The sequence below is a fragment of the Oryzias latipes genome, chromosome 5, assembly GCF_053564925.1.
Source record: "Oryzias latipes strain Hd-rR chromosome 5, Olatipes_Hd-rR_3.1".
Classification (NCBI taxonomy): domain Eukaryota; kingdom Metazoa; phylum Chordata; class Actinopteri; order Beloniformes; family Adrianichthyidae; genus Oryzias; species Oryzias latipes.
Genome location: NC_136241.1, coordinates 24,249,499 through 24,321,587, shown reverse-complemented (window position 1 = coordinate 24,321,587; position 72,089 = coordinate 24,249,499). Strand labels below are relative to the sequence as shown.

Below are 72,089 nucleotides of genomic sequence, written 5' to 3'. Positions count from 1 at the left end.
GTCTTTCTGCCCTTTTTCAGCAGTTTTCACACTACATCTCCCATGATGCATTGGCTTAAAGGGACAGTGTCCCAGCGTACAATGAGTTGTCCTTTTGAAACATCTTGAAACCACAACAAACAAACAGTTTCTAATTTTTTCTAATTTAACTTTTATTTCATCTCTTAGAAAAAAACAGCCACATTTTCCTGCTTTTTCTGCCACATTTATCACAAAAATCCACGTGAGATTGCGGGGAGGGGGGGGGGGCTGTCGATCAATACAGACCATGAATTCCTGCTTTTTTTCTTTTTTTTTTGGATGGTGGTGTGCCGCGGGATTTTTGTCAAGGTTAAAGTGTGCCGTGGCTCAAAAAAGGTTGAAAAACACTGTTTTAGATGATCACATTGTATCATATTTCCCCCACAAGGTTTTACTTTGATAAACCATAGAACGACTTGATTTGATTGTTCAATACAAATCAAACAAAACATAGGTTAATTTAAATTAACATGTTGGCCTCGAATCACTTTGCACTGGGAAAAATGGGCCCCGGTGTCAGAAAGGTTAAGAATCTCTGGTCTAAGCCGTTTTGTCCCTTTCGGGGTCACGGGGCTGCTGGAGCCTATCCCGGCCACTCGTGGGCGAAGGCAGGGGACATCCTGGACGGGTCGCCAGTCTGCTGCAGGGCCACAATTTACACATCCATACACACTCACACCAAGGGACAATTTAGAGTGACCAATTAACCTATGAAGCATGTTTTTGGACGGTGGGAGGAAGCCCCACGCATGCATGGGGAGAACATGCAAACAGAAGGGTCCCCCATTGGTGATTCGGTTTCAGGTCCCCCAGCTGGGGCTTCAACCGGGGGCCTTCTTGCTGTGAGGCAAGAGCGCTAACCGCTGCTCCACCGTGCAGCCCTCATGAAATGATTAAATTTCAATGGCATAAACTACAGGGGTAAAAAAATTGACTTAATGGTTTTCTTAAAAAATATATTCTTTATGAAATTCTGACTCTGACAGTTTCCAAAAGATACAGAAGAGCTTGTCAAGTTAAAACAAAATATCCCCACCCCATTCTTAAAAAGGAAACCAAAAAAATCCAACCCCAAAAAGTTTCCTTAAAGTTTCTGATGAAAAACATCTTCCCCCACCCCTTTGAAGCTGTTAAGTCTGTTCATCCTAATTCCCTTTGAAGTGGATACTTGTGTGATCTTGTGTGTGTGTGTGCAGCGGGTTTGTGTGTTGGTGTGACAGCGGAGTGTGTATCGACGGATGCGAGAAGAGATGACGTGCTCTGGAGGATGCTGGGATGTTTCTCTGCGCCAACGATGGATTAAATCAAAGAGTCAAGGTTGGTCAGCACATCGAGGCCACGCAGACTCCATAACAACGTTTAATATGAGGACAGAAGACGTGTGTCTGGAGGAGGAGGACGGGGGGGCTGCTTCAAAGACACTCCTAATTCTGCACACCCCCCTGGGAATCCAAATTACTGCTCAAGGCCAAACTGAAATCCCCCAGTCAGAAGGAGAGAGGAGGAAAAGGACCAAGGAGACGTGTAAACAAGGAGATGCAGGAAAAACAAAGAAGAGAAATGTGGAGACCCCCTCCGATCATCTTTTGAGCTACAGTACTTAAAAAAAAACGTTCAATTTTTTTTCAGAAAGCAACAGTGCATTTTATAATCCGGAGCGCCGTACATATGGATTCATTCTGGTTGTGTTTACTGATGTTGCGGTGATTTTGAGAGGTCAAAATGTCAGTCCATTGTTTTTACGAGTTGGAAACCAGAGGGGTATTCCAGGAAGCATGTTTAAACTACCCTGACTTTAAGCCTGAACTCTGGCTGAAATCCGCCTGAACTTGCTTACTCTGGGTATGTCGGTTCCAAAAGACCGGATATGAGTTGGCGCAATTACGCTCGACTTGTTAACCCTGGGTTAATGCACGTGCACGTCAAGTACATAAAGACATTTTCAATGGATCGCTGATTTCCGGAGTCACCATGGAAACGCGTGGTGAAAAAAAACAAGAAAGCGCTATACTTCAGTGAGACTGAGTCTGAGATTTTAACCCTTGTGCTATCCTAGGCACTTTAACATTGGGAGTTGGGTCATTTAGACCCACTAGACAGTGCACTAAACCTTTTTTCTTCAATGATCTTCACTGGTGTCCATGGATTACATGAAATCTTTCCACCTTTATCCACCTTTGTCATGGTAGGGAGAACACGTCAATGGGAGGGTGGGGTCATCTAAGATATCACAAGGGTTAATGACGGCGTATGAAGATTATACGTCCATAAAAAACGTAACATGGCTGCATCAGCAAAAGAAAGTTTCTGCTTGGAGAAAAAGAACAGACAAAGTAAACGCACAGGTTTCTGATCTTATTTCCATTTTCCTTGTGACGTGTATATATATATATATATATATATATATATATATATATATATATATATATATATATATATATAGTTTGGTACACCTTATGTGTGACATGAAATCAAAAATAGACCATTCATCAACTGTGCGCCTTAAAGTGCGATAAAAATGGTATTTTCAAAGTGTTATTTTTTATCATTATGCTGTTTTAGCCTAAACAAACTTGTCGTTTTCTGGACAGTTTCTGTGGAGTGGCAATAGTTTATTGGAAAATTTCCTCCGAGCTGTGGTGCATTGACTATTGGTGCAGAGTAGGCCTACCCGGATTTCCAATCATCTCTTTGTTTAGACCCCCTGCCTCTAGCTTGCAGCCCCTTACAACCCCATCCTAACATTACGGGGACAACAAAAATGGCGAACAATTGAGGAAAGGATTTAAGAGGTTTAGCTTTTCTTTTTTGTTCCAGGTGATGGAAACTAAAGTCAAGCCAAACCTCCAGTACCTAGTGATGGACAATTTTCACATTTCAGGGATTTGAACTAGACACTCAATACCACAAGTCTGGTTAAAAAAAAAAGTTTAGAAACACCAGGTCTTCCTACTGAGCTAAGAAAAAGAATCACATCTTGCAAAAAGCTACTTTTAAAGTCCCGTTGCAGCTTCATATAAATCCTCATCTCTGCCAGCTGCAGATTAGTTCAGCAGCTGCACCTTTGCTGACAGGTAAAGGTTTTAGAAATGCAATAACCCGTACTGGACTTCTCCCCTTCCTATAATGAAACCTACCAAGCCCATTAACACATGAATGTCCATTAACACTCTACGGCACATGTGTCAAACTCAAGTCCCGGGGGCCAAATGTGGACTGCCATGTCATTTTATGTGTCCCGCAAGAGCATAAAAGTTTTTAATTTCTTAAAATAAAAATTGGTCTGTATTTATTCATATCTATGGGGAATTGGACTTGAAATATCAGATAGTGCAACTATACATTGGGACTTAAACACTGTTCACATAACCTAACCTGACAGAATCAAATTTAAAAGGATTTATGAGTAACAAACATGTGTTTTCTATGCAACTGCAATTGCCACTTTAAAAAGTTATAGTAAATAAATAATTACTTATTTAAAATTGAGGAGAAGTTACATTTATTTTTTCGTTACATTTAGTTACATGTATAAGTTATATGTGGCCCTTTGAGGACAACCACTATGCTGATGTGGCACTCAGTGAAAATGAGTTTGATACCCCGGCTCTACAGGCTCAACATGGAGTCTACAGCCTTGATATTTTCTGTTTGCCCATTTTTTGGCTGCATACAGCCGGTATCCATCCTCAAGGACAGTTATGATCAAGGCTTTAAATAGGTGGGATTTGTGGGAAACAAAGACTGAGATTAAACTACATTTTTTCCCCCAATGTTTTAAAAAAAAGGTGCACTAATGGCTGAAAATTTAAAAGTCTTAACACTATTTTAGCCGATAGTTTTTTTTTTAATGGATACAAAGAAAAGAAATGACTGGATTAAATTTTCTTTATAATGAACTGTATTGAAAACAGTCAAACAATTACCGTTTTTTTGTGTAAAAAATTTCAAAAGCTTTCACTGAGACTGGAGCTCAGTTGAGTTTGGTTTTAATTGCTATTTAGGGCAGTTAATGAGACATTTTCAAAAACAAGCAAATTTGTCTGGAGAAATAAGAAACAAAACAAAACAAAAACACCCTATTTGTTCATTTGTGCTCATTATCAACTCTAAAGCATTAGATAATTTCAGAGACAAATATAAATAATGTAAAAAATATTAACTTTACAACGAGAATAACAAACTGCTTGAAAATAAAAGCTGAAGTTTTAAGTATCAGCATATTTCAAGTATCTCTGAAATGACGTCTTTAGCTGTGTATTCACTTGTGTTGTCGTCACCAGTGTAGTCTGATGAAAGTTTAACGGCACACAGGGGAAAGTCCGGCTCTGCTGGGATCTTTTTTATAAGAGCTCTGAATGACTCCGACTCAGAGTTTTTCACAACATAACTTACAATAATTAGGTTCAGCTCTGTGGGAGTTACTCATTTCTGGGCTGTAAAATCCAGTTTGGTTTGGTTTAGTGGTGTTGCTTCAGCAGATCGTAGCTCGGGTGGCTCATGAGAAGAGAAAAGTTTGGGGTCTCGGAGCTTCATTAGATTCGTATAACTTCAGGTGGATGTCGATAATGTCTTTGTACCTGGACACGATGTGCATTGTGGCTCAATTAAAATAAAATATTGTCCATATTTCCAGCAAAAATGCCACCTTTAGTGTCAGAGTCACCACTAGTGTGACCTCCTGTTGATTCAGACGGCTGAACAGCGTCAGTTTGCACCCAACCACTTGACTCCCTAATGAATCATGAGTGGGACTATTCCAAATATCCCCAACGTCACACAGAAGACATCTTGTGGATGTGAAGCAAAATGATCTCAGTCTTCTGCAACTATGGCTTCAGCTGAATCCAAACTGCATCCCTACCTCTTTGTCTCCTCTGTATTACTCTAATGGAAGGGGCTTTTGAAGTTTTAGTGGTGTCCGAATTTGTTTTTTTAAGTAGGAGCCGTAGCAACTTAGTGCAGGGTATCCCTTGGCCAGTAGGGTGATCCCAGGAGAAACCCCATTCTTTTTAACGTGGGTGTTCTCTGAAGCACAGAAGATTACATTTAAATGCAAGTATTGAGTTTGTTTTTGCATGACTTTTCAAAGTTATAAAACTGATGTTATGTATATTCTGAGCAACGTAGATGACTGGCGACTATTCATGACGTCTTTGAACGGTAGTAACGTCAACAACTTGAAGACACTACAGTATTTTTTTTCCCCGTATCTCTTTTCTTGAAGAGATAAATGTGATGTTAATGCAGGTAATGATTTGGATTCAGCCTTTATATCCCTTCTATGACCCCATGATTGTCCATCTTAATGTGCAATCAACACTTGTAGTCTGTTAATCGTAGGAACTATGGTATTCAAAGCCACTAACATGCTGCCAAACTCAGGAAGTCATAGGATTGAAATGCTTTGACTATTGTGCATCAAAACACATTTAAAGAGATTCTAGTGAAATTAAAACACTTCAATCAATATTTAGACTCTTGTTATCCCAGACTAATGTTGGTTGACAACATTTGTTGACAAGTGTTTTGTTGTTGTGAACTGGAGTTTTCTGTTGCGGAACAAAACGTGTTTATTTAAATCCTCTAAAGAAGAAATTAGATGTTTTATTCATTTCCATCATCTCAGTTTACAAGCCTTTCCGCCCTTCATTGTCATTACTGCCTTTTTCATCATAATCACTGTCACAGTCGACTTGTCATGATTACCATCAACGCCACCTCGACAGCCATCATCATGCAACAAAACAGAACAATTTGCTGCTGATTTATTCTAAGTGTCACGTGGCTCCAAGATAGATCGTTTATTGCAGATCACAAACATTTGTGTTGTCCTTGATGAGGAACATTTAGTCTGAAACCAAGCTCAAAAGCACCATTTTTATTCCATCACATCTTCGCCATTGGCATAAAACAACTTATCATCTTAACCTGGTCAAGAACTGAAAGTGGGATTAGCCATCAATAAGAAACAGCTTTCCTGCCATCCTAGAATGGAACAGTTCCCTCAGTTTAACTGGTACACATTGGTTTTTCCAAGTTGTCTTCTACAAAGATGTGAAGAAGTTTGTTGGGACTCATCCATCCAACTTCTACATATTTGGGTCCGGAAGCAAAGATGCCCAGACTTCCTTCTTCCCAGCAGCAATGGAGGGGCTGGACCTCTGCAGGAGCTGAAACTCACAAACTACACAAACCAAATGGGCACACACCCAAGACAACCAAAAACACACGCCAAGACCAGGGGTCGTAACAATATAAAGTGCTGCAATTATATTTTTTAAAGGTTTGAACTTTGAGTTTAAATAGAAAACAAAAGTTGGAAAATATTCATGGCTGAGAAAAGTGTATAGTGAGGAGTTTGACATTACTACATCTGCAATCTTAGCAAAATGTTCCCAACACAGGTTAATTTTTAGAACATAGTTTTGGAAAACCGTATATTTACAAATTAAAAAAAAAAAAAATAAGGTTAATTTTTTTAGCTCTGTATTAAACATATCAAAAACAAAGGAAGACGGGTTAATAAATAACCAAGACTTTTTTATGTTTGCATTTCTGCGCCATGTTTTATGTTCAATTTTGTCTCAATTTAAAATGGATACAAAGACTCCCCTTCATAAAACAAATAAACTAAGCTTTTTAGGGTACTAAAGACAAAGACTTGCCAAGGATTTTTTTTTGCACCAACATGGTTCTGGTTCACATGATGCACAGATGATGAAAAGAGGAGGATGGGAAGAAGAAGTGATGGCAGAGGGATGGCAGAAAATGAAATTTTCTGTTTAATGCGAGCTGGTCTGAGAAGTCATTGGCTTCATGAGATGACCTTAATTGAAAGAATGGCCTTTAATGGGAAGTGCAAGTTTGACATGCCCAAAACTGAGAACATGCCTTTGCGCCTTTCTCTGTCATTCGATGGTTTTCTGGGGTCTCTACAGATATTTAATTCACAAAGATGACAGAAATGAGCCGCTGATAACCACATGCACATTTCACCAGGTGCATTAAAAAAGAAATACAAATCAATCTGTAAGCACTATATAGTCTTTCAAGGGTTAAGGATGCATTATTTAGAAATGTGTAGAAAAGCTAAAAAAAATAATATTGATCCATTGTTAATCCCCCACAACTGAATAATACATAGAAAAATCCTTGCTACCCAGATTAAATGGCAGGAACAGAAACTTTAACAAGTGAACCAAAAGTAACAAAACCAAGAAGCAAAGAAGAAAAACCAACAGTGTGACAACACAAATGGCCTGAAAACCAGACCCTTAAATACACTGAGGGGTGATTAACTAAAATGAAGACAGCTGTGAATGATTTGCAAAGGATACCAGGTGAGACTGAGGGCTGAAAGAAAGAAGCCTGAAAAAGAAACATTAGAAGATCAAAGAAAAGATGACTAAAAAAACAAACTAGAAGGTAAATTACAATCAAAATTAACATTTACATTTTTATCTTACATTGGCAAAACAATTGCTAAATATTAGCAGGTGTATTAGAATAATGAAAATTAAGCCTTATTTTGTTATATAATAATGCAAGTATCAATATACAAATGCAGGCTAATATACAAATATAATATATATTTGTATGCATACACACGCGTGTGTGTGTGTGGGTGTGTGTGTGTGTGTGTGTATGCGTGCATATATGTATGCACACCTATATTATAATTTTATACCTTAATATATATATATATATATATATATATATATATATATATATATATATATATATAACATCTGAATTAGAATCAGAAGGACATAAAAAAATTATAAATGCTGAAACTGCTAACAACTTACTTAAACAACTTCAACTTTATCATACCAATTCTATTACCACATTGTTACATGTAATGTTTAATGTTTGAAATCAGTGTTCAATGAATTCTGTTGATTACAAAAAACAATCTGTCACTATTGTACATTGGTTAAAACAAATTGTTTGACTTTTTAACTGCATGATCCCACAAGCATAAACAAAAGCTCCACAAAACCAACATCAAAGTCTTGTCATGATGAGATGATTTTGGTATCAAATCAAATCAAACTTTATTTATATATCACTTTCCCTATGAAAGCATGACACAAAGTGCTTTACATTAAAACAAAACAAAATAATATAATAATAAAAGTAATATAAAAACAAGCACCAAAATTAAAAGAGCCCCCTCCCTGTACCTACACACAACCCCCAACCCCTTTCACACCCCCACCCCCTAATTGATGGGAAAAGACAATGAGAAATAGGAAATGGGCTGAGCATCAAAATGTTTGTTGTTGGAAACGCTAATAATAGTTGGAACCTCCCTCTCTGAGAATAGCTGCATAGCCAGACAAATGCAGCAAATGCAGCAAGGCGGGGACCCAGCAACACCACAGCAAGGTGGCGATGCAGGTCCTCATCCAGAGCTGCAGCGGCTCGGCTGAACAGCGCTGACCCAGAAGGAGAGGATCCAACTGAGGACCTTTTTGGAATTCCTTTTTTGGAATATTATTTGATCAATAAATGTACTGTAAATAGTTCTACTCATTCGGATGAATATTTTCAGTAAACTTCTTCCTCTTTGCACTGATTGCAATTAAGAAGTCAGCTAACAGATGCTGGGAATCTTTCAAAACACTCAGTGGGCAAGTTAATATAATAATTTCTAGCTCTACTTTTCAGTCTCAGAGGCCCATATGTGAGTGTTTCATCATGATAATTAGGCTCATTAGGTGCTCAGTATCTCTGCTTAATCTAAAAACAAATGTTTTAGTTATATTCCATCATTTCTCTGGAAATTGCTGTTCATTTTTTTTTTTTTTTTTTGAAAAGCAAGCATCACTTTGAAATTGCAGCTGCATAAATGTTTGATGAGCTGTAAATGTGCTGTGTGACCATCAAGCCCGTTCATGTGTCATGTTCGATTAAAAGGCGGCTGCCATGGTAACTGTTCGGCTAATGTTGAATAGATGAATGAGTTGGTGGTTCAGTGATGCGCTGTTACCAGAACAAAACAAAAAAAGACATTTATTTTAATTCATAGGTTGATGCTCGAATCTCTTCCTAGACAAATTCCATAATTTCTCTTTCTTCCCCTCATGTTTGCATCACCCTTTGTGCTTGCAGCTAGTTAACAGACCAGCCGGTTCCTGCTGTTATTTAGCCAAAATCCCCACAATCTGTTCCTAATTGGTATTTTTTTCAATTGATGCTTGCCTTTTTGTGATGCATATCACAATCTGTAAATATTAATGCTTGATATGTATGGGATTTTGGCAGTTCTATATAAAGGAAAAAAAAACCAGAACCACAGTGTGTCCATAACTAATGTCTAATTTACTAATATAGATATTTTTTTACTCTACTCCTTTCAGATTGCTGCGTTTTTAGATCATCTGGTTACCACGGAGATAGTACGTCTGTTTTGTTGAAAATAAAGCATAAAGTGTTTGTTGTTGTGATTTTTAATTGAAGACGTTTAATCCTAGAGTACCTCAACTTATGCCTTTGTCACATACACCCGTAGGTGCACGTCCTTTGGGTTTTGGGGTTATCCGGTACTGTGGAGGGTCGTAGAGAGGAGTGGCTTTGTCTTAAAGGTGTTTCTTAAACTTCCCCTGAGGCCACCTTAAGGGGCGTATTAAAAACAAAGAAGTGTAATTGTTGTGCATGTGGTAATTGTATCGTGAAGTATTTGTAAATTTACTGTAAGTTAGACGCACTTATGACGAATGGGTGATGCTGTTGTATGGTCCCATCACGCTCCAGTCTAGTTGTTCATAAAGTGCACATACTGACCCCTTATAACCCCTGTGCTATCCTAGGCACTTTAACGTTGGGAGTTGGGTCATCTAGACCCACTAGACAGTGCTCTGAACCTTTTTTCTTCAATGATTTGTGATCTTCACTGGTGTCCATGGATTACATGAAATCTTTCCACCTTTATCCGCCTTTGTCATGGTAGGGAGAACACGTCAATGCAAGGGTGGGGTCATCTAAGAGGGTTAATCCTGCATGCACGAGGTGTCCAGGTGATAGATGTATAAGAGCCCGTTTGACGCCTATTGGATGCCCACACACAATACACTGTCTAATTTCCTGATTTCTGACAGCTAGCCTGTGCCCCATGTTGTGCACAAGGAAATGTGCATCAACATTTTTGCTCTATGGGCTCACAGAACGGACTACTACCTTGATATCTCATGCAGGCCAGCTGTGTACAGGTTTGCCCATTTTTTGCCCACACACAACGTAAGGGCAGTTGTGACTAAGGCCTTAGCTCAGTGCTTTGAACATGACTCTTTCCAAGCCTTATATCGTGAACGGTTTGGTTTGGGGTGCTCTATATGACCCTAATCCCACATTTCAGCTTCCGGGTACCTAGGCAACATTAGACAGAAAATCTATCAGTGGCAATTACATTTTTCCTCCTAATTAACAATGTTGGGAGTTAGCGTACTCACAGTCCCGTTTGATTTAGCGGTATCGGTCTGTTTTTCGTGTGCTGCAAACAAGGTTGGGATTCTCAGGTAGTGTAAATAACAGTTCTAACCTGGCTAATGTGTAGCGTCTTACAAACAAGTTCGAGAGTTAAGCTCTAAAGTCTGACTGATTAATCACTGACTCTTTAGTCTCGCTGAATGTGCCTTGTAGTTGGATGTGTTTTATTTATGAGTTAAGTTCGAAAATAGGCCATTCAGTGACCATACGCCCTATGGTTCAGAACATACAGTGCACTAGCCTGGGTCAGATTCCATAAGGGAAATGGATAGAACCTGGGCCTTCAGATCAACCACACTGCTTGTATCCATGTAATCTCCTGTGTCAGGTGTGTTCTGTTTATCAGAACCTGGACTGACCTAATTCAGATAACCAGGAGTGAATAGAGCAGGAAAAGCTGAAAAACAAGTACTGTGGTAGATCTTTAGAACTTGTGTTGGACAGTCCCGTGGTCCATATAAGGCCCCAGCAGATCCTGGCAGACAAATCCAGATGATGACCACATTAACATCACAGGTTTTGTTCATGGGTGCAAAACCGTGAAATGATCTTTTGATACAGTCTGTTAGTCATCTGCTTCCACCTGAGTCCCACTTTGATTCTGGGATTTGTCTTCTTTTATGATCACCGCTGTTTTTGGACTTTGAAGTCAGGCAGAGGCTCATGGAGCGCTGGCTTCCTGTTTGGTCCCGTTGCTCCTGCTCAGCATGTGCTTCAGTAATTGTGTTACACACAGTTGCTCTCACAGTGCGTAAACCTGTGACCTTTAGTCACAAGATGGCCTCGTTAGAGGCTTGCCCACCTGCCAGATACTGTTCATCATTTCACAAATGGCTCCGAAATATTTTCAAAGCGATAATTTATTCTGGATCATTACACCGAAACAACGTTGAGGCGCATTCTGAAGGACCTACAAATGATTTCGGGGAATTCATAACGGCAGCGTGCCCCGTTTATTAGATCAGAGTAAATCAGACAGGAGTAATGCCAAGCTCAGAAGCACTTTGCATCAATAATGTGTGCGCACAGAGAGCAGGGTGTCACGGATGGGCGTTGGGGTCGGCAAGGTGTTTCTGCCCTCTATTATCCCCTTTCTGTCTGTCTCTGCATGTGATGGTGCGGCGCTCCGCAGAGACATGAAGTCAGGCAGATAAACAGCAGAGAACATTTATGTCAGACAGTTTTTGAAATGAACCCTTAAACCACTTTATTTACTTTTATGCTCTTGGAGGGTTTTATGATTCACCATTTAAAGTACAGTTTCATTCCACTGACACCCATCGCTGCAAATATTTTTTATAAAGCCCATTTTAAATCAGGTGAAAGATTAAAGAAATGTTATTACCTCTAGCTAACTGGCCAAAAATCAGGTCTCTTAGGGAAATTGGGGTCATTAAATTAAAACTAGTCTATATTTAAACCACCAGGACAAACTAAACACCTGATTCAGCGAACACATTAAAAGGTATTACAAAGACACAGTGAAAGGTTAGGTACAGGCGTGAAGCAGATTGAGTGAGTATTAGATAACGACGTAAGTTCCGTCAGTCCTTTATGTGGCCTACTGTAATTCTCCGCACTATCGGGCGAACCAAAGGTCTATAGGTCAGTCAGACATTAATAACTGTGTTCACAGTAACTCCAGTACTTGTTTTGTAACATGCTACATGGTAACCCCTGTGCTGTCCTAGGCACTTTACCATTGGGAGTTGGGTCATCTAGATCAGTGTTTTTCAACCAGTGTGCCGCGGCACACTAGTGTGCCGTGGGAGATGGTCAAGTGTGCCGTGGGAAATTGCCCTCATTAACTGATCTAAAAACATTTTCCATCTCCAGGAAATCAGCTCTTTGTTCATCCAAACAGGCCCTGATAAAACACTGAGTAGTTAGGAATATAAAAGATCTTAAAATTGCTTTTTGTTTGTGTTTATTTAATTCTATTAAAGACATTTTAATAAGAATGACAGTACCGCGATTTAGCTGCAGCTATAACTGTCAGGAAAAGTCCCGCCCCTTTAACTGTCTCCACCGATCATTCTTGAAGGCTTAATCACATGTCATCAGTCTGACCAATCAGAAGTGCTTAAAGTCTTCACTTCCTTGTTCTTAATTCTACTGATAAAGTCGCTCAGTTCTAACAAAAATACCAGCTAAAGTTCGTCTTTAGCGGTGTAGCTTTCCACAGAGTCCAGTGTCAGACCGTGGAACAAGTGAACAAAACAATGAAGCTCAGAGACGCGAGTCTTTCTGCCCTTTTTCAGCAGTTTTCACACTACATCTCCCATGATGCATTGGCTTAAAGGGACAGTGTCCCAGCGCACAATGAGTTGTCCTTTTGAAACATCTTGAAACCACAACAAACAAACAGTTTCTAATTTTTTCTAATTTAACTTTTATTTCATCTCTTAGAAAAAAACAGCCACATTTTCCTGCTTTTTCTGCCACATTTATCACAAAAATCCACGTGAGATTGCGGGGAGGGGGGGGGGGGGGGCTGTCGATCAATACAGACCATGAATTCCTGCTTTTTTTTTTTTTTTTGGATGGTGGTGTGCCGCGGGATTTTTGTCAAGGTTAAAGTGTGCCGTGGCTCAAAAAAGGTTGAAAAACACTGATCTAGACCCACCAGACAGTGCTCTGAACCTTTTTTCTTCAATGATTTGGGATCTTCACTGGTGTCCATGGATTACATGAAATCTTTCCACCTTTATCCACCTTTGTCATGGTAGGGAGAACACGTCAATGTAAGGGTGGGGTCATCTAAGATAGCACAAGGGTTTTAACCATGTTAACATATTTACTATACCCATAACTGTCAACGCTGATTGCAGCATTTAAAAAACAGAGTGATACTGCTAACCCCCAACCTCGTTAGTAACAGTTGAAAAAAAAAATTAGGCTATGTCTGAATTCCCACCCTACTTACTAAAAACTATATATTGTGGGACTATGTAATGCTCTGAACATTAAAAGCAATTCGGACACCAGGCTCGTTATTTTTTTTTTTAAACAGCAAATATGACATTACCAATTTCACGAAATTAAAAGCGCTTTACTATGAATATTAATTAATCCATTGTGTTCTGGTGAAAAAAAAACCTTAAAAAAAACACATTTAAATACATTTTTTGCAAAAAGTGTTCAAACGCAATGCATTGTGGTTTGGAATTCTAGATTCAGACGGCACCACAAAATGGTGAACGCACCAAATAGGTCACTATGTAGTGTGTAGTGAAGGAACTCGGCCATAGCCACAGTTCGCCATTTTCTATGGTTGACCTCACACTCACTATCCAGTTCTCTTATACAGTCAACGCTTTTTGTTAACTATAGGATGGGGTGAGCAACATTTATTGCGTGAAGTGTGTCTGTGTGTGAATGTGGAGATTCTTGCATATTAAGTGACTTTAGTGAATCAACTAAATCGGAGTGAAAGTGAATCGTTGCATTCCTATTGAAAACCTGTATGTTAAGATTGAAAGCGTCAAACACTAAACTGCTAATTACTAAAGTGCTAAATTTAAGAAGGATTTAACATTTATTGTTTTATACTATTACACCAGGCTCACTATGAGCGAATTTAAAGGTTTTTCTTCACTGTTACTTGATTATTTGCAAATTTAGCCAAAGGACTTTTCCAAGTTTTTACTTTTTTTGTCGCATTATATGTCAAAACACAACCAGCACTCAAAAATCGAGGTTCGAGCCGAATCGTAAGGAAAGTGAACCGTTGCATCTTTAGTGTGCAGTATTGTGCAGTTCAGACAGAGCAGTTGGTTTGCAATGGGATCGTTCAACAAAAAGAGGAGTTTAAATAGCAATCTGTGAAGAACATAATCTGATGATGTAACAAAAAGGATAATAATGTGAACCTGAGGGTTACATCCTGTAGTTGGATTGGCAGTCACGGGCAAAACAGTGATAACTAATGTGTTTATAAAAGATGTGGTTCGGCAAGAAGAAGACTTTAATCACATCTGCTGAGTGTTTTGTGTTAGAAAGAATTGGGTCAAGGTTTGCCAGTTGTGAGTGAGTGGTAACACACAGATGTGTGGAGTTTAAAGAGAGTTAAAACAAAGAATTGTGATTCAAACCTCTGGAGATTTGCAAATATAAAGCCTGAAAACACACACAGGACATAAAAATACTCCTTCACAGTAACATGCTGCTGAGGAGAAGCTCTGCAGCCCGTCTTCCTCCACTGTTTCTGCTCTGTGGAGTTTCCGTCTTCATCAATCATTACCAAAATATTCATTTTTTTACTAGCATAAAGAAATGTCACCATAATGCTTTCATAGAAACAAAACTGTCATTGCTTTTCATCTAAGGTAAATATTAATTTTGTATAATCATTCCATTGTATTTGTTTGCTATGAAAATCTAACAATGATGGAACCTTGACTTCTGGGAAGATTTAAGTAGCCAAGAAAAAACCCATATTTTATGTTTTTTTTAAACAAAATATTTGCATTTTTTTTCAAATCATTTAACAAACCAACAGTGTTTTCTAACCAGAGTGTTTTAGGATTTTTGATTTTCTTTTTTTTTGTCAACTCTCAGCCTCCTTATCGATTTTTTGGTCTCATATAAAGTTAGTCCCTCCATAAATGTCCCAGAAGGGAGGAGTCAGGCGGGTCAGATATAAATTTAAGGAGATACACCAAATAACTCTCTTTTAAGTAACTCCTAATTCTGCTGTGTGATCCACAGCGCTTTAAAAATCCCACACATTAATCTAAAACCTGCATACAAAAGAATCTTTTTATTTTTTTGCACAACTTAGTTTATCTGGGCGGTTGCAACCTTTCAGCACAGTAAAACTTTTACTAACCTAAAAGTAAAAACAGATATTTTAACCAAAATGCCCACTATTTTAAAAACAATTATTTTAAAAATATAACTTAAACCCATCCATCCATTTTCCAAACCCACCCTTTCGGGATCATGGGGTTGCTGGAGCCTATCCTAGCTGCTGAGTAAGAAAGAAGGATTGGGAAAACAGCATGCGGTCCAGGACTGCTGCTTTTGTGCAGATGTTGTTTTGGGAAAAATAACTTTAAAATGGCGTGATTTTATTTCAGGATTTTCTGCTAAAATGCGTGTATCTGTGATGTTGAGTAGGCAGCCCGCGAGTGCATTAGTGTGTCATTATTCATCTGATGCAAATACGGCTTCTTCAGCGGAGAGAAGGTTATGTCAGTCAACCTTTTGCCGTTGTCTTCAAAGATAAACACAACGAGTGCTTTCGAGATACAAAGAAACACTTGCATCTAAAACACAGCAGCAAAGCACACTGACATGAAACTCTCCACACTCCTGTGCACTTGACTGTGTTAAACAAGCATTTAAATCATCTTTGCTGAATGGAAGGAGGAGAGGAAATGAGTGATGGGGAGAGGGGGCGGCGATTCGGCTCACTCGCAAAAAGCCATCATGACTGTATGGTTTTTTCAAAGTTAAAACCTCGAATCCAAGTCTTGTGTCCCCCAGAGATGCAAGAGGCTGAGTCCTCTTAGCTGTCTGAAATCTCTCAGAAATTCCTTTGGATGTGTCTGGGTGAAATATTGCTTAGAAAAAGGATGGAGGCAATGAACCACTGGAAGAAAGGAAGAAGACAGGATGGAGACGGGCAAAAAAAAAAGCACCAATTAACTTCTCTGTCTCCCTTTAAGGAAGTACAAGTACTGAAAGCTCCAGTAATTGCCCAAACAGGCTTATTATGTGACAATCATACTTAAAAGAAAATGCAGCATGAAATTGGAGGAACTGCAAATCGAGGGGAATCGTGTTGTTTTTTTTTTTTTTTTGGAAGAAGTCTGACAAGTTAATTAAAATATAATGTGTTTTTATTTGTCACGCCGGAGTGTCAAAATGTCCTTTTGTTGTTTCACATCCAGGATAATTATCCGGCGAGAGATTTGGACCGTTCCTACTCACAATGTAATCACTCAAGGCCAACTCTGGCAAGAACAGACAACAAAAATTCTCAGACAGCTTCCTCTTGAAAAGCCCAACTTCTTTCAATAGCAGTGTTTAAATGGATTAATCCCCCCCAAAAAGAAGCCTAATTTTAAAACAAGTGGTGGGGCATTTGAAGTCCCACTCAGATCTTCTTAGGATCTATTTTCAAAGCGTTTTCAGTAGTCATTTCATTATAATTATGCCACTTTTAGGCAAAATTTAAAATAAAAAAAAGTTGTTTTATAGGACATACAGTAGTTTCTGCAGTCTGGCATGAGTTGATCAGAAGTTCACCTCTGAGTGAGCAACCCACCCCCATTTCCCATAATCCATCTCTTTACACACTCTCCCACTAGCCCCTTACATGCCCAACCTAACATTACTCGTGCAACAAAAATGTCGAGCAATTTTGGAGCTATCCGGCTGCACAGTTTTGAGCATGGATCTTTTTGACTACAAGTGGGGTGCATTTATTAAAAATTAAAAAATTAAAATTAAAAAAAAAACCCTGCACATTTACTTAAAAGCCTTGCGTTAAAAGCGGTTGCACGCAACCACATTAAGTAATTGTTGTAAACCATGCATATATAGTGTGAGCTATCCCACGAGGATAAATATTCTAGTAGTCTACAAGAGTGTTGCACAATCCCTTGCATAAAATGTTAAGTAATGCGAAATATAAAAAGTATTAAGTAATATTTACACAAGCGTCTTAAAAAAACATGAAAAATCCAAAGAGTTAAAAAAGTAATAGTAAAAACAGCTACAGTTCTTTTTTTCTTTTTGCAGTCTAAAGTAACTGGTTAGCAGGGCTGGCTCTGTAATCGGGTCCCAAATGGACACATTTGAAGCTGTGATGGAGAGGAGGACTTTGAATAAGCTCGTATCCATCATGGATAATCCTGAGCATTCTCTTCATCCTGTACTTGATGATCAGCGGAGCACCTTTCCAAGAGGCAAAGGCAGCTTCGTTGTCACACCAACCACTACAGGAGATCCTTCCTACCTCACTCCATTAGACTTTATAACTCGTCATCCTTTTGCAATAGATAAACTCATTTCATGTTTGTTTTTCGTAACCCTTGTGCTATCCTAGGCACTTTACCATTGGGAGTTGGGTCATCTAGACAAGTGTTTTTCAACCTTTTTTGAGCCACGGCACACTTTAACCCTGAAAAAAATCCCGCGGCACACCAGCATCCAAAAAAAAAAAAAAAAGCAGAAATTCATGGTCTGTATTGATCGACAGCGCCCCCCCCCCCCCCCCCGCAATCTCACGTGAATTTTTGTGATAATTGTGGCAGAAAAAGCAGGAAGTTGCGGCTGTTTTTTTCTAAGAGATGAACCACCAGCTAAAGACGAGCTTTAGCTGGTATTTTTGTTAGAACTGAGCGACTTTATCAGCAGAATTAAGAACAAGGAAGTGAAGACTTTAACCACTTCTGATTGGTCAGACTGATGACATGTGATTAAGCCTTCAAGAATGATTGGCGGAGACAGTTAAAGGGGCGGGACTTGTCCTTACACAGTTATAGCTGCAGCTAAATCGCAGTACCGTGATTTTTATCAAAATGTCTTTAATAGAATTAAATAAACACAAAGCAAAAGTAATTTTAAGATCTTTTATATTCCTAACTACTCAGTGTTTTATCAGGGCCTGTTTGGATGAACAAAGAGCTGATTTCCTGGAGATGGAAAATGTTTTTAGATCAGTGAATGAGGGCAATTTCTCCACGGCGCACTTGACCATCTCCCACGGCACACTAGTGTGCCGCGGCACACTGGTTGAAAAACACTGATCTAGACCCACTAGACAGTGCTCTGAACCTTTTTTCTTCAATGATTTGTGATCTTCACTGGTGTCCATGGATTACATGAAATCTTTCCACCTTTATCCACCTTTGTCATGGTAGGGAGAACACGTCAATGTAAGGGTGGGGTCATCTAAGATAGCACAAGGGTTAAAGCTGTATCTGAATGATTGCTTCCCTGATTGTCACTCATTGTTTGTTTGTTTGTTATTGAGCCTGGGCACGGTCACTGCAACAACCGAATTTCCCATGCTGGGATCACTAAAGTATCTTAAACTTGTCCTTTTGTTTTATATGTTGGAATGGAGCAGAGCCGGAAGCTTGTGGCCTGCCGACAGCAGCACGTACGTCACTGCTCCAAGCTTTTTTCCATCAACCTTTTGTCATTTACTTCTGATTCACAACAAAACACTCAAAATGCTATTTTAAGATGAATTTTCTTTATATATGCCCTTCATCATGACTAAAATGCCACATGTTAAACACACCAAAAACACCAAAAACACCACTTTCATTGGTGTTTAAAGGAATAGACCTTTTTAGATTCACAAAAGCTCACAGAGTTCTTCGACTGCTTTTCCCCCCTCACCGTCCTCCTGATTGAAAGTCATCTTCTGTTTCTCAAAACGACTCCCAGCAGCCCTTTAGGGTAGACAGACCTGTTCAATTCCAGCCCCGGATTATACTTGTGGGTTTAGACAGCAATTAATGATGGTGATTAAATGTGATAGAAAGATTATTCAGACCCCCTCGTGCCCCCTCACTTAATATTCCCCGACTCGTGGCAGCATGGCCCGCACCTGTCCCAGAAGTGATTTCCAACCCTTTGCTGACATATTTCTCCATGCATTATTTCTGAGTGTTGATGCAGAATGGTGGCGTTAAAAGGAGGCCCTCGCTTCTTTGATGGATGTCCCCGCAATTTGTGACTGCTAGGTTGAAATGCAGGGAAGATTTACTGCAATCAGACTCATGATAAGCTGCAGAGAGAACAGAGAAATGCAGTGTGTGAAAGGAAAACGGGTAACGCGGTAAAGGTGATCTGCTGAGTTGAATGTGTTGGTGGCTTCGGTCTGCACAGTTTAAGGTGAAACCTGAAGGTTTCATAGAAAAATGGATGAGCATCTGTCTTCACCATTCGGGGTGAGCAGTCAAAGTTGAATGACCTTTAAAGGAGCATAACCAAAGTTTTTGTACCAAAAATAACTTGATTGACTTGGAATTAACAGCAAACACTTGATCAGGATATGTGAACATCTCTGAATTCTTTCAACAAGGACTGCTTTAAGTTCTACCTGTAAACACCCGCCCTCCAAATGTGCAAAATATTGACCCAAAAGAGTTACTGCAATCACGACCCATGGTGTGCCACGCTAATGGATTTTTGCAGGGCCTAAAATTGTTCACACTGTAGGTTGTGAACAAACTGTTAAGCTCTGCCCTTGCAAAAAGTGCTTTAGTGGCCACTTAAAAAACAATTATTTGTAAATGCGTGTAAACGTGTGTTTGGAGCTCCCACATCCAAAACTCTTGCGTTCACACAAAGCTGCGTGTTTTTACGGAACGTAAGACTGTTTTCAGGCTGTACGTACAAAACGTGTAGCCATTGAATGTCCATAGCCAGTTAAACCAGGTCAAACTCTGACCAATTAGGGACTCGGAATTGGTAGTGACATGTGGATTTGGTTGATCTGGTAAACCCAGACATGGTGACAAGCCTGACCACGTCTCTAGCTGTAGCTTTTCTAATAAGGATAAACCAAGGCCACTCTCCAAAAATGATGATAATCCATGTCCGCTATTGCAAAGAGGCTAGCAATGAACCGAACTGTTTCTGTTTGGTGCCCAAGATTTTCATCACTTCAACATTTCGCAGTGAACTTGTTTCAACTGTACATAGCAGACATGCCCCAGTAGCAAAAGATCAAAAGCAAAAAAAGCCCCTCTCCGCTTCTCTAGTGTGAGCACTTGTGGGGAAACGCGATCTCGTTCAAACGCCCGTTGTGTACGCAGTTTCAGGATGCCTGGTACAGACAACAGGATTTAGCTTCCATTAGGGTGGATTGGGCCACCCTTAGAATTTGGTCACCGGAAAAGGAAAGGCATAAAATATCAATCTCTACTTCTATGGATCGATTAATGATTTTTAAACTTGGATCGATTTTTATCAACCCAACCCCCCCTTAAAAACATATTCTTCAGTCTGTCTTCGTTTCATCTTATTTCCATTTGGTTCGGTTGCAGACTGTGTTGTACATCATGGGGGAGCTTTAATCCAATCCAATTTCAACTAGATTGTGTTTTCTGGTTCTAATCTGCCTGCGGCCTGCAGAATTCTGAAAACAGGTTGCCTTCTTGGTGTAAGAAACAAAAGCAGACTTGCAATAGCTGTTATATTGAGTGTGACATATGTGCTTCAATAATTGGATAAGAAGTCATAACAGCAGTGGAATAATCTGAGTAAGAGTATGGCCAGCTTTATGCCCAGAGGTCACCAACGAGTGGACCGTGGTCCAGGTCCCGCATGGACCCCAACAAACCTCTTGAACAGAATCTAATGAATGAAAACTTAATGGGGCACAGCAACTGATGCAGCTTTTACAGAGGTTATGATGGTAGGAATGCGTTTCCATGCACTCTACAGCATCACACTAGCTACTACTCAGGTAATCAAATGTGTGCTTTACAAGGTGGAAAAATTGAGCAGACAATGGAGATAAATGCAAGATCAGCGATAAATTGAAAGAATAGTGATACATCACTGGAAACAAAGGCAAAGAGGATCGGAAATTTGCCTCAAGCTTTTGGAGAAAGTTTTGGAAAAAGACAATTCAAAGGGAAGAAAAGAGACAAGGGTAAATTTGAGGAAAAGGTGAAACTTGTGAAAGGAGTAAAACAGGAAAAACAATAGAAGAAGCTCAAGAAATAAGACAGTTGAGTCAGAGAAAGGAACAGAAAAATAACTGACGTTCTCCATATTTTATTTGAGTTTACCAAGGTGAAACAGGATTATGAGACAAAACCTAAAAGTTTTGAACAGGCACTGAAATCTCAAGTAGGATCACAGAAAAGATGTGAAGTTTTTTAGAGCTCAACGTTCATCTCTATACTCCCAACGACCAGGTCAGACGTTTTTCCTAAGAGTTGTTTGGTCAACGCAAAACGCCATTTACTAGGGCTGTAAAACTTGATCAATTTAACCGATTTCTATTCCTATGATACAACCAGATCGATCTGTCTGAGGCAAGTTGTTCGTCAAATCGACCTATACTGTTGAATAAATTGTTTCAAAATGAAATAAATATTATTATATTGATACCATTGTATTTTACCTTAATATAAAAATGACCAAGTGCCATCACAGAAGACAACACAGGTGATGGCATCAAAAAATGATCAATCCATCAATACAGTCCAATGAGACCATACAGTGTAGTAGAATGTTCTAATAATGTTATGTTGTCATTATTTGTATTTGTATTATAAACATTGTGTGTTACTATACATTTATTTTATAAACGTAATAAACGCGCCACTGGCTGATGATGAGCCATAAAATGTATGTTTGTCAGTGTTACGGGGGGATCTGGATGACCCAATTGCAGGAATGAAGAGGCAAGAGGAGTGAGGTGAATGGTTACATTTATCCACATCAAACACCAAGCCAAACCAAGAACATGAGCTGAACCAACAGAAAACTACTCTGCGACACAGAGTAAAGAAACAGGGGAACTTAAATAGAACAAACAAATGAACTAAAATGCTAGCAGCTGTGCACATTGCAGGAAGACAGGGGAGAGGCGGGGCCATCTTGGAACTCCCAGGCAACCTACACAAAATAAAGCAAATGGAAACTGTCTCTGAACAGGCAGAAAAAGTGGAAGGGGTGTGGACGTCCAACAAGCTCATTCCAGATTGGGTAGAGTGGTTGCCATTGAAATATGAACTTAGACCGGCTCGGACCAATCACTGCTTTTCTGACGTCTTCTGGCTCCAACATGGTGGCATCCGTATGACAAATAAAATAGCGATTTGAATTGACTTAAGTTGGTTGAAACTGGAAGCAAGCTATTCTCTGTGGGTGACATCACACTCACTGAGTCAAGATCTCTCAAACAGTAAAGGGTTGATACATAATAAATATTAAAGTTTGTATACAAATAACTATTTTACTCATTTCAATTGATTTGTGAAAACTGACATAAAAAATCTCAATTCTGACAAACCTTTTTTCTTTTACATTGAGACAAATGTTTACTTTTACTTGTAAGTACTTCAAAGCGGCTGGACGGATGAGTTGGCTGCGTCAACTGGTGCATGGGAAACCAAGGTCAGTTTCCAAGTGGGCGCGATGAGCTTCATCCACTAACATCCTTATTGTCTAACTATGTAGCCACAAGGGGCACCAAGTCTGGGTCTCCCTGTGCCAGTCCTCAGCACGGATAAAATACAGGGTTGCGTCAGGAAGGACATCCAGCGTAAAAAATCTCTGCCAAACCACCTGAGAGAATCAGTAAATGCTGATTTGCTGTAGTCACCCCTGAAGGGAAATGCCGAAAGGTGAACAAAGCTGTAAACCCTTGTGCTATCTTAGATGACCCCACCCCTTGCATTGACGTGTTATTCCTAACATGACAAAGGTGGATAAAGGTGGAAAGATTTCATGTAATCCATGGACACCAGTGAAGATCACAAATCATTGAAGAAAAAAGGTTCAGAGCACTGTCTAGTGGGTCTAGATGACCCAACTCCCAATGTTAAAGTGCCTAGGATAGCACAAGGGTTACATATATACTTTTCTTAAATAATAAATTACTTACCTATTTAAAATTGGGATTAAGTAGTAAGTAACTATAACTAATTACTAGTTTAAAGTAACAGCACTGCTTATTTCTAATCTTGAAAAAAAGTGTTGCGAGCTCCTACAGCCAGTAGGTGGTTTTTAATGTTCTGCCTCCTCTGTAATTTCTGAGCAACTCTGCTATTCAGACGTTGAATATGATGCAACTGTTGGCCACTGCAGATGTTCTATAAAACATTTAGGATATATTCCCCTCTCGTTAGGGGATCAAACATTACCAGCACATTTAAAATTCTTTGAACGCTGCTGGAGGAAAACGTTGTGAGAGCTCCCCCGATCATCGGCCCTTTTGTTTTGAAAAGTGTGCACGCGCCTCCGCCGTCACCGCACACGAGCGGTAGGACATCCCTTCTGAAGGACGGGCTCTTTTTGACAGGTGATAATGGAACTGGGGGTACGCCTGATAACCTCCCTCCTGTCGCCTCCATCTCTCTGCTCCTTCATCCCTGCCCGTCTGTGGTCATGTGTGCTTCTCATCATTATACTCGTTATGGAGCAGGACCGAAGCTGCTCACAGGGACTTCAGTTGGAAAAGAAATGATCAAACAAAACTTTGAATAACATCCTAAAAAGATAAAAAATTTCGAGTTAGTTTGAACCTTCATCGACATCTAGTTTAACTCTTTAACACCTGAGATGTCACCAATGACACCTATAGAGCACATGCTCTTTGACCTACGACCAATTAGGTGATCGGCATGAATCCGCTGATTCTGACGTGAAGAATAGTGTCTTTGCATTTTGGCCACTGTCCTCTTGATAGAATTACTTTAATTCCAGTGGAAACAGTTGAAGAGTTCCGGTAGCCAAACAAATGTCAACACGGGCATGTGGAAAATCAGGGTTTGGTTCTCGGGGAGTGTGATGAGCTTCATCCAGTTTGGGTCTTAGGCAAGAGCCTTCACGCTACTGCCTGACTACACTCCAACTCCATGTCCCACCTGCCCGTCTTGCCACCATGGGGGGCAGAGCTTTCAGTCGCTCCGCCCCCCAACTATGGAATTGTCTTCCTCCCGATCTACGCAATACTGACTCTCTGCCACTGTTTCAATCCAAACTCAAGACTCATCTCTTCAAACAGTCATACAGTTAATCCAGTCGGTTAACACAACTTCATTTGTCTTTTGTTTTTCTATCATGTTTTTATGTCTTATTGATGTTTATCTTTATGTTTATTCATGTTTTACTCTTTTAATTTCTTATTGATGTTTTATTCTGTTATTCCTATTTTTAACCTTGTACATCGACCTTGGGTGACCTGAAAGGCGCTTGAATAAATGTGTTAATATTATGACACTATATTACCAAAAGTACCATCCAAATGATCAGAATCAGGTTTCCTAATCACCTGGTGGGGCCACAGGTGAAAAATATCAAGCACTCAGACATGCAGACTGTTTATACATACATTTGTCAAGGAATGGGCCGCTCTCAGAGGCTCAGTGAATTCCAGTGTGGAACTGTCATAGGATGCCACCTGTACAACAAATCCAGTAGGGAAATGTCCTCACTCCATAAATACTTCACAGTCAACTGTCAGCTCGATCATAACAAAATGGAAGAGTTTGGGAACAACAGCGACTCAGCCATGAAGTGGTAGGCCACGTAAACTGACAGAGAGGGATCAGTGGATGCTGAAGCACATGGTGCAAAGAAGTCGCCGACTTTCTGCACAGTCAATTGCAACAGAGCTCCAAACTTCATGTGACCTTCAGATTAGCCCAAGTACAGTACGCGGAGAGCTTCTTGGAATGGGTTTCCATGGCCGAGCAGCTGCATCCAAACCACGCATCAAGTGCAATGCAAAGCGACAGAGGCATTAGTGTAAAGCGTGCCGCCTCTGGATGCTAGAAGAGTGGAGATGCGGTCTCTGCAGTGATAATTCACGCTTTTCCATCTGGTAATCTGATGGACAAGTCTAGGTTTGAAAGTTGCCAGGACAACAGTACATGTTGGACTTCATTTTGTCAAGTGTGAAATTTGATGGAGGAGGAATTATGGTGTGGGGCTGTGTTTCAGGACTTGGACTTGACCCCCTTAGTTCCAGTGAAAGGAACTCTGAATGCTTCAGGATACCAAAACATTTTGGACAATTCCATACTCTCAACATTGTGGGAATAATTTGCAACGGGCACCTTCCTCTTCCAACATGAGCAAGGCCATAAAGACAGGGGCGACAGAGTCTGATGTGACTTTCACGATAGTACAGAAAAAAGTCACTGGCCTTTGACTGGATTTCAGATTCTATGACAACGTTCATTCATTCATTAATGTTTTCTGTACAGGACATTTGTTTTTGGGTTGTGTCCTTTGAAGTTCTCTGCTAAGACCTGATGTGCTTAACCCTTGTGTTATCTTAGATGACCCCACCCTTACATTGACATGTTCTCCCTACCATGACAAAGGTGGATAAAGGTGGAAAGATTTCATGTAATCCATGGACACCAGTGAAGATCACAAATCATTGAAGAAAAAAGGTTCAGCGCACTGTCTAGTGGGTCTAGATGACCCAACTCCAAATGTTAAAGTGCCTAGGATAGCACAAGGGTTAAATGAGGACATCCTGGCCTTTTCCATGATATCTCATGTGTTAGGGTGGCAAAATTGAACACATGGTATTCTAGGGAAATAAAATAGTCTATAGAGGTCAGGAGGATATAAAACTGGTAACATAAAAAATTAATTTTCTTCAGTGGTCATTGTTGGTTATTTGTGAATCCAAAAAAACTATTTTAGTGAACAAATGCCTGAACCTCTCTCTGTTTCTGCTGCATTTTCTGTAATAAACTCTCTTTAACTCAGTCAGCCTGTTCAACTGCAGACCCCTGATGGTTTATGGGAAAACTTGCGGGTTTTGACCTGCTGCAAATTCTGACGGCGAGGAACTTTGGCAGGCACAAACCCTGTCTCTGACACTCCGTTTAATGGCTCAGCAGACGCATCAACCCTGCTGATCGATCTGAGTCCTTCTTCCTCCATCCTTCTCCATCCTTCTTTAACCTCCATCATTCATGAGTCACACCGGCCTTTATGGCTTAAAGGTATGGCGGGGACATAAACCCCTGACCTCATCTGGGGGAGCGCAGGTTTTTCTGCCTGAGGTGGTTTCACTCTCCGTCCCCCACCTGCACCTTTTCTGCCTCGCTGCCTCACTGTTAACCAAACAAATGGAAGTTAATCACTCACATCTACCCCAGTACCCTTTGCTCTAAACAAAGACGTAAATGTATCCATTTGCTTCTTTTTTTCCTGCGTTAATCAGATTCTTTCCAAGTCCTCTTTACATATCAGCCCCCTCGCTCCCTCTTTGTCCTTCTCCCCCCTCATTCCAGTAAAGGGAACATTCCAGCCAAAACAGAAGCAACAAAAAGCCTTGTGCTGAAAAGGCCACTCCAACAACAGTGAGCATTGTTGAGGTTTCCAGTAGCACTTCTGCAGTCTGAAATACAGGCGCCAATAAAAGCCAAGTGGGTGAAGCATGCCCTGTGATTGATGCTGGATGGAGTACAGCTGCAGAGTGGGGAGCGGTGGGGGCTCGCTCGTTGTTTTCTCATGTCAGCACCGTGGTTTATCTCTTGTTTCAACCACAGAGCTTCACAGAGAGACGAGTGAGCAGCAGATTAATGATAAGCTGTTAAAGCTCATCGCCGTTTAACCAAACCACTTTTTATGACTGCTCTGATTCTGGATTTAAATGACTAATTGTTTTTAAAACAATTAGAGTTGGAGATTTGGACCTGGGGCGGTGGGGGTTGCTGGTTCGCATCCTTGGACAAGCTGGTCCAAGGTCCAAGTGAAACAGATGTTAAGCATTGGTCACAGCTACCCTTGAAGGGTGGATACGGGCTGTCTGTGGGGGGGAAAATGGGCAAAACCTTGTATGGGGCACACAAAATATCAACAGGCTCAACAACTGGTCTATACTTGTTGAAAAGCAAAAGTGTTTATTTTTTCTATGCCGCAAGTAACAGCTTTTAGTGGACACTAAAAGGGTAAAGTATGTTTAACCCTTGTGCTATCTTAGATGACCCCACCCTTACATTGACGTGTTATTCCTACCATGACAAAGGTGGATAAAGGTGGAAAGATTTCATGTTATCCATGGACACCAGTGAAGATCACAAATCATTGAAGAAAAAAGGTTGGACTACGGGAAAAATATAACGCTACCTTTTAATCATAACAAGAAATACACATTTATCACATAAAGCTTTAAAAAAAACAATGTTGGACTTTGTCTGATAATGTCAGAGGTCAACGCTTTAACTTCCTGTTTGATTTTAGTTCAAACACCAGATTAACTAAAATCAAAAATGAAACAAGTTAGACCCCATTTACCAAAATGGCAACCAGTCCACAATTCTCTCTTCATCTTCTGTCAGCCACAGTCTTAACATTTTCGTAGGTAAAGCATCTGCCAGCATCACATAAATCAAAACTCTAGGTCTATATTTTTTCATCCTAAAAACATTACCAGACCTTTTTCACTGCATCACTGCTTTTTTCTTTAAATAGAACTGGCACATTTTTTCATTCTTGTCTCATCCTGAATTCTTTACTGGAACAGGAACAGCATATTTAGTCGTTCACCTACCTAGACCCTAAATAAACCTGAGCACATCCAAAAGTGTAATCTCTTTTAAAGTCTTCATGACCACATCACTCCTGTTCAGAAACTTCACAGGCGTTTCCACCCTCATTGTAGTTTAGGGTCCTTTTCATCACTTTTAAAGCTCTTCATGATTTGACTCTGCTCTACTACACACAGCTGCTCCTTTGTCACTCATGCCCACGGTCGTCACTCTTCTAATATAACTGTCATTTCCCTCTCAAAGAAGATCAAGATTCAGGCTAATGTAGCCTTCTCTCATTTCATCTGTTCTACTAACACACATCTGTGACTGTGGTGACCTCTTCACCCGAAAAACCTATTGAAGACCTATGTTCTAACAGTTCATTTTTGTACCTGTTATTGCTTATCTAAGCTTTGTTTTAATACACTATCTATGTTATGGACAGCACTGCATCTTTTGCCAACCTTTACCAAATTGAATCATGTCTGACATCATTTCGTGTTGGGGACAATGGTATGCGGCAAAAACAGAATCTTAAGAATTTAAATAGACCGTTCTTTTTAGAAAAATGTCTCATTTTTTGTCTTGCAAGAAAAATAAATTTATCACGAAAAACTTTCTACAGAAATTTCATCCTAATTTTAAAGGACTGATGTCATGCTTTTTTACAAAGTTTCGTAGTAAACTATATCCATATAAATGATAACATTTAAATGATAACATTTATATAATCTAGCCACAGGGGTTGCAAGCCAGTAACTTCTGTGCCGGTCCCAAGCCCGGATAAATAGAGAGGGTTGCGTCAGGAAGGGCATCCGGCGTAAAAAATTGCCAAAATAACCATGCGAATCATCCACAACACTTTAGACATACCGGATCGGTCGAGGCCCGGGTTAACAACGACCGCCACCGATGCTGTTAACCTACAGGGTGTCGGTGGAAATTTGACTACTGTTGGTGGAAGAAAGAGGGGAGGCAGAAGGGTCCGTGGCCAGAGAGAGAAGGGAAAAGGCAGGAACATAGGTTTGAGAATAGGGACTCTTAACGTTGGCACAATGACAGGGAAAGGCAGAGAGCTGGCAGACATGATGGAGAGAAGGAAGGTAGATGTACTGTGTGTGCAGGAGACAAGGTGGAAGGGCAGCAAGGCACGTAGTATTGGAGGAGGATACAAACTGTTCTATCATGGTGTTGATAGGAAGAGAAACGGGGTAGGAGTGATTCTGAAGGGGGAGTTTGTAAACAGTGTTCTAGAGGTGAAAAGAGTCTCAGACAGGATGATGAGCCTAAAGTTAGAAATTGAAGGGGTGATGGTGAATGTAGTCAGTGGGTATGCGCCACAGGTTGGCTGTGAGTTAGAAGTGAAGGAGAGATTCTGGAGTGAGTTGGATGAGGTCATACAGAGTTTCCCCAGAGGAGAGAGAGTTGTTATTGGAGCAGACTTTAATGGGCATGTTGGTGAGGGCAACAGAGGTGATGAGGAGGTGATGGGCAGGTTTGGTGTGAAGGAAAGGAATCTGGAGGGACAGATGGTGGTGGACTTTGCGAAGAGGATGGAAATGGCTGTAGTCAACACTTACTTCCAGAAGAGAGAGGAACATAGAGTGACATACAGAAGTGGAGGTAGGAGTACTCAGGTGGACTACATCCTATGTAGACGAGGTCATTTGAGAGAGGTTAATGACTGCAAAGTGGTGGTAGGAGAGAGTGTAGCCAGACAGCACCGCATGGTGGTGTGTAAGATGACTCTGGAGGTCAGGAAGAAGAAGAGAGGGAAAACAGAAAAGAAGACCAAGTGGTGGAAGCTACAGAATGAAGAAACTTGTGAGGAATTTAGGCAGAAGTTGAGGCAGGTCCTGGGTGGTCAGGATGAGCTTCCAGAGGACTGGGAAACTACAGCAGAGATTATCAGGGAAACAGGTAGGAAGGTGCTAGGTGTGTCATCTGGAAAGAGGAAAGACGGTAAAGAGACTTGGTGGTGGAATGAGGAAGTACAGGAATGCGTCCAGAGGAAGAGGTTGGCTAAAAGGAAGTGGGATGTAGAAAGGACTGAGGAAGGTAGACAGGAGTACAAGGAAGCGCAGCGTAAAGTGAAGAGAGAGGTGGCAAAGGCCAAACAGAAAGCTTACGATGAGCTATATGACAGGTTAGACACAAAGGAAGGAGAGAAGGACTTGTACAGGCTAGCCAGACAGAGAGACAGAGATGGGAAGGACGTGCAACAGATAAGGGTGATTAAGGACAGAGATGGAAAGGTGCTAACAACCCAAGAGAGTGTACAGAAAAGATGGAAGGAGTATTTTGAGGAGCTGATGAACGAGGAAAATGACAGGGAAAGAAGGGAGGAAGATGTGGTTGTTGTGGAGCAGGAAGTAGCAGAGATTGGAAAGGATGAGGTTAGGAAGGCTCTGAAAAGGATGAAGAGCAGAAAGGCCGTTGGTCCTGATGACGTACCTGTGGAGGTATGGAAGTGCCTAGGAGAGACAGCAGTGGAATTTCTAACAAGGTTGTTCAATAGGATTTTAGAGAGTGAGAAGATGCCTGAGGAATGGAGGAGAAGCGTTCTGGTCCCAATCTTTAAGAACAAGGGTGACACGCAGAACTGCAGCAACTATAGAGGAATAAAGTTGATGAGCCACACAATGAAGCTGTGGGAAAGAGTAGTGGAAGCCAGGCTTAGGAAGAAGGTGGAGATTTGTGAGCAGCAGTATGGTTTCATGCCCCGTAAGAGCACCACTGATGCCATTTTTGCTTTGAGAATGTTGATGGAAAAGTACAGAGAAGGTCAGAAGGAGCTGCATTGTGTGTTCGTAGATTTAGAGAAGGCGTATGACAGGGTGCCGAGGGAGGAGCTGTGGTACTGTATGAGGTCGTCTGGAGTGGCAGAAAAGTATGTCAGAGTAGTTCAGGACATGTATGAGAGAAGTATGACGGTGGTGAGATGTGCTGTAGGTCAGACAGAGGAGTTCAAGGTGGAGGTGGGACTACACCAAGGATCAGCTTTGAGTCCTTTTTTGTTTGCTATGCTGATGGACAGGCTGACAGACGAGGTAAGACAGGAATCTCCCTGGACAATGATGTTTGCGGATGACATTGTAATTTGCAGTGAGAGTAGAGAGCAGGTGGAGGAACAGCTAGAGAGGTGGAGGTTTGCTCTGGAAAGAAGAGGTATGAAGGTCAGTCGTAGTAAGACAGAATACATGTGTCTGAACGAGAGGGATCAAGGTAGAAGCGTTAGGTTACAGGGGACTGAGGTGAAGAAGGTGCAGGAGTTTAAGTACTTGGGGTCAACAGTTCAGTGTGATGGGGATTGTGGAAAAGAGGTGAAGAGGCGAGTGCAGGCAGGTTGGAGCGGTTGGAGGAAAGTGTCAGGAGTGTTGTGTGACAGAAGAGTGCCAGCAAGACTCAAAGGAAAGGTGTACAAGACAGTGGTGAGACCAGCTCTGCTCTATGGGTTAGAGACGGTAGCAGTGAGACAGAGACAAGAGGCTGAGATGGAGGTAGCGGAGATGAAGATGTTGAGGTTCTCCTTAGGAGTGACCAGGTTAGACAGGATAAGGAACGAGTACATCAGAGGGACGGCTCATGTTGCCTGTGTTAGCGACAAAGTCAGAGAAGCCAGACTGAGATGGTTTGGACATGTTCAGAGGAGGGATAGTGGATATATTGGTAGAAGGATGTTGGAGATGGAGCTGCCTGGCAGGAGGGCAAGAGGACGGCCAAAGAGGAGATACATGGATGTCTTAACAGAGGACATGAAGTTGGCTAATGTTAGGGTAGAAGATGTCCATGATAGAGTGAGGTGGAAAAGGATGATTCGCTGTGGCGACCCCTGATGGGAAAAGCCGAAAGAGAAAGAAGATATTACCTTTGGCACTCTATTTTTTGTAATTAAATATGAATTATTATCTCAGCTCATTTTCCAACCTGGAATTAGACGAGTCTCTCTGAGGCACCTGCTTTCTCTCCTTGTGGGTGCCGCCCATTTCATGACGTTAACCTAGATCCAGCCTCTGCAGCGCGTTGACCAAAACAAACCACATTCAAACTTTTGCAAAGATTGATGTGCATTTAAAAGGAAAATGTTTTGCTGATCACTGCTAGCTCAGTGGAGAAAGTGTGTGTGTGTGTTAGCCTGGAGGTGGTGCTGGCAGCGCAGACTCTACCTGGAAGGGGCTGTTCCTCACTTTGTGACGTTACAATGTGAGAAGTGCTCAGAGCCTAGGATTTTAGAGGAATACTCAAAAATGCGTAAATGGATTGAAGTACCACTTTGGGTGATTTATAGTGAGGAATGAACACTACAAAACACTTACAAGCTCAAAAAATGACTTTGCAAGGTATAGGCCCTTTAAAAGAAGAACTTCTCACTGAGACCACTTTTCTTATCCTACTGGCAGATTTATGTGTTTATATAAAGAAAATGTTTAGAATTATAGACTTATGTATATAAGGCCTGTTTGTGCAGTGTATATTTCTGTCCTTTAAATTGCACGAAAAAACCTTTTCTATAAATTTTTTAACTAACGTAACATGAGTTTCTGTTTTCAGGTTTGTCTCAAACTGTAAACAGCACAGAATAAAAAAAAAAGATGAAAGATCTTCATTAAAATAATCATCTGAAGTCCATGAACAGACACAGATTGTGTGGACGGCAGCTTGATGTGTGCGTCTCAGTGACTATTTGTGTGACGTGCAGACATCTGTTTAGAGGTGTCGGTGTATAAGTATGCAGCCTCACGCCTCTCTGATGTGTTTCTTTGTGGGGATGGGATGGGGGGGGGGGGGGGTTTCATAATGACCTCATTTCCTGCTGAAATGTATGCGGCCACGGTGCTGCTGCCAAACAAACTTCCTGATAAACCTGAACCGCAGTCCTGTTACCTTGAAACAAACTGGGCTGCAGCAGCCCTGAAAGACTCAGTAGTGCCTCAGCGGAACGCACCTGCTCACGCCGCCAGTGGAACATGGCTGCAGGTATGCACACAAACAGTGGCAGCCTTTATGTGAGAGTCATCATCCCTGCAGCGCTCGGTAAATGGGGTGATAAATTCACCGCAGATGGCTTGATAGAAGTCGTCTTCGTCACAGGCTCTCTTAAAATTTTAACTAGACGTTAATAGGGGAGCGGCTCTCTCCATTTCATCCTGTGTCGCCCGGCTGCTACTTTCTTCTTCAGTAAGGCTGATTCAACTCACTAAACCATCAGTTCCCTTTTTTTTTTGCCTTTCTGGGTGATCCCTTTGAGCATCAAATTATTTCAGTTGATTTAATTTGGTTAATAATTTCCTCTAGAAAGGATTTTTTAAAGTTTGGTCTATTTTATATTTAAAGACACACTTTGGTGTTTTTAACATGTTCTCGAGGCATTCTTTTGATGATGGAGGACATCTATAAAGAGAAATAAAATTACAATTGCATTTCTGAGCAGTTGTTTATTCAAATCGTTGGCCATGTCCAAATTCCCCCTTAATCCCTAACTACTAAAAAATTATATAGTGCGGGACTACTGGATTTTTAAAGCAAATCGGACACCATGCTCACTACTTTTTTTTTCTAAACAGTGAATATGATGTCATCGATTTCACAAAGTGAAAATCTCTTTAATATGAGCGTTTTGCGACGACCATTTATGAATCCATTATGCTCTGAAGATGAAAACGTTTATATTTTATTAAAAAAATACATTAAAATACATTTTCTTTGCAAAAATTGTTTAAATGCAATGCATTATGGTCTATATTCGGCACTCTAGTGAGCATGGATCCACACTGGTTTTTCGGAGAGACTTCTGGGAAATTTCTAGGGCACTTGATTGTAAAATTGTAGATAGGGACAGCACTACAAAATGAGAAACGTATTAAATAGTGCACTTAGTAGTGAGTAGGGAAGGAATTCAGACATAGCCATTGTGAATCAGGAGCAGATGAAAAGATGCTGTCATGGTTCCTCTGGCAGTCTACTCTCCCCCTCCCCTCTCTCCTGATTGCTGATTGGAACCAGCTGCGGATACTCACATCATCACGCTCCAGCCTTCTTAAGGAGATCCAACCCCAGCATTCATCGCCAGTTCGTTACACTCTCCGGTGCTTATGTCTGGTTGCCAAGTTAAGCTAAGTTTACCGAGTTTTACTTGTTACTTTGCCTCGCCTTGTCACTTGCTCTTGGCTTCTTATCCACGAGTATACACCTGGTTCCTCCTCGCCTTGGGCTCTTCGATCCATCCTGTTCCTGCCTCGACGATCCAGTCACGCCACGCTCCAGTCTCGCTCACTATGGTCTGGCCTCGACACCTGCCAAATTTCAAGCCAGTCAAGACCACCTTCGCCAACATCCAGCTACAACGCCTACGTCAAGATTACCAGAAGCTACAAACCTTTCTACGAACATTCTATTACGCCACAACCTGGAAGAGAAATAAATTCTGTTAAAACGACTTTCTGGTTCGAGTTTACTTCCGGGTTCCAGCGTCTGGGTCTGTCACGTCATACACATCATGACAGATGCCTTTGGAAAAAAATGTAGCAGTGATGTAGGCGCTATAGTCAGTGGGCCACAACCTCCCTGCTCCGCTCCATCCATGATGCATCCAGTTGTAGGCAAATAGATCCCTGTATGTCTTCATTTTCTTCATCTGAGCTGGTAACTGGTTTAAATCTGTACGGCTGGATAGCTCCAATATTGCTCGCCATTTTTTTGCACTGGTAATGTTAGGTTGGGTTTGTAAGGGCTGTAAGCTAGCAGGAGAACGTGTAAAAATAATGGATGATGGGAAGAGGAGACGGGCTTACTCCTAGCCAACAGCCACGACTCAGAGGCAAATTTCTAGTGAACTCCTGCCGCTATGCAGAAACTATGTCCTTAAAATCAACACAGGTTGTTTTTTAAATTTGACCTAAAAATGGCATACTCATAATTAACAGACCACTGCGAATGTTTTTACAATTAACCAAATGATAGAGTGGGACTTTAACCCTTGTGCTATCTTAGATGACCCCACCCTTGCATTGACGTGTTCTCCCTGCCATGACAAAGGTGGAAAGATTTCATGTAATCCATGGACACCAGTGAGGTTCACAAATCATTGCAGAAAAAAGGTTCAGCGCACTGTCTAGTGGGTCTAGACTCTAGATGACCCAACTCCCAATGTTAACGCTTCTGCTATCCTCTGACCCCACCCATACACTTTAAAGTGCCTAGGATAGCACAAGGGTTAATAGTGACATGTACACTCAAATGTTAAAAATATAGCAGTGCTGTTGGATTACTAGTTGCTCCTGGTGCTTCAAAAACTAGAAAATAGGGTAAAGCCTTCTGCTGTCAGGCTAATTTCTAGTGGAACAAACTCTGCTTCAAATCTGTCTTTGCAGTTACTTATCATATGTTCTGGATGGACTTAAAAGCCTTAATGTCTTTAAAAACAAACACGGTGCGTAAACTTCTCCTTTCGGCTTTTCCCTTTAGGGTCGCCGCTTCCTCCATCTAAACCTTCTGCATCCTCTATTGCTAAATCTACCACCATCACTGACCAACATTCCAGTCTTTTCACTCCTTGCCTCAGGTTTATCAAGGCTTTTAATGTTGTCTCCCGTCAGGATTGGCTTTACACGAGGAATGCAACATTTTGTAGCCAACATTTGATATCCATAAGTGTATGGTGGCTCTTGATTCGCTCACTTCAGCCTCAACCCAATCCCTGTGATGCTCCCCCAATTTCTGAAGTGATTTTTGGTTATTCCTGCTACTGATAGCTTTTAAATAAACAGTATTCAAATGTTATTTATTCCTATTACATTTTATTTTTAAATGATTAGAATTAATATAATAAAAAAAAATACTTTCAATAACATGGCGTCTTGCCACAACATCCACAATTCCAAAACAAGCGAGTGACATGAGGCGTGTTTGTTGCAGCCGTCAGCCCAGCGGAGCGGCAGAGAAAGAGTTGAGTTCGGGTTGCATCATGTTTTTTCCTGCATTGCATCATAAGTTCATTTGGTTTCAGTAAACAAGGGGTTTCCATGCAGAGCTATGTGTGATTCTCTAGTAGTAATTTCACATAAGAACATTCAAAACCTGTTATACTACAAAAGCAGTGGAATATAAACTCCTGCTGGAGCCCAGGGTGGATAAAGCCTCACTATTCTTCTGCAGGAGGAAAACAGAAAACCCAACCTTGTTTCTATAGAAACTGATATTGAAGATTTACCCCAATTGCACTTCTGAATTAGTCCCAAACTTGTAGAAACCCAAACTTTTGTCCCCACCACGTTTTACTACAAAGTTTAGTCAAAAAGGGGGAAGAGAGTGAATCATCTCGAGAGCCACAGACGACTGAGTTTTGGGGCCAGTTTTTTCTTTTTGAAAATTACGACTTCAAAGTCCTAAATTTATGAGAAAAAAGTCGTAACTGTTCAATTTTGAAAATAAAGTTGTATATTTATTACTTTAAAAGTTGTCAGATAAATGCATCTAGACATTAAAGAAAAACACAATTATAAACAACAAACCACAACAAGAATCAAGTTTCTCATGCACGAGGGAGAGGAGCAAGAGTGACAGAAAACGTCTACCACGCTTCTCTTCTCAAAGGTTTGCCTCTCCCTGTGCTGCTTTTATTAAGAACACAAGTGGGAGGTAACAATTCAAGACAAAGACAAAAAGTTCATTAGGGGGTGTCGTCAAATGACCCTTTTGGTTGGATTCTAAGTTCAAACAGTATCCCTTATCAGCTGAGGACAGTGTGTCGTAAACCCCTCATCCTGGGTGGGGGATGAGAAGCAGACGAACAAACACACAACTGTTTTCAGAAGAGGTAAAAAGGTCAATCTGAGTTAACATTTAAACATACATTTAACCAAATACATTTAAGCAATGATAATAATAAAACAAATTCCTTCACATACTCCCTCCTTTTTATCATTGATAAATGTCAAAATCTCACATCCAATATCACATCTCTTTTCAGTTTTCTGTGACATCTTCATTTTCATAACACTTTCAATTTACACTCAGATGAGAAGTTCTTTTTTTTTTCAAGTCATTTCAGTTTCAAAATCATTACAGTCATCTTGTTCTCCCTTTAAAAACAAGTTGTATTCTTGACTCAGAAGAACACTTTGTACTCAACCATTCACTGCTCTGGAAATCATAGATTGAATACAAGGAAAAATGCACATAGTGAACACACAACATATGATCAGTACCATAAGAATAGGTATCACTATTTTTAACAAAAGTTGCCACCAGGAACCAAAAGCAAACCAGGAGAAGAAATCCCAAGATTGGGGTTTCCTGTCATCCTGCATTGCCTGCTGAACCTTTTCAAGTTGATGTAATGCTTCAGTGATGCTGTGACCTTCATTGGTGTTGTCAGGAATAAATGTACAACAGGTATCATTTAACATTTTACAAACACCTCCCTCCTGAGCAACAAATAAGTCCAAAACCAATCTGTTCTGTGGAACCATAAGTCTCATGTTTGACATTTCTTCATTATAGCCTTTAAATGCTTTAGTTGTAGCGTTCAAAAATAAACCTAATCGATAATCAATGGTCTCAATTCTGAAAGTGTTTTTAGCATTTCCCACTCAGGGAAACAATGCCATAGTTACCTTTTCCCCAGTATTCCAGTGTTTATGGTCTCCAGGAACATGTGATCCCCAAATGGAATCATGTGGCTTGACATCAATAAGGTTACGTCTGTGGCGCAGGTGAGGCTCATGGACTGCAGAAACTATGAAAGTGTGACCTGTGACCTTTACAGAAGCACAAATCCCACTCCAGTCTCTAGGCAGACTGAGGTAGAGGGCCTGCCCACATAACCAAAACATTTGATCAACCACATAAGTACCATTGTTACCTGGAATTAAATCTGGATTAGATTCAACACAACGTCCTCTGGGGCAGGGAACAGCATAACCATGGGAAACTCTGTTATTGATTATCTGGACTGTGAAGGGAACAAGAAGTTCATGACACATCTTCGTCTGCAAAGTTCCTAAAAACTCTGTGCCATTGTTAGTTACACAATGTGGAAACACAGTTCCTGGTTCCACACTAGCATATGGAGCTAATGATTTTGTCAATTTCAGTTTTTTAAACTGATACAAACTCTTGCAACTCGGTCTTACAAGAGTACCATTTGAAGTGGTGACAGCTCCAGTACTAATATACCCTCTGGTACTATATTCAATAACACAGTCGCTTTTCCACAGAGAAAATTGCTTTGCCTGTAAATTAGGATGTAGGGATGAAGTTGGAATTACAGAACAACATAGCAATCAGATCTATTCCTTTCTTTAGCCAGTAACATAACATACCTATACCAAGAATTTGTCAATACAGGTGAGTTATGTTCATTTTTGGACTATTCAAAACATCATGTTCATCAATACTCAGCCATCGTCGAGAAATGTTTAGTCTTTCCTCGCTGGTGATTCTTCTTGTAGGTGGATAACGATTCCAAAAGAATCAAATCCATGTGGTTGCTCCTGTCAGGAATAGCAGGAACAGTAAACAAAATAAACTGTCTCTTAGCCCAGTTTGACACGCCATGGTGGATATGTGCCTATCTTCGGAAGGGAGAGGTTACTAGCACATCACCTCCTCAAGTCCTCTAACAGTGTAGGATCCGTGTAGTGCAAAAGAGATCTGGTGTGCTTTCTTCCCTAAGACTAGGTGGATCTCTCGGCTTCGCTGACGTTGAGACAAGCAGCATCTATACAGCTGCCTCCCTTTGTAGTCAGACTTCCCCACCTAGCAGTTGGAATTAGCCTCACCCAGATGCTTTTTCTTGCAGTGTGACAGGTGGATCCAAGACGTCCTTTCAGCAATCTTTACAGCTGTTGGTGTAGTCAGCAGGACTTGGAATGGCCCTTCCCCCCGTGGGCTGGACCAACACTTCCTTTTTATGGCCTCCACAAACACCCAGTCACCAACCTGCACTGGTGAAGTGTCCTGTGGAGATAAGAAGGAATCTGGCACTTGATTTGTCCTTTGCACATCTTTAGTGGTGAACATTTTTCTCAAATAATCCAATAAATTTGCATCATCATCTGGAGAATGTTGCTGTGTAGGATCAATGTCTGGTAACCTATAAGAACGTCCATACAACATTTCAAAAGGCGTTAAAGGTTTACCTGCTGTGCGTGTGATACGCATGCTTAGCTGAACTAAGTCTATGCAGTCAGGCTACTGTCTGTTTGTCTCTTCCATGCATTTCTTTAACTTTGATTTGATAGTGCTATTAGTTCTCTTAACTAATCCTGCACTCTGTGGGTGATAACTACAATGTCTCTTTAGATCAAAACAAAGATGTTGAGCCATTTTGTCTATCACTTGATTTACAAAATGTGTACAATTATCACTTCTTATCACTTGTGGTATGCCAAAAGTTGGGATTATTCTTTTACAAATACCTTTAGCTACTGTAATAGCATCTTGTGTTGCACATGGAAAAATTTCAACCCATTTGGAAAATGCATCAATAATCACTAAACAATATTTCAATCCTTTACTTTTATTCAATTCAATAAAATCCATATGGATTGTATGGAAAGGAAAAGTTCGTTCAGGAAATTTTCCTCTCTTAGGTCTAACATCGCCTTGGGGATTATGATGCATACATGTAACACATTGTTTACAAAAAACTTTTTTATAGAGTTTATAGAGCATACATCCATAAGTTGTTTAATATTTCTCTAATAAGTTCACCATCCCCCCTGTTGAATCATGGCAAAGCCCATGACTCAAAATTGCTGCCTGTTTGTACATGGATTTTGGTAAAATAGGTTTTCCTAATGTGCTGACATAAAGACCTTGTTCTAACTTTGCTCCTTTTTCAACCATAAATCTTTTTCTTGTTTTGGTGCACTGGGTGGCATTTCTTTTAAAACATCAGCGGTTGCATCTGCAGTCACATCCTCATTTGTGCATTTTTCTACATCTTTTGTTGCAGCTTGCTTTGCTGTTACATCTGCAAAGGAATTACCTTTAGAATTATGATCTGTTCTTCGTGTGTGTGTCTCACATTTACATATTGCTACTTTAGATGGTAACATTACAGCAGTCAATAATTCTTTCAGTAAGTCTACATGCGTTACTGGTTTTCCTGTTGATGTCTTAACCCTGAGTTCTTCCACTGTTGACAAAACAAATGCACTGTAGCAAACGCATATTGGTTATCAGTATAGATCGTAACTGGCTTATCTTTAAACAGTTTGCATGCTTCAGTTAAAGCTGTCAACTCTGCTGATTGTGCTGAGTAATTTCCAGGCAGGGGTCCTGCCTTCAAAACCTTATCTTGAGTTACAACAGCAAAACCCACTTTGTTTCTGCCTGTTTCATCTTTCTTTGCTGACCCATCAACAAAAACTATTTCTCTTTCAGTGAGATCTAAAAATTCATCACTAATTGGTTGAATTTCTGGTTCAGATTCATCTTTTATCTTGTTATTTCTTTTACCATCTAATCAATCTGATTTCTTCCTTTCAGGACAATCTCTCTCCCAATGATCTCTCTGTCCACAAATCCAACATCCATCATCAACCTGCTCTGACCCTCTGTTGCTACTTCCTCTAAACCTTCCTCTAAAACTTCCTTTAAAATTTCCTTTTCCACGACCACAATTTCTTCCTCTGTTCACATTCCTTCCAAAAAACACATCACTACTTTCCTCCTGCCAAAATGTATCTACACTTTGATTCCTAAATTTCTTTCTATTCACCATCACTTTTTCTGCATGAACAGCAAAATTCATAAACTGTTGTAGCGCTCCTGTAGGCAGATCTATGTAAAGTGTCCTTATCTAGTCTGCAATCTCTGGTTTCATAGCTTGTAGTAAAGCTTGTTTCAGCTGCTGTCTATAGGGACTTTTATCATTATCATTATCTCTGAGTCCACAATTAGCTTTAAAACTTCTTCGAATTTGACTCTAAAATCAGACACTAATTCTCCATCTTTTTGCTTAGTTTGACCAATCTTTCCATAATCAGGTCTCATTGGAAAGGCTTCTCTAATTCTTTGTCCTAAAAGTGTAAGACTTTGAACCAACTCTTAACTGTTATGCGGAAGAGGTCTGGGTGGATCGTCATCATTCATAGGATTCCTTTACTTTTGCCCAGTCTGCTTTCATAGCAGTCATACATGCTTTCTGACATTTAATGCCATTCAGATGATAAGCTCTCTGAACTTTCATCATTTGCCCGTGAGAGATAACTCCCCTCACTGCCTTCCTAACATCCTCTAATGTCCAGGTCCTAAACACAATAAGTGTAGGTCTCTGGCCATCTTCTCCAGCTCTGGGATTGGGCACTTCAATCATTGGGTTCAGATGACTCTCCAGCTTCTTCCAAACCAACCCCCATAGTTTTACTCCATTCAAGTTTTTTCCCTTTTCCTCCTAACATTATTTTTTCTTTTTCTGGTGTATTTAAATCAGTCAGTGGTGGGTAAAAACCCGTCAACAGAGGAGCATTTGTCCCCTGGTAGGGAGGAGGTGAGAAATCAGCTGGTTTCTGCTCTCCCCCCTTTCATCCTGCTCCTGCTCGGTCTGCAGCCTGCTGCAGCCTGCTGTTGCAGGGGTCTGAGTCTCACAACTGATTTATCCTCCTTTTTTTTAGCAATCAGACATGCTTCTCTAGTTTTAATTTTCTGAATGCCATTCTTTAGTTTTTGTTGCTTCATTTAAGCACAGTTTTGCACAAATTAATTCTTCACTATTTTTTTGTTTCTTTTTTAGTTTTTATTCTGTTTTTAATTGGTAACCATTGAACTAATTCAGAACATTCCCCTTAAAATTGTAGTTTTTATCCCATTTTACCAAGAATGTAGTTGAACCTGGATGAACCTCTTTCCATATATTTATAATCTCATGTTAATTCAACTTTTTTATTTGAATTCCCCATGTTTTAATTTTCTTTTATTTACGTTAGTCACAGAGTGTGATCAGAACCAACAGAGAATTTCTCTCAGGACCGAATTTCACTCCCCGTGCAACAAGCTTCTAGGTCAGACCTATTGTCTGATCCGGTCACACGTTTAGGGTCCTCCCAGGAGCAAAACCCTTTTTAGACTCTGGGTTCTTTTCACCTAAAGCCTAATGAGATGAAATCTTGTTCTACTTCAGCAAGCAGCCTTGTGTTAACACCGCAAGGTTTCCAGCTGCCCACTGTTTCGAACAAGTTCACTCCATTCACACATGCACTCACATTCACACCAAAAAAAAACTTTTTTATTTTATTTTTGTTGTTATTCTAGGCCTTTTAGGGACTTGAACCCTCTTACGCGTTTTAGGCTGCAGGACTCGAACCTACACCTTTATTCAGAATTCTGGACTTTTCCGGGACTCCAAACCCACACGTGTTTTAGGCAACAGGACTTGAACCTGTCCCTCAGAATTCTGGGCCACTTCGGGGACTCGAATCCCTGAATAAGCGCTTTACTTGCCTTGTCGTTGTGGTCTGACTGGTTAACGAATAACGTCAATCTGGACCCAGGGATCAGACCAGTCGATTGGCCGGCGTAGAATTCACTACGACAGACTTTTCTCCGGAGAGCTGGTCTCACGGGCTGTGCACAGACTTCAATCGGCATGGTCCTCCCCCAAGGACGCAGATATGTTGTCATCCGGCTCGAATGGACCAAAGAATGTCAGATAAATGCATCTAGACATTAAAGAAAAACACAATTATAAACAACAAACCACAACAAGAATCAAGTTTCTCATGCACGAGGGAGAGGAGCAAGAGTGACAGAAAACGTCTACCACGCTTCTCTTCTCAAAGGTCTGCCTCTCCCTGTGCTGCTTTTATTAAGAACACAAGTGGGAGGTAACAATTCAAGACAAAGACAAAAAGTTCATTAGGGGGTGTCGTCAAATGACCCTTTTGGTTGGATTCTAAGTTCAAACAGTATCCCTTATCAGCTGAGGACAGTGTGTCGTAAACCCCTCATCCTGGGTGGGGGATGAGAAGCAGACGAACAAACACACAACTGTTTTCAGAAGAGGTAAAAAGGTCAATCTGAGTTAACATTTAAACATACATTTAACCAAATACATTTAAGCAATGATAATAATAAAACAAATTCCTTCACAAAAGTCTTGGACCAAATTTAGGATTTTTTTCTCATAAACTTACTAGAAAAACATCAAATGAAAAAACAGCTACTGTAGATTCTTTGTTTATCGGAGCCGCGCTCGAAGATGAATGCTGTGGAGCGTTTTGTGACTCTATATTTCCGGATAGGTTTTAAAAACACAGGAATTCTGAACCTTTTGGAGACTCAAAATCAAATTCTGCCTTTTTTATTCACATACCCAAAAGCCCATTTGTCACATTACGTTATGTAACTGTCATGCGCACAAGGAACACCAAAGGAGAATAAAAGTAGTTTTACAAACGTCCCCTCCTCCAAATGAAACGTCTCGTTTCAACACAAAACAACAGAGAGGTATGAAAATAGTCTGTTGCAGTAGCATAAGAACATTGAAAATACCAATAAGTGCGCCTCCTCAGACGGAAGCATCAGACATACGGAGGAGATCTTGTCTTTGGTAGAGGAAGAAAGGATTGAAGTGGACAGCTGCGGGGATACCGATGGTTTTATAAATGGGTTTAAGAGATCCTGCAAACCATTTATCAATAAATAAAACAACAATAAATGGTAAATCAAACAAAGGAGCTCTCATTCATTTGTAACGTTATCAATTAACATTCAGTTTAGTCGGTCTGCTCTTCTGCTGTGCGGCGTTCAATAGCAGCACTGTAGGCTCACTACGACTTTAATCTCGTAAATTTACATGAGGAAAGTACTTTTTTTAAATTTTTTTTAGTGGCCCTAAAACTCAGTCTTACTTTTTGGAGTTGATCAGTTGGTTTATTTTAGGATTAATGGGAGAAAATAAAATACCTGTATGCATTTGGGACATTATGTATAGTTTAAAAAGTGTTGGTGATCCTTCTTATTCTGTTTGGGTGAAAACATGAACAATGTCTCCCTTTCTGTGTGTTTCCATAACATATTCTGTGTAAAATAACCTCTGAACCCACTTGATCCCTCTTACAGTCACACCAAACATGTGACGCACATTCAAGAATGAGCTATACGCGGGATCTTAAACGCATCTTTAGTCCGTAGTGTTTTCTACAGTTAAATACCGCATATCCACCGCTTACAGCTGGAAGAGGCTTGGTGCGGAATGCTAAAGCAGTGCAAATCTTTCCAATCTTGCTCCAGGCTTTTTCTTTCACAGCTCTAGTCTGACACATGAAAGACTTGGTGTCATGTAATTCTGGCCCTGCAAAAACAAATTTTTATGTCTACTTCATAATCAGTTTTCAAACGGTTGGCACTTCTGGGCATTTTAAGGGACACTATCCATACATGACTACCAAATCCAAGTCCGTGATTGATCAAAATTCAACTGGTTTAACCTTTGACAACCCTTGATGGCCTTACGTTTTTTTTACCTAGAGCCTCCATAACTGACTAACAAAAGTACGTAGCGATGTGTAAACCCAAGGGTTCTGAACAGGGAAGCCCGAAACGTGCATATATGCACAATTACCTAGACTTTTTTGGAAAATGTTGAAGAGGGCGGTGTGAATGTAGCTAAAAGCTTTGCTTCCACTGAGCAGTTCAGTCTGGTTTAGAATGGTCCAGGCAATCTGGGTGAGCGTTTCTACTCAAAGTTGGACCGCCATGGTGCATGCGGGGTGAAACCATCAACAACAACAATGAAAGGTCATCCAGCAGCTCATTTTTATTCACTTGACTTTTGTTCCTTGTCATTTAAAGTTGTTTGAGAGAAGATTGCGGGGTGCAAAGAGGAATAGAGCCGCTTTCTTGCACTCTAAAAAGAAAAAAGTTGATCCAACTTAATTGAATCACTTCAATGGGTAACACCTAATTGAATTAAGTTTATTCAACTTAATTTTTTATGTCTATCCAACTCAATATATTTTTTGATCTAACTTAAATTTTTTATTTTTTTTATTTTTTAAATTTTGCGAATAACACTTAAATTGTAATCTTCATCTAAAGTTTCAACCAATGGACCGTGTCATTTCCATATCAAAGACATGAATGACCCAATGATGTCTTGCATTACAAGGCAGGAATTCACGGATCGTGCACTCTGTCTTTGGGAGAGGATGATGACCAACCTCCTTGTGGGGTAAAACACCGTATGTTCCAATACCAAACTCTAACCACTGTAAACCCGAATAGTCCAATGAGCTCTAAAGTTTTATAATCACTGAACTCAAAAGTAACAAACAAGTTGAGTCAGCTTAAAACCTATAAGCCGATTCAACTTTTGCCACAGTTATATCTTTATTGGACTAAAACATTTTGAGTAAATGATACCTTGGAGTCAAAACTTATGAGTAATGAGACGTGATGACGTCATAACGTGCGCCCATGAACGTGAACTCAGCCACAGAAGTCTTCAAGATGGCGGAGGTCTGATGCGAGCGGCAGCTGGCCCAAGTTGATAACACACATACGTCTAGGTAAGTCGTATTATTTTATTTTTTAGTATATTTTATGACTTTCGCCTCTGTATTATATATTTGTTACTTCTTTTGATGTTCCTTCTAGTATATCCTTTGTATTCATGACGTGCTCCATGAGTTTGTATGTATCTTCGAATATTTGTTGTTCTGAATTAAACAATTATGTATGTTTTGCAGTATCATGTCATCAGAGAATTATTGCTTGTGGTTAAAAGAAGTTGTTGGGGCAAAGTTTCAAGTTTTACGTTTACCGAGTTGGTTGGCGCACATTTTAAATTATCTAACCGTTACTAAGCTAACCGTTACTACTAGCTAACCGCTAGCTAGCTCTGGCAGAGCGGCTGCCACAGCCACATATACACTCAAAAAACGTTCACTTTGAATGAACATAAAAAAATTATGGAAAGGATTTCCACATGATTAGATTGCGTTACTTGAACAAAAATGAATCATGTTGGTCCTACTTAATTTATTTAGGTTGGGTCAACTTAATGTATTTAGGTTCAAACTAATAAATTTAAGTTGATTCAATTTAAATACAGCAGTTTTTAAATTTAAATTGATATTGTTGCTCACTCCAAAAAGAAAAAAATTGATCCAATTTAATTGAATCACTTCAATTGGTCACACCTAAATAAATTCAGTTTATTTAACTTGAATTTCCATTTATTTCTTTAATTCTATTTATTCATCTGTAATTGATATGTTGTTCCAAAGTTACAACCAATGGGTCTTTTAATTTTCACATCAAAGACATGAATTACCCAGCAAAGTCCCACATCACAAGACTGGAGCTCAGATTCTGCGAACTCTGTGTTAAGTATTGGAACATTAACAGTTTGCCACACAAGGGGGTTGGTCATCATCCTCTACCAAACTTTAACTCATGGTGCAAAAAAAAATAAACTTAACGGTTTAAATCACTAGTTAAAACAGAGTAAAACAGCTAGACAATAAAACCCATGGACAAAAACTCACACTTAGACCCCAATCTGCCCAGATAGACAAAGAAAATGGTATCCCACAATTCCTTGCGATTACTAATGCATCCAATTTAATGGTATCATGTTGGATTAACATGATTGAAATTAGTAACTTTTAAATGGATTATTTTTATGTACAATCGACATGATTCATTCACGTAAGATTTACATACATAAATTTTTCCGGTTGAAATGACAAGTTACTTTTTCTTTAACTTAATTGGCTGGTAATTTCCTTTTTTTGAGTGTACGACTCAGTGGGAATTGCCTTTTTTTTCTACTACTTTTTACTATAGGCTCTGTGATTTGGTAATCGTTATTTTTTGTGTAACTTGTATTTCACGTAGTAACTTAATAAATGCAAATGTGGGCTAAGCTAGCTGCCTTACGCTAACGTGTTCTCGTATCTTCTTTTAGTGAACCGGCGGTGCGTTTGAAAAATAAGAGCGGAGGTAAGTTTTGATTGTAATTAACATGGCTGCAATATTTAAGACACGAGCAGCTCCCCGTCCAATGAATCCTCCGGCTATGGAGAACATTTGACCTTATTGACAAATTAAATTAATTATAAATAAGTAAAAATGTCAAAGCTACCTTAATGTTATGTAGCAGTTATAACTTTGTCCTGAATTGGGCTCGAGTTAAAATACTAAATGTATCATTGCTTAATACTCAAAAACTGTATTTTGGCCACTGGTTTGGTTGTGATTTGTGTTTCACAATGTCAAATATTTTTAAATAACTTTTTTGTCTCTTCCTAAAACATCCTCTGAAATATGTCATTCTAGCTAATGCACAAATATTAAAAAAATATTAATATAAATCATAGATTACATATTATGGACAGAGTATTGAGGCTATTGTGAAATGCAGCGGTTTTTCCAAGCTACCAGGAGCTTGAAAAAGCTTTAAAATGTGTTTAACATTTTAAATTTTTTTTTGTAGATGTGAGCTGAGTTTCATCGCATCACAAATGTCAACCTGCGAAAACAGTTTTATTTTGACCTGGACAGACAGACGCAGAGGATGCTGATCTTTTTGAGACAGAAGGCAGCACGAACCGGAAGGCTCTATGCGACTTTCTGCACCTCTATGATAAACAGGTGAGGTATAACTGCATGGCATGATCAACATTATGCATTAGTATAGCTAAAAGAAGGGGCTGACTTGGATCGGTTAATATTAATTACTGAGCGTTTCTAATTCAGTGAATGACTGTAAATGTTTACTTCACTGGAGAAAAAAACATCAATGTTGATCCCAATGCATTTGTAAATATGAATGTAATGTCATCTTATGTTTGGTGTATTTTTTAAAATAACTATACAATTTTAAGATTATTAAAAAGATTAGATGAACTGATCTGAGCCAGACCAAAGGGTGCAGTCATTTGATATATGTTTGCCATATTAATTTGTTTTTGTCTCTGTTCAGCAAGAGCAGACTGCTGATGTCAAACGTACTCCTGTCCTGTACTGGCTTCCCATATACAAACGTGAGGAGGACCCACAATTCTTCAAATTTTGGAATGTAAGTTCTTTATGATGGATAATGTTTTATTCACTAAATAGTACCAGTGACAGTGTGCTGGTTAATACTCCAGCTGTGTGGGTAATACAACTTAACCAGAAAGTCATGCCAAAGCAATGTTATGTGACAAAGCACATAGTCTCCTAAAATATTGCACTCCAGCTCATCTGTGCTCCTGTACCTGACCGTGGACCTCGCCTCTGACTCGTCTGGGGCCCACAGCCGTCCTCTATTTCATCTGGATGACGCCAATCTGCTGGACTTTAAAAATGCAGTTGTTGAACCAGAAAATGTAATTCTTCTCAAAGAGTTCTGGTACATCGCCTGTCCGTCCTGGGGAGGAGTTTTTTTTATAAAGGAGTTTTTACTAACGGTGTAAGAGGGTCTAATGGCAGGGATGCCCAGTTTAGTTTAGTCTGTTTAATTTAGTTTAGCCAATACCTAATGTATTATAATTTCATGTTCTTGTACAATTGCCGTTATGAAGCCCATGGAGACGACTTTTGTTGTGACATAGGACTATATAAATAAAACTGAACTGAACATTTGCTCTTAAGTTGCATTGGCAAGAAGGTGATATTCTTTCCAGCAGGTTGTGTCATTTTTATGGAGATGTTCTGTGCTGTAGTTGAAAAACTGCCCCATAACAGAGACACAACCTGGTGGAGAGTAACGAGTGCTAACTGTGAGAGCATGACATCAGGAAAGAGTTCCAGAGGGTGAACAGTAGGTAAGAAGCTGGGCTGGATGGAATTCCTGGACGTGTCCTGAAAGGTGCCGACCATCTAGCACAAGCTGAGAGTTATGTTGGTGAAACTGGTTAGGTGGAGGAAGGGGTGGGGTTTGGGTGAATAAATGTGATCCTGTTTTCAGATTGTCATGTGACAAAAGCTTTTGTTTATTTTTTTGTGTACAGTGGCTTATGGAATCATGAAGACTCTTACAAGTAGTCTTATTTTGATTTCATTTGATTTTGTATTATATAAGCTCTGTTCTTCCAGATCCTTTTCAAGCAATAAATCAATCTCTACATGACTTTAGTTAAAGATCACTGTATTGAATTAAGCAAATGTGATTTAAGTGACGTTTTTGTTTTATTTTCTGTCTTTTTAATCAATGCATTTTATCATTTCTGTAATGAGTTTGATAAATATGTGTAAATTATTTATTGCTTTGACTACAATGCTTGAAATCATTAATTTAAATCAACTTTAATAATTTTCCTGATGTGTCATTTCTGACCTTCTCCTAAAATGTAAATTTCAGGTTGTAGTTTTTGCATAAAGTTTTCTTCCCTCAAACGATCAATTCTCTTTCTTTAATACTACACTTTTTTTTTTTCATTTGCAGATTAAAGAGTCACCAGAGGCAGACATCAGCAGCACCTCTGTTGGCATTCTGACCGTCAACAACAACAACACAAGTTCAGTTCATTTCTGTCCGCTCAGTACAGCAGTTGTGGTGGAAGATGAGCTTGTGGTAGGCGACATTCCCAAATGGGTATTTTTTTGAGCGCTAATGTTTGTAGGGAAAGGGCAGCCTAAGAAAATGCAGTTTTATGTGGGAAAAGTGTAAAAAAAAAAGGCTGATAAACAATTTTTGCTTTTCTTGAAATGTAAGAATGTTCTTTTTTATCAAGTTGTATAAGGAAATGGTGTAAGAAAGATTAGAGCTTATTTTCTGCTTTTCTTGAAGACTGATTTTTTTTTTTATGGCTTGTGCACTTTTTCTTAACACAAATTGTGCAATGTTTTACATTTTCTAGTACCACAAGTTGTTCAAATGTACTTGTGTAAGGTGGTTTAAAAATAAACTTGCAATTGCAATTCTGCCTCAGTTTTTCTTTTGTAAAAATGGTCCTGACTAAGAAGGACAAATAAGACTAGTTTAGACTTTAAATGATTAATTTTGAGTTGAGATATATTAAAGTTTTTTTGTTAATTAACTAATGTATTAAGGTTCAATAAAAACAAAATATTCTAGTTCAGTAAAGTAAGAATGTTTAAGTTAGTTAAATAAAAAGTTATTGTTTACTTTTAGTTAAATTGTTTTATTTTATTCAACTCAAAGATTTTAAGGTCTAGTCACTTGTACTTTTTAAGTAAGTCAACTTAAAAATTATTATGTAATCTGTTTCCTCAAAAATTTTGAGTTCACTGAACTTATTCGGGTTTACAGTGTATGGTGCAGAAAGGAATAAACATAACAGTTTAAATTACAAGTTAAAACATGGTAAAACAGCTAGACAACAAAACACATGGACAAAAACTCACACTTAAACCCCAATCAGCGTAGATAGGCAAAGAAAATGGTATCCCATAATTCCTTGCGCTGCCTTACGTTATGACATCATGACGCATTGACAGCTTCACATCAAAGTTACACCAACTTAATTTAATTAAGTTGATTGAAAGTAAAATAACTATGTTAGACAACTACGTGTTATTCTTAAGTTGAATGAATTAAAAAATTTGATTTATTTTCACCAAACTAAATAATTAAGTTAGATCAATGTAAAAAGGTTATCTTTCCAACTACCGCCCAAATACTCTTTTTAGAGTGTGGTTATTTCTTTTGCCATAATGACCTCCAACTAATCAACAGGTTTGAACAGAAGCTCCGCCCCAACTGTTCCATTCCTCTTTCTATGAGCCTACAACCAATAGCGGCCCAAAAAGGGTCCGGTCAGTCCGGCTTAATGGGTCCTTTTTATAATGGAAACACTTAAAATACCGGACTGGCCTGGACCGGACTGTACAGCTTAGTGGAAACGAGGCTTCAGGGTCACAGGGTTGCTGGAGCCCATTCCTGCTACAGTTGGGTAAACTCAGGAGACAATATGGGGAGTCTGTTGCAGGTCCACACAAACACACACTCTCCTATTCACATAGTTCTAAATTATTTTTAACTTTTAGAATATTTTTTAATTGTTTTTGTTTAAAGCCCAGACTATTTCAAATTTTTATTGCACACACAGACAGTAACGGCTCACTTGAACTTAGAAATTTCATCTCCATTAAAGCAGTCAGAGAAAAATCTGAGGCTTTTTTATGTGCTGAATCAGGTACTTCCCAAGTCTCAAAAGTTTGCTGCTTAAATGCGCTCTGTTCAAAGTTCCAATAGTCTAATATTTCTCATTCTGCAAAGTTAAACATTGTTTTGGTTGCTCTGCATTTTTCTCTGCAGATCCATATAACTCATTTAACATCAAAGCTTGCTGAAAATGACCCCAGATGGGACGTACCCTGGAGCGCACATCAAAGATTAGTAGTAATTAATGCCTCTTTGAATCACACCAGTTTTCATTTTCTTCTGTGGAAGTGGGTTTCAGTCAGTGTGAGAGAGTTTTCTGGGCTTTAAGTGTGAAAAACACACAAACGCATGGATGTCCTCATGAAGCATTTCTTAATTTGGCTTTCAAACATTCGTTGTGAGCAGCAGAAAAGTACACATGAAAAAAATTCACTTTGTTTATTTTTTGATTTTTTTCTGTTCTGCATAAAAAAGCTTTGATGGCTAAAACATCTGAGGTTTAGTCTCATCCTTCAACCTTGTGACAATTGACTTCACTCAACTTTGTGTTTTCAATGGGTTTCATAAATGAACCTGACAAACGGGAGAACTATCTGGAAGTAAGGAGAAAACAATGTTTTTCCCACAAAAATAAGTCTGATTAAAAGTAACATTCAAAGACATTTAAATTGTACAAGATTTCCTCGGATATCATATTTCATATGGCGAGACAAATCCAGTTTCATGTCTGATTATTGTTTAGATTAGTTAAGCCCATCAGGGACACGGAGAGATAAAAAAAAGCACCAAAGTGAACGACAAAGACGTGTGGGAGTGAGGGTTGGGGAGCTGGGGAAGGAGGTGTGAAATGCTACCATTCTTCATTCTGCGTGGTGGGAAGGATAACCGAAGTGAAGCCGAGACGCTTAGATGGATAGACACATGGAGCAGTGAAACAACGAGTTTGGGGACGGGAGGACAAGGGGAAAGGTGATGTGAGGTGAGGGGTGAGGTGAGCTGCAGAGCTCGCTGAGGTGAGGAGAGGTGAGGGGCCCGAGCTCTCTGGATCAGCTCTGCAGACTCTACGCTGTATTTCCCATTTCCCATATTCAGTCATCCTCTGAGGAAACTGCTGCTTTACATGGATTTCTCTTCTCGTTCCATGGTCTAGTCTTAGTGATGTGTTGGCCATCAGACAGTAAATCTCACCTTAAATTACTCTGGGATTTGCCCCCCTTTCATTTTCCCTTGACTGACATAATGATAAACATTTAAGAAAACCTTGCGTTGAAGGATAGAATTTACCCTAAGAGCAAAAGCAGCAACTCAGTTTTATCAAAGAAAATATTCTATTTTGCTCAAACATGAGTTAAAATCGATTCACTGCTCTGGTTGACAGAAATATATTTTTTTAATTGTTTCAAATAAAGCCAATTGTTATTGTGTTCATATCCTTCCTGTCCATAGGTTCACACCAGCCTCAGAAACACACATTCAAGTGACCACTTCCAACGAAAGGTCAATGTAACCATATGTCAACCCAAACGTTCAGAACGCTTGCATTCACAGGTCTGTACTTAGGTTTTTAAGTCCAGTAGCAGACTCTACGTACACAATGGGGGTTCATTTATCACATGGTGGAAGTTCAACCAGTTGAATGTCTTGGCTGCTAAAACATGACAACGCTGAACTTTGATGTATGATGGTTTCAGATTTGATCATGACATGTAGGTATACGGTGGCCCAGAAGGGTCACAACACAACACATTAACTTTATACACAACACACTAACTTTACACACAACACATTAACTTTACACACAACACACTTACTTTACACACAACACACTAACTTTACACACAACAGATTAACTTTACACACAACACATTAACTCACAACACAACACAATAACTCACAACACAACACATTAACTCACAACACAACACAATAACTCACAACACAACACATTAACTCGCAACACAACAGCTTAACTCATGGCCCAGAAGGGTCACAACACAACACATTAACTTACCTCACAACACATTAACTCACAACGGAAGTAAAGCAGCAATTGAAGTGCTTTTATTCTGAAATTTCTACTGGGCTGAGCAGCTAACTACCTAACAGAAAGTAATGTCACAGTGAGCTGTGGAGTATGAGGGGCCGTATAAGACATTATTTATTCTGAACCATTCACATTCATACATTCTTGCTTTCACATTCATATATACTCTCTTTCGCATACATATATTCTCACTTGCACATCCATATATTCTCTCTCTCGCATGCATATATATTCTCTTACGCATACATACATTCTCACTTGCACATCCATATATTCTCTCTCTCGCATGCATATGTATTACTTTACACATACATACATTCTCACTCTCATTGTCACTCTTAAAAAAGAATGTATGTATGTGAAAGACAAGTATATATGTACGTGTGAGGAAGAGTTTATATGTGTGTGTGAGAGAGGAGTATGCATGAAACGGAAGTGACTTTGCATGAAAAGGAAGGCACTTTGAATGAAAAGGAAGGCACTTTGCATGAAACGGAAGGCAGATGATTTCTCGTGCTCTGATTGGACGAGAGGCCGCCACCTCCCATTTTGAACACACTGTAAACCCTAACACTTGTACTGAGTCATAACTATTAAGGTTACACAACTTAAATGTCATTTTGTAGTTGATTCAACTATAAAGTATTAAGCTCTATCAAGATTTTTTTCAAATTTAACTTAACAGTGCTAAATATTTTAAAGCTTATTTGTATCTAGCACTCAAAAATTTTAAGATCCCTGAAGTAGCGTCATGACGTCATCACGTACTGGTGGGAGGGTCTTTCGTTTTCTCAACGTTAGCTCAGGTGGCCATGTTGGATTTGCCTAATGCGAGTATGCGACGTTTGAAATTGAAAGTCGAGCATTTTATTTTTCTGCAAAGCGTTGCGATTTCGTCCCGCTTCAAGACGCCCCAACCTCGTTTTTTTTTTTCCATCCGCCTCATCGCTGATGGTGCCGTCTTGTCTTCAGCCCTGATTTAATTGGGTAAGTTAAGTATCGTTCATGATTTATTTTGAATGAATGCTTTCAAAATGCTCTTATACTACCGTAAATGTGGTTTACTGTTGTTTAAACATATGTTTGTTACGATTGTTTTAGAGCTTAATGTGGCAATGTATACATGATTAGTTTGTCATAGCAGACGTATGGCGAGCCAAACCCAAAATGCATTTCTGCCCGTAAGTTACGACAGTGATGAGTTTTTTGTTTTTTTTCAGAGGTAGAAATGATCTGTTATGCTGCAATCACACTAAACGTGATCCGCGTGTGAAATTCGCGTTGGAGGCCTCTGTCTGTGGCTAAAGTTTGCTGCTGGACATTTGTCCAAAAATGTCACTCAAAGCCTCTAACGGTTGTGTGGGAGGAGCTACCGCCAACAGTTTTAAGCCTGGTTGCTACATGGAAGCATTGGGTTTTGAATGCAGCTTTAAGCTTTTATAAATCACTGATCTCCATTATAAAAAAGGTTTTTGTAAAAATAAATTAATCAACGTGCTCGTGTTGTGTTCAGGTACCGAACTACAGATTGTTCAGTGTTTCACCTCCAGGTAGACGCCAAGGCCAGCCAGGTAACTTGTCTCAGTTATTTGTCTAGAGGTATTTAAAAAAACAAAAAATGCAATAGGTTGTGTAGTGCAATAAATGTTTTTTGATCAGAATATAATTGAAACATTTTTTAACATTGAAAAATCTCTTTTGGACTTTTTCAGATACTGAACTTTAGAAAGTTCACCAGAAAGTCACCATTTCACCAGAAAAGAGGTGTCAGTGGGTGAGTTTTATACTTATTTAATGCATTCATCCTGAACTATTACCATTATTAGATTTATACGGCAGCATGGAAACATTTATGCACATTTTAACTAGCCAAAGGTCTAAATAGAGTTGAAATTATTTACAATTTAACTAAACATATTAAGATTGCAGGCTGAAGGTGGCACAATGGAATGGAGGTGCAAGTTGTGTTCTGTTACTTTGGCACTATGCAGTACTACATATAATACTGCAGTACTACATAGCCAATATTCCAAAGTGTTTCCACTGCCATGTATGTGGAGACACTTTGGAATATTGTCATGTCTTTATGACAGTATATTAAAATAATAAAATGATGTTGCATTAGCACCATTCCATCATTTGAAACCATGAAAACTCATCTGTCAAGAACTGAAATGGATTTATGTAGAGTAGATGCAGTCAGAGGAAATTGTGTAACTGTGTATTGTGTAATTGTTTGTGTAACTTAAAGCTGCCCTTTTCTGAGACCAAGTCCACCAAAACAGACAGGAACTGGCCAGCTTGGTTAGGATTTATGACCTCCAGGTGAATTTCTAATGTGCATAATTCAAAAACGGATAACAAATCATTTGTAAACAGCTGTAAGAAGCCAAGGTGTAACTTGCCTTAAAAATGACTTTGGGTCTTTGACCTGAAGTGGATCATGCCATAAACACTGTATTGTCCTCTTACTAGAAATAGACATCTAGAAAAGGTATCATTTTATTATTTCTTAAAGTTCCTTAAATAAATATTGGAAGAGTTGCTCTGCATTTGCTTCAAAGGTAATGGATATTTCTTTTTATTCTTTTAGGACCAACATGACGTGAACATGAGACGGGCACTTGTCCTCCTTGCACTTCCTGTTTATCTGCATGAAGATGCCTCCAACTTCTTCAAGACCTGTACAGTAAGTGCACACGACTCCCTGTCAATGATTTTCACTAATCCTTTAATATTGATTGAGATTTTATTGAGTGACATAATAAATAGGGCAATTGTTTGTAGTTTGTAAACTGAGTGATATTTCTAAATGGTTTTAAAAATGAGACGGAAGATGAAAGGCGAACATCAGGGACTCCTGATTGGAAGGAGTGGGAACCTTTTCATTTACCTTTTCTGCTCCTGATCCATCATTATTTGAATAAAGAAAAATAACGCTTTAGTCTTAAATTATTTTATAAATGTCCTCCTTCAGAAAAATGCTAAAGAACTTTTTAAAAACACAATTTTAATTGGAGTTGGTCCTTAAAACATCATAGCCAGTTGATTAAAAGCTAATAGAATGTTAGCATGAAAAGATTCCCATTGACAGATGGCAGGAATGTCAGTTTTGGACATTAGTGTGATGAATATCTTTGAGGGTCTGAACTCATCTGTGTTTTTTGTTTTGTATTTTCCAGAATATCAGACCTCACAGACACCGCTGTGGGTATCTTCTCAGTTGTCGTGGTGATGCTCCTGATACTGCCGTCAGTGGTCCCACACATCTGGCTGACTAATCTCTTCTAACTCTTCGGGGACATCTATGCTCTGGACCTACAGCACCCCAAAAAACTTGAACTTGCCTTCATATTTATTCAGAATGCTGTCTTGAGCCTTGAGGACAGAAACCACTGAAAGGACATTTATTGACGCTGAAGAATGTTTTGTTGAGTGAGTCTTCCAGAATGGACTATTTGTTGGTTTAAGTGTTATGTAACTAATGTGTTTTGTTGTGATCATTTGCTTTTTCTGCCGTACAATACAAAACCAACTCTTTTTGTCAATATGTTGTGTGGCACTCTTATAATGCCGTTTTATTGCACTGATACTTTCGTCATCCTCTTGATATTTGGGCTTTTTTTTTTAAAGAGCAATTAAAAAAAGTGTATTAAGCAATCACTATTGTGTGGCCTTCACGTTTGTTGGTTTTTATCAATGTTAGCTTTTAAAATGTAGTGGGGCAGTATCAATATCTCTGTTTAGAATACATTTTAAGCTGAAGAATTTTAAATATTTCCAATGCTACACATTAAATGAGTTAGAAAATTTTTAAAGCATTTGAGTGAATTTTACATATTTTATGAGTTGAGTAATATAAAAATATAGTTAGTTAAAGCGTTTTTTAGTTGGAAAATATTAAAAACTTTAAGTAAATAATCTCTCTTTTATAAGTTGAGAAATCTTAATATTTTTTATATGAATTAAGACAAATTTAAGCCAACTGACAATATGAATTTTAATAAATGTTAACTTAAAAGTTTCAATATTATAACTTAACTGTTGCGTAATCTGTTACACAATAATTTTTAAATTCAGTCAACTTGCTAGGGATTACGGTGCAGACGCTAACATGAACCAGCAAGAAATCCCAAATTAACAGACTTGTGGTGTGGAAAGGTATGTTTTTCAGCTAACAGTAATAATCAAAGTATCCGTTCTCTGTTTCAAAATGAGATTGCCACAAAACCGTATGTTATCTCATACTGGAACAGCTTTGGATGTAGAATTCAGTGGGAAAAGGTTTGGACCCTGCCACAAAAGTATTTCATCACCAATAAAATCAGAGAAATTTCTTTCAAAATTCTTCACAAATTTTATCCAGTGAAACATTTCTTTACTAAGTTTAAAAAAGATCTGGACATAAACTGTTCATTCTGTCATTCCTCACCAGAAACTGTGCCTCATCTTATTTGGTTTTGCTTTTTCACTCAACTATTTTGGAAAGATGATATAAGATTTTATAAGAACTCATCTATGTGAAGATTATAGATTATTTTACGAGCATATTATTTTTGGATATTTTACACAAGGAAGACTTAATGCAGAAAAATATATGTAGTTAATTTACTTATAATTATGGCTAAATACTTTATCCACAAGTGTAAATATGCCAACAAAAAAACAGTGTTTTATGTTTTTCAGAAAGAAATGTTTTTTTATGTGAACAGTATTAAATCTTCCACTAACAAAAAAGCTGTCAGAACAGTTGAAACATGGTCTCTCCTGAAACTTTAACAGATTCCTTTGCCTTATTATTTTTGTTTTCTTTTTGCATAACCTGTTTTACATGGTTATCATTATGTTTTTTTTATTTATTCTCATGGCGAACGTGAAGATTGTATTTTGCACACAGTAGAGTTTTGTGTTTGGTATTTTGTATGTGCAAGATATTGTTAATAAAGTTTATTTTTTTTTAAAAACGAACCGGCAAGAAGGAGCCACGGGGGTCCTGAAGCAGGACATCGGAACCTTAACAAATATTTCATCTCCACCTCACCGTTGCCTTTTTTAAGAAATGACAGCTGGTTTTCCCACATTTATATGTAGTTATGGATCGAAAACAAGAGGAATTTGTTTTAATGTAAATGCGTGTTCCAGCGTCTACAGGAAGTGTCGCCCATAATTCACGCAAAGGCTCATGGGGGCTAGGAATAAGGTGGATACGGATTTTCTGTTTCGGTGGCACTTCTATTACCATTATTGGTATTTGAGACATTCCTTTGTGTCTCTAGAGATGCAGACAGATTTGTGACCACTTGAAGTGAAGATAAAATATTTCTTAAGGTTCCGATGGCCTGCTGCCGGACCTCCATGGGTCCTTCTTATTGGTTCATGTTAGCGTCTGTTCAAAATGGGAGGTGGCAGCCTCTCGTCCAATCAGAGCACGAGAAATCATCTGCCTTCCGTTTCATGCAAAGTGCCTTCCTTTTCATTCAAAGTCACTTCCGTGTCATGCATACTCCTCTCTCACACACACATATAAACTCTTCCTCACACGTACATATATACTTGTCTTTCACATACATACATTCTTTTTTAAGAGTGACAATGAGAGTGAAAATGTATGTATGTGTAAAGTAATATATATGCATGCGAGAGAGAGAATATATGGATGTGCAAGTGAGAATATATGTATGCGTAAGAGAATATATATGCATGCGAGAGAGAGAATATATGGATGTGCAAGTGAGAATATATGTATGCGTAAGAGAATATATATGCATGCGAGAGAGAGAATATATGGATGTGCAAGTGAGAATATATGCATGCGTAAGAGAATATATGTATGCGAAAGAGAGTATATATGTATGTGCAAGAGAGAATATATGTATGCGTAAGAGAATATATGTATGCGAAAGAGAGTATATATGACTGTGAGAGCAAGAATGTATGAATGTGAGAGCAAGAATGTATGAATGTGAATGGTTCAGAATAAATAATGTCTTATACGGCCCCTCATAGTGGAGGGAGCTGCACGCGCGCGCTCCTCTCCTCTCCTTTTTTCCGCTCAGTCCTCTCACACAGGCACGTGCAGTCCCCAACACTCACGCACACACAGGACGGAGCGGAAAAAAGGAGAGGAGAGGAGAGGAGCGCGCGTGCAGCGACAGAGGGGGGTGTCAGAGCGGAGGGAGGAGTGTGTGTTCATATTGTGTGTGTTTAGAGGAAGGAGAACCGTAGTAAAGACAAAGTTTCTGGCAACACTGCTGCTAGCTTCTCTTGTAGCAATAACATGCTCCCTCCACAGCTCACTGTGACATTACTTTCTGTTAGGTAGTTAGCTGCTCAGCCCAGTAGAAATTTTAGAATAAAAGCACTTCAATTGCTGCTTTACTTCCGTTGTGAGTTAATGTGTTGTGAGGTAAGTTAATGTGTTGTGTTGTGACCCTTCTGGGCCATGAGTTAATGTGTTGTGTTGTGAGTTAATGTGTTGTGTTGTGAGTTAATGTGTTGTGTTGTGAGTTAATGTGTTGTGTTGTGAGTTAATGTGTTGTGTTGTGAGCTATTGTGTTGTGTTGTGAGTTAATGTGTTGTGTGTTAAGTTAATGTGTTGTGTGTACAGTTAGTGTGTTGTGTGTAAAGTTAGTGTGTTGTGTATAAAGTTAATGTGTTGTGTGTAAAGTTAATGTGTTGCGTGTAAAGTTAGTGTGTTGTGTGTAAAGTTAATGTGTTGTGTTGTGACCCTTCTGGGCCACCGTATAGGTAGCATCCTCAAACTCTGAGGAGTCAACTGTTGTAAACATGATCCCGAAGGTGAAATTAATAATTGCATCTTTTCTGCCAAACCAGAATTCTATGACACCAAGACTTTCAGATATCAGAAGACATCTGTGAAAGAAAAAAACTGGAACAAGATTTGTGAGATTTGCACAGCTTTGAAATTTCACATCAACCCTCATGCAAATGTACTGTAGGTGCTAGACTTCAGAAGGAAACATACTGTATACCACTGTAAAAAAAAAAAAAAGAGTCCTGTTTTTTTTTTTACTTGGTGCGCAAGTAAACAATGAAAAACAAAAAAAAAACAAAAGAAGGAGAAGCCCCTCCATGCTGCTACTTGCTTCTCTGCTGTGTGAACAGTGTGTAGGCACCTTTTCATGTTCAACCTTGGCTACGCAAGTTTTTAAGTCAGTTTTCGGGATCTACGTACAAAACGCACAACTGCTGAACGTGTGTTCAAACTTAAACCAGTTGAACTTTGACCAATCAGGGACTCGGAGTTGGTAGTAACGTGTGGATTGCCTCTCTTTTATTTCACTGAAGTGCCAAGATCCACGAGATTTGTAATGCTTTGACATTTTGCAACTAACCTCTTCTAACTAACTGTGATTAGATGCGCTCGGGTAGCAAGAGTCAAGGAACCCGGGTTCTTAAAGCCACTTTTTTTGTTGTGTTTCGATCTTTTACTGTGCCACAAAGTCACAGATCTAATTAAAAAAATACCCCAAAATCAGGTTTTTCACAGCAATTATTAGGTTAGATTAATTATAGGTCATAATTATTTATTCACACAAAAAAGTTAATTACAGTACTAGTCACCTTTTTTCCAGAACTATTTCTTAAGTGAACATCTTTCAAAAGTTTTTGTCAGACAGACAAGTTAGTTGGTTGATAGTCCTCATTTGGATTTCTTGGCAACATATTGTCAAAAATTTAAAATGAAATCATTCTTCTGACAGAATCTGCTCACCTGTGAAACACATGTTTTATCCTCAGTCTTTCATTCTTTTGATCAAATAAATGAGTGTTTGTTTAAGATGATCGTTTCATCCTGCAAACATCAATTAACTCACACAAAAGGGGCAGTGAAGAAAACAGCATTCATAACATATGGGATTTGGCTTTTTATGTGCTAGGTGTGTATGAGGTGAAAGATGAAAAGGAAACTGTGTGAAGTCCTGTAGACGTCCATCATTTAAAAGACAGACTCAAAATATAGTGAGGAACTGTTGTCTCCATAAATATGAAATTACAAATGCATTATTTTTATGCTTACACAGCAAGTGTACAACTCTTAAAGTTTAAGGGTGGAAGAAAAATTACAAAAAGCATAGTAGGAGTGGTTTAAAGATTAAACTTTTACGGAGCTCCCTAAAGGGACAACAAAGTGAAAGAAAAGAAAATAGAACTGGTTTCTCGTGTGTACTCGAAACTTTCACATCAGTTAATCAAAGCAGGTGAATCCCTTTTGCCAAAACAGCACACGACATGAAAACTCATTACTACGCCACATTCGTTAGTAACGTCCGCGAACTGGCGACTTTCCTGACCGCAGACAACTAGCTACGTAAGGAAGGACCCATCTCTATGATTGTGTCATTTAAAACAGTCTATGCTGCATGTAAAGAGCCCACCTGAACAGCACTAAAGACCTCTTTGCGCGAACCGGAGCATGTTGGGGTGTATCACATGCCAACCTCTTATGTACTTCACTATCACATGTTGCTTGGGTATTTTTTTTGTCCTGCTGTTGGAAAAAAATGTGCATGAACATTTTAGCTCTACTTGGTCACCTAGTGGTCTATGGGATTGCTGTTTTGTACAGCCCCCCCCCCCCCCCCTCGCGTGCCGCTTAATATGTTTGCCCAACTTTTTGCCAGCTGAAAGCCCATATCCACCTATAAGGGCAGTTGTGACTGAGGCAAAATCAAATGTTCTTGGAGGCTATTCTGGAATAGCATTAACCCAGTTTCTGGTTCTGCTTCAAGAACAATTGGACAGGTGGCAGTAAGTCAGGTTCAGCAGGTCAGCCAATGATCGAAGGGCCAGCGGTTTGATATCCACTCCCCTGTCAACTGTTGCTGTGTCCTTGAGCAAGACACTTGACCCTCTGTGGTTCCACTGGTGTGTGAATGCGTATGAATGTCCCGGTGATGGTTAGAGGGGCCGTTGGGCGCGTACTGGCAGCCACGCCCTGTCAGTCTGCCCCAGGGCAGCCGTGGCTACATCAGTAGCTTACCATTTCAAAGTCTGACTGAATAATGGATACACACTTTGAGAGTCTGGAAAAGCGCAGAAAAATCCAATCTGTTATTATTATTATTATTATTATTATTTGACGAGGACTTGACTATGGAAGCGATTCTGTAGCATTATTAAAAATAAAAGTCAAAACCAGAAATGATTTTTCATTTTCAAAATGAAGCTGCATTTTTTGACTCAAAATTAAAATGAAAAAGCAATCCACCAAAATGCTTTTTCCTTTCCTTCCACAACATTGCTTATTCTGTCACTTAATTAAAAGGATAATGAAAATGGTATTTGACATTTTATTTTCAAAATGTTCTCTGGTAAATGTGTAACAAAGTTCATTTAGAAATTTCTAATTTGATAATTAAAAGGGATTAACAGAAATGCTTTTTAATTTTCAAAATGTAACTGCATCAAATTACTCAAAATTAAAATGAAAAAGCAGTATTTCACAATGCTTTTTCATTTTATACTTAATCCGCTTATTCTGTGTCATAATTAAAACCAAAATGCAAAGAGGGGATTGCATTTGCATTTTCACATCCACCCTGCGAACATTGTCTCAATATTCATTTCTAAAAAGCATTTCCAGCGAGGAGGCAGGGCGATGACGTCACTGCTTTTTAGGTTTTTAAGTTAGATGTTTAGTAGCAATGGTGCAGATGAGGTTGAGAATACTGAAGTTGTTTCTTGTTTTCCTGATTTGTTTTGCTTTTCAGCCAGATTTTTCTATATGTCATCACTCATGTCCTTCTCAGTTAGCAGCTCCAAACAAAAGAATCTTATGAGTAAAAGCTGAAAATATTTAAGGCAAGCTGAAGGCCGAATATTACTGGTTTTGTAGGAAAATATGGTAAAGAACAACTAAAAGTTGGTTTTAGACAGAGAGGAAGAGCAGACATGATTAGAGAAGACAGGTGGAAGATAGCACAGTGATATAACCTCATAGCCTGAATGATTCGGACAACAGCAGAGGGACAAGAAGGAGGCGAGCGATGACTGATGGATATGAAAACGAGTCAACGCGGGAGGACAGACAGATGCAGAAATGACTCAAAGATGAACGAGCGTCACTACAGATGATGGATTAACACATGCGGGAGGACAGGTAGACAAGGTCGCAAGATGAGATGAGGGAAAGCGCGCACACACATGCACACACGGGTATCCATGCTTACTCACAAAACAAAAGGAGGTCAAAGAGCTGGCGACCTTTTAACTTGATTTCCACTGAAAACACGAGAAGAAAGCTGCTTTCACAGCAGCAGCTGGAGACGTCAGCAGGGTGTCAGTGTTCGATACCAGCCCGTGCTGCTGACCTTTTGCTAATGGTCCGGGTTGCTAATGCAGCCGCAGCGCATTGTTGGATGCTGGTGTGATGCTTGAAGTTCAACCTCACACAAAGAGAGGTTGAAAGCAGCAGCAGGAATGATTAGGACACAGAGAACATGAACTATGTGTTATTTAGGCTGCTCTGTTGCCTTTGAGCTTGAAAAATTTGTACATCATGTTTTACTTTTTGTCTTCTGTGGCTTTTCTATGTGAGATTGGAACATTCTTCAGAAAAAGTATTTTGTCCATCTTTTCCAGACACCTTAGACAATGACCTTAACGGATTTGCTTGTTTGCTGCTGCACTACCCTGCAAGACGAAAAAACTATTGAATTCTGTCTTTCTCTTTATTCTTCATAAATAACTGTGGAGTTCATGTTTAATTTCCAGCACTCTTAACTTATTACACTTGACCAAAGACAGAGTAACAAATTAAATTCAACCATCTATATTTGGAACCAACCAAATCCCTTCCGGGCTCATGGGCCCACTGAAGCTACGGTTGTGTGACAGCAGGGTACACCCAGGATGGGTTGCCAGTCTCTGAAGCATGTGTTTAGACTGTGGGAGGAACCTGAAGTCCCACACTCCAACGTCCAACTTCACACAGAAAAGTACCAGCTGGGATTTGAACCAGGGCCTTCTCGCCGTGAAGCTACGTACACACTGCCCTCATGTGGCAATTAACCCTTGTGCTATCTTAGATGACCCCACCCTTGCCTTGAAGTGTTATCCCTAGGATAAAGGAAGGACAAAAGAAGTGGATGGAGAGATGAAGCTGATTTTCATCTGTCAATCAAAAAGTTATATCCTTGGTTTTATGTGATTTTGTTGTCAAAATAAGTTTGAAGAAATTTACTTCCAAGATCTTATTTCAAAAGTAATTTGGTATCAGACTAAGAAAGGTAGTTTTAAACCAAAAGTGCATGTTGTTGACCAGACTTCTTAAATACAACAATGTTCAGAGGGTCTTAGATCCTTTTTCCTTTGTGACTTTAAATGTTCAAACTCGTCAAACTGGATTGTCTTTGAATCAGCCTTGACAGTGGGGGTTGAGATTTTCCATCAGTATAACTTCTTCTCAAAGATATTTTTGTCCACTCCTCTCCTCAGCTCCTGTTGCTTAATTCGTCCCTTCTGGGTCGGGCCGCTGTCACAAACACGTTAACACATTGACTCTCAAACTCACTTGAATCCCAGAAGACGAACAGCAGTGGTAATTGAAAAGGCCAGAGGAACAAGATTTCAATTCGGAGCGAAGATCCGGCCACACGCTCATGCACCTGTGAAGGACGTGGACAAACACCTCGGGAATATAAAAGGGGATGAGGTGTCTAAACGTCTTCTGCTGTTCAAGATGGTGTTTTATTTTTTTTTTGACATTTGACTGACATTTAAAACCATTTTTTTGTGAGTTTAAATGGATAAAAAACAGTAGAGTTTGGAATTTAATGATGAAACCTTGTGACAAAAAATGAATATTAATGTAAAAAGATAAAAAGTTAAAAAAAGAACCTGTTACAATAAAAAACAACAACAATAATATTCACCTTTTTTGTTTTTATCTTTATAAGAGCTGTATGTCTATGAATGTCCTTTATTTCATTTTTTTGAGAGGTGAAGGTAGAATACCTGACCTGGGTACAATTCATTGTACCCAGAATATAATTCAGTTTAAGACAATAAAAACAAACATGTCCGTCCGTCCGTCCGTCTATCTATAACATATATAAGTATTTGTTAGACCAGCATTTGTTCTCCAGTCTTACAGGGTTAATTCAAATCTCAGACACACATTTAAGCTGCTTTTGTTGAAGCTGAAGTTGAAGCTGGGGTAGCTATCTTGCACTGGGGTTCTGTCCTCTTTTCCCATCTACTTCTACCCTTCCTCTCTTCTCCATTTTTGGTCATTATTCATCATTTATTTTCCATGCCTCTATTTGGTGCAGTGCGATTCATGTATTGTCACTCCTGGGAGTGGGGGAGTGGGAGTTCTTCCAGATTCCAGTTGGCTCATCTGTGCTCCTGTTCCTGACCGTGTACCTCGCCTTTGCTCCCGCTCCTACACCTGGCTGTGGATCCTGCCTCTGGCTCGTCTCTGCTCTGTACCTGGCCGTGTACCTCGTCTTTGCTCCTGCTCCTACACCTGGCTGTGGTTCCTGTCTCCGGGTAGACTCGGGCCCTTGACTGTCCCCCCAACCACGGCTGGATGAAGTTCGTCTGCTGGACTTTAAATATGTAGTTGTAGATATTGATAAGTTAATTCTTCTCTAAGAGTTCTGGTAAATCGCCTGTCCGTCCTGGGGGAGGATCCCTCCTTCATGTGGGCACCCCTGAGGTTTCTTCTTTTTTTTCCGGAATCCATTTTTTTAGGAGTTTTTCCTTACCGCGAAGGGGGGGTCTAAGGGCAGGGATGCCAGTATAGCTTAGTCAGTTTGTTAGTTCATTTTAGTATTTTCCTATTGAACTCTATGTATTCATGATCCTTTTGAGTTCATGTTTCACTTCGAAGCCCATCGAGACGACTGTTGTTGTGATTTTGGGCTCTCTGTCTGTCTCTTTCGGCTTTTCCCATCAGGGGTCGCCACAGCGAACAAGTCGCATGGTTAACTTGGCAATGTTTTACGCCGGATGCCCTTCCTGACGCAACCTTCTCAAAGCAACCGGGCTTGGGACCGGCACAGAAGCAGAGAAGGGAACAGGGAGCAGCCCGGATTTGAACCCTGGTTTCACGGACGGAAGGCGCCGCAAACCAGCACGAGCTAAACCGGCTCCCTTTGTTGTGATTTTGGGCTATACAAATAAAATTGAATTGAATTGAATTGAAATTGAATTTTGTAGCATTCAACAGAATTTAAGTACATGAAAACAGCATTGGGTTAGGCCAGTCCAACTTAACCCTATGCCTTTTTCCTAACTTGTTGTCGAATATCTGAATGTTCAGTCAAGCTGAACCCAAAGGCATCAGGGTAAACGAGAACTCTGGCTGCAGAGTTTTTGTTAGCTGGTGGTTTGTCAGGGAAGCTTTACCATACTACTTAGATGTGATCTATCTATCTATCTATCTATCTATCTATCTATCTATCTATCTATCTATCTATCTATCTATCTATCTATCTATCTATCTATCTATCTATCTATCTATCTATCTATCTATCTATCTATCTATCTATCTATCTATCTATCTATCTATCTATCTATCTATCTATCTATCTATCTATCTATCTATCTATCTACATTGAGGACAGTTACAAGTACCTTGGAATTCCGCAGGCAAATAGCAACCTGGAGCAGGCAACAAGGAACGCAGCAACAGCTAAATACCTCCAACGAGTAAGGCAAGTCCTGAGAAGCCAGCTCAATGGCAAGAACAAGACCCAGGCAATAAACAGCTACGTCCTGCCAGTTATCAGATACCCTGCAGGAATAATAAGATGCCCAAAAGAAGAGATACAGACCACGGATGTTAAGACACGAAAGCTCCTCACCATGCATGGAGGGTTCCGTCCTAATCCAGCACCCTGAGACTGTATGCTAGCTGCAAGGAAGGAGGCCGAGGACTAGTGAGCGTAGAAGCCACTATCCAGTATAAAACATCCAAGATGCATGAGTACATCAAGCTCAAGGCCCCAACTGACTGTGCTCTGTGAATGTCTCAGGCAATGGAGAACAGAGGATACAGTGCTGGAGGACAGATCCTCATGGGAGGACAAACCCCTGCATGGGATGTACTACCGGACCATAACTGAAGTGGCTGATGTCAAGAAGTCCTACCAATGTCTAGTAAGAGCTGGCCTACAGGACAGCACTGAAGCACCTATCCTGGCAGCTCAGGAACAAGCCCTGTGCACCAGAGCAATAGAGGCTCAGATCTACCACACCAGACAAGACCCAAGGTGTAGGCTCGGCAAAGAGGCGCCTGAAACAATCCAGCACATAACTGCAGGGTGTAGGATGCTGGCAGGTAAAGCATACATGGAGCGCCACAATCAAGTGGCTGTAATAATACACAGGAACGTGTGTGCAGAATATGGACTGGAAACCCCAATATCATGGGAGACACCTCCGAAGGTGGTACAGAATGAAAGGGCAAAGATCCTGTGGGACTTCCAGATCCAGACTGATAGGATGGTAATGGCGAACCAACCAGACATTGTAGTGGTGGATAAAGAACAGAGGAAAGCTGTTGTGGTGGATGTGGCAGTGCCAAGCGATGGGAACATCAGGAAGAAGGAACATGAGAAACTGGAGAAATACCAGGGACTCAGAGAAGAACTGGAGAAAGCATGGAAAGTGAAGGTGACAGTGGTGCCTGTGGTAATTGGAGCACTCGGGGCAGTAACCCCCAAGCTGGAGGAGTGGCTCTGGGTTAAAAAAATGTCGTCCCAGCTCTTAAATGTTTGTGACATGCTTGAACTTTTATAAAATAGGGTGACAGCTCCTCCTTTAATAAGAGCTATCAGTGGCATAACAGTGGAAATGGGTGCTGTGCTGCTTTGTAATGTGTCGTAAAAGGAAAACACAGTGCCCTAAGATGTACTGCCTTTGTGAAGTAGACTGTTCTTTTCATCAACAAACTGGAATGTTAGATAAAGACACTAGTTTAACCTTTTAGTAAACCTTTTAGTAAACCAAAATAAAACTTACTTCAGAATCTGAATATAAATAGAAACACAAAATATGTAGGTTCTGCTTATTTTCTCAGTGGCCCAGTACCAACTGTACCAGTTTGCAGCCCGTGAGTGGAGACCCCTGACATAAATGGTCAAAGACTTATGGTAGGACAAAGACTGTGTGTTGCTTAGGTGTCACAGGCAACATCTCTGGTGTTATAACAGTTCCTGACATATTACAGTCTCTGAAATAAAACACTGGTTTCTGATGTGAAGCTCATTCTTTATTTCCCCTGCCCTTAATAAAATAAAAAGCTAACCAAATATAACTCTATATGTACAACAAATGTCATAAAAAGAACAAGCTTACATGTTTTTGTAGTCAAGCTCTAAGATTTTGTCAACCCTGGTGTGCTAATGGCATCTCATGTCTGGTGGTCCCTAAGTACTGTCATGTGTTATCACGCTTTTCTTAAGCCGTTTAGACTGAAGTATATCCATACATATGATAATATATTACCTTTGCAACACTTAACAACACATTTTTATGAGATATTAGTTATTTTCTCAGCTCATTTCACTACTAGGAAGAAAGACGACTCGGTCTCCGAGGTGCCTGCTTTCACTCTGTGTCGGTGTCGCCTATTTCATGACGTGATCCTAGAGTTGGCCTCGGCAGCGTGTCTGCATTTTGCCCATGAAAATAACAAACGTTTGCAAAAATGGATGGGAATATTGTGGATATAAGGGGAAAGGGTTTTTGTCAAATACCGCTTGCTCCGTGGAGAAAAGTGGATGTTTGTGTTGACAGCGCAGACTCTTCCTGGAAGGGGCTGTTCCTCACTTTGTGACATCACAATGTGAGAACCCACTTGTTTTGGTGGATTGGGTTGGGCTGGTGCTCAGAGCGCAGGTTTTTAGAGGAATATTCAGAAATGTATAAAATCAATAGAAGAGAAGCAAATACTTTATTTATCCCACAATGGGGAAAATCTTTTGTCTGCAGCAGCACAGTGACATTAAATACTGCTTTGGGTTGCTGTTCGTGAGGAATGGACATTATAATACATTTAAATGCTCAAAAAGTAGATTTTTTAAGAAACAGGCCTTTTAATAAAATTACAGTGTTTGGACAGACTTTGTTTTTGTATTACATATCAGACAGACTTCTTGTGTGACCCTGATTCTAGTTTTATTTTAAAGTCGTTAACAGAGAAGTCAAGATGATAGCTGTAAGGCTGTGTCCCCAATCTTTTTCACAGTTACATTTACATATCATCACTCTGACTGCACATTGTTTTGGATGTAAAGCTTCCCGGTCTGACTCGAAAGCTAAATGTCACTTCGCCTTCTGGCCAGTGCGCCTCTTCGAGGACCACTTAAGGATGACTCACTCGAAAAAACACCTCTGTCGCCACATCGGCAGCGCGGTTGGTCCTCTGCGAGCACTCAGGTCCACTTTGTCTTTGGACTAATGGAGCTTGTTGTTCTCGGCTGAAATTTGCTGCTTCCACAGAGGTGCACTTTGGTAATCACTACTCTATTGAGCCTGCTTATGGAAGTTAAAGAACGTTTCATTTTAATCAGCGAGAGGCCCCTTCAGCTGCAAATGTATTCCTCCTGTTAGATGTTCAAGGGTTCCTTTATACTGAAATTACATCTCCTAATCTGTGTAATTAAGAGGTGCCAACTGTTGGTGCTGTCTGAGAGATGTAATTTTTTTTTACATGAATATTCACTTATTTCCGCCTAATGTCTTAAGTTTGCTCTAGAAACAGCTGCAAGTACTGGCGATCACAAAAAGGCTAACATTAAAATTATGTTTGTCAGTGGAGGATAGCTCGCAAGCTTTCTACTGACCAAAACGAGTTGACTAATGTGATTGTTATAAACAAAACCTGTATTTAGTGTGGTTCTGTAAATGTTCCAATAGAAAAAATGGGAACAAAGTAGAGCTCCCTTCCAAGTCCAGTCTGAATGACCACTTCCAGTAAAAGCTGCCTTCACACCAAACAGGCGTCAAGAGCAGTCAGTTTCAATGTCAAGTCAATAGTACAGATGTGATGTAAGGTCCTGGGGCGCGGTTTGAGCGGCAGTGAGGCAGCAACGCAATTTGAGCATCATGGCTTGATTTGAACAGCGCAGCGTGGCAAGAGTTCGAATATTCAACTTTGGCGAGGTTGCCGTGTCACATCAACCAATCAGGGACTCAGCTGTGGGCACATGACATTTTCCGTGACTCTATCAGCGGGTAAAATACGAATCCAATATGGAGGATGGATGTGAGCTTTCTCGTCCTGAACTACGCCAGCCCCCGGTAGGCTGACAGGCGGCCAGACACAGAAATACTGCGCCATGGGAAGGCAGCCTCGGGCCTCCTGAACTCTGACACCACTCCATGTAGCAATCGGGCTAAAAACATCTGGCAGTAGCTCCTTCCACATGCATCTGGGGCGTCAACCTTATGAACAAATGAGGAGAGAGAATGACAGGCGTCGAGCAGTGTATTCACTGCACAGCCAAGGAGAGGCGGCCAACGTGAATTAGACGCATGAAACACGTTCAGTATGACTGTAGCATAATCCTTAAATACTGGTGATGTTGCTGGTAGCACCTACTTAATGCACGTTCTTTGACAAAATATAACCTTTACAGCAATCAACTTTAATCAGCTGATTCTGATTCTGGAGCAAAGCTTTTGCAATTGTACAACATTTAATGTTAGAAAAGCTGCTGCTTTCCTTCGTGTCAGAATTTCATCAATGGTTGAGGAGTTACGCTAGTCGAAAGAATGTCTATTGTAACTCCTTAACTGTTGATGCTATTAAGGTAATTCTAGCAGATTCCGAAAAGCAGCCTTGCGCTGATGTGCTACACTTTACAGTTGGGAAGTGTTTTTGCGATCAATATAAATTATCTATTTCTGTCCTGGGAAAAAGCAGATTTGCCCTGTTAGACAACACTTAAAGTTCATGAAGTGTTGCAAAATCGATACGAAGAGCAACTTTTCTCTGCGTCAGAATTAGGTGATATACGTTGATTGCATTAACAGTTGAAGATTCACGGTATGTCAAAGAGTGTCTTTTATTTAAGTCTCACCGGTGACATTTCCGGTGTAAATGGGTTAACTTTCCTATGAAAGCCACTTTGTAATTTGGGAGCATCATCAAGTTAAAATCAAGCAATACTAGCCCGAAGCTTAGCTTGCTTATCTCTGATAAGAACAACAGCTTTGTGTTAGAAAGACAATGATGACCAGACTGAAATCTCCCATTTCAAAGAAAGTCCATTTTTTCTGAAGGTTAAGCTCAATATAAAGAAATTAGGGACAAAGAAACACTTTATTGGAAACCTATCCAGGTTGTACCTTGCTTTCACCCTAACAGTGGCGAGGATAGGCTCCAGCAACCCCATGACTCCAAAAAGTAAGTTTGGTCAATAGAAAACAGAAAATGGCACAATCAGGTCAAAGTGGTTATTTGGACATTCTGCCCATCTTTTTTCAGAAAAGCCTTTGAGATCTTTCCCTTCTGACGAAGAGAGCACTTTATCACGTTAGATAATAAAACTTAAAAGCATTTTTTTTCCCTTTGCATAGGCTTTTACTGACCTCAACTAGAAAGTCATTGACCTAAAAAAGGAACATTTGTTGAATATAAATACAGTTTTTTAAGGTTGGCTTTTTTTAGGTGACTATATACATACTACATTTATTTTCAGTCTGGTTTATAGGAAAAACCGCACGAGTACTGATAAAAACTCCTTTTCACCAGGCCTGTCAGTTTCAAGTACACATTCAATAGATCACATTTTCTCAGATATCATGAGTTCAACTGCTTTTGCCTCCATTTACCGGAGTTTTTCCATTGTAATTTCTTTGCGTCTCATTGAAGCCTCTCGGTTGGGTTTAAAGCTGAACTCCGGCTGTGTCAAAAGTCTCGAAGGCAAACAAAATGCAGACTGTCAGGATGCAGACAAACGAGAGCAGCAGAAACTTTATTTGTGAGACAGGAGGTGCAGCAGGAGGGGAGAAATCAAACTCAGGAAACTAACATCTGCTGATTTATAAGAAAACACATGGGCAGGAAACCAAAACAAAACAAAAAAAAAATCACAAATGCTATATATAGAAAAAGACAGTGAATAATAAAATGAGCAACAGATTTCTCCCAACAGAAACCAAGTGAAACAACAACAGAGACAGAAAAGGAAAAGCATAATTCAAGCTAACCGTATAGAGAATAACTGACTGAAGCAAAGAGAGAATGAAAATTTGGGAATGAAAAGACAAAAGAATA

At 39.7% G+C, this 72,089-nt stretch overlaps 2 long non-coding RNA genes across 3 annotated transcripts; one reads left to right on the top strand and one right to left on the bottom strand.

Annotated features, from left to right (window-relative positions):
* Window positions 1–36,243: 36,243 nt before the first annotated feature.
* On the bottom strand, window positions 36,244–42,898 carry LOC144992325 (uncharacterized). Its single transcript, XR_013656198.1, has 2 exons — window positions 42,171–42,898; window positions 36,244–38,681 (listed from the first exon to the last, which is right to left on the bottom strand). It is a non-coding gene; the product is annotated as an uncharacterized LOC144992325 (long non-coding RNA).
* Window positions 42,899–45,127: 2,229 nt separating this feature from the next.
* On the top strand, window positions 45,128–49,580 carry LOC105354114 (uncharacterized). 2 transcript variants are annotated; one of them, XR_908818.4, is made up of 5 exons: window positions 45,141–45,238; window positions 46,642–46,676; window positions 47,170–47,327; window positions 47,659–47,754; window positions 49,105–49,580. It is a non-coding gene; the product is annotated as an uncharacterized LOC105354114 (long non-coding RNA). The 2 variants fall into 2 exon arrangements; XR_013656197.1 differs by lacking the exon at window positions 46,642–46,676 and having other exon boundaries at window positions 45,128–45,238.
* The last annotated feature ends 22,509 nt before the right edge of the window (window positions 49,581–72,089 follow it).